This window comes from Thamnophis elegans, chromosome 6, assembly GCF_009769535.1.
Source record: "Thamnophis elegans isolate rThaEle1 chromosome 6, rThaEle1.pri, whole genome shotgun sequence".
Classification (NCBI taxonomy): domain Eukaryota; kingdom Metazoa; phylum Chordata; class Lepidosauria; order Squamata; family Colubridae; genus Thamnophis; species Thamnophis elegans.
In genome coordinates, this window is record NC_045546.1 from 74,505,702 (window position 1) to 74,573,777 (window position 68,076).

Sequence of the window (68,076 nt, forward strand, 5' to 3'; positions counted from 1 at the left end):
ATTGGGGGTCTGGGAGCCCCTTTTATTGAGATAGGACAAAGGCAGGAGGAGCAATCAGCATGTGATTTAAGACAGCCTGTCAAACTACAATTGCTAATCTACTGCTCAGGGAAGTTCTGTCTATATATGGTCAAATCCTGGGCGTCGTTGGGTAAGGCACATCTAGAGCGAACTATCAGGATGTTATGTTATGAACTATCAGGATGTTATGGAGTACTATCAGGATGTTATGGAGTTTGTTTTTTCCTGTGTGGTTCAGCGTGGCTGCGCATGCCCTGTTATGCACTGGGCCATGGGTGACCGCCACAACTACACAAGGAGTTATATGACAACAACTTTCCCCCCTAACGATGAGTAAGAGAAGGCAAAAAATCCCATTCAATTACTGCCCGGTAGCAGAATATTGCAATTTCTTCAGCAACAAAAATCCTTTACTTTCTACTAGGTTTAAAAAAGAAAAAAGGAAACATAACCAAATGTTATTTCCTTCTTTTGTTGCACACTTCTGAAAAAGAACCTTCTCAGCTCTAGTTATAAAACCGTAACTCTGAAGTAGCAATGCCACCGTTCCTTTGTTTCATTTAAAAGGTCATTGCTATTTGCAGTGGTGTAAGAAAGACATTCTGGCAATTTGCAGTCAGAGACTTTCCCCCAAAGCCATAGGCTTATTGCTCTATTGAGCATAGGTGCTCAAATGGCTGCATTCTAGTAATGTAATTAATCAAGTTAAATTAGCAAAGCAAAAGAAACAAAGAAACACCCACTTGCACATTTAACGTATTATTTTTTTAGTAGACAGAACTCTTGTCCGTTATCACCCCAGCTGATAAAGGACCCAACCACCCCCTTTATCATCCCAGTTGTTGGGTAAGTTCAGGAATCCTTCAGTGGGAAAACAGATTGCCCAAAACAAATTGATCTGCTTAATATTACTACTGCAAACATAAATGTCATTTCTTAAATGTGATTTCAGATACACCAGAAATAAATCGGCTGAGCCAGGAATCAGTTCAGCTGCTGAAAATAGATGCTGCTGTGAGGAAACAGAGATGCAGAGCTGATTTGTGAACATTTGCAAAGACCCTGTGTAAAAATGCCTGCAGAAATGCTGGCCCCAGATGAGAGGCTTCCACTGAAGAGAGAAGTGGCTTCTTATTGACCAAAGAATCATTACAAGGTTTTAGTTCAGGCTCCTGATGATGCCTTAATGCATCACATCATGTGCATTCTTTGATTTGCAAAACAGGAGGAGATAAAAAGGATATTCTTCCAGTTTCTGCTGCCTCCAAGAGGATTTTGTGCTCAGTCTCCAGTAGTTGGCAATGGCACCATTCAGCAGACAGAACAAAATAAGCCTGTTATAGCCTTCCACTGATGATAATTAAAGATATGTGATAAAAGTATATAAGCCCAGCTTCACTGATTACAAGTTTGAAAAGGCAACGTGCTCCACCTGCAATTAAAGGCTCGGATCGAAAGGCAGCAGGGGAATTTGGGGGGGGGGGGGGTTATGGCAGAGGAGCTGCTTTCAAACCATTGGAAAATAGATCCAATCCAACCTCTGTGTTTGTGTTTGAGATTGAGTGAGTGAGAGAGGGATCCAACTTCTCTGTGTGCGCGTGTCTGTTTGAGAGAGGGGGGGAGGGAGAGAGGGAGGAAAGAGAGGGAGGGAGAAGAAAAAGAATGAAGGAAAACTTTTTCGCAAAGGAGAAAAACAAATGCTGTCGCTTTACATCGAACTGAGCATGCCTGGCTGTGGAATTCTGGGAGTTGAAGTCCACAAGTCTAAAAGTTTTTGAAACCCCTGTGTCAGTGCCTCACCAGCCATAAACCTCACCGCATGTCACTGTCTAAGACTCCCTACCCCTAGCAATTATTAGGTTAGCTTCCTACTATGGCCAATTATATTAGACGGTGATGAAAACAGCAACTTAGCTTGCCTCAAATGTACACCTTTGAATCAACATATAAAATACATCCCAGAAATCTGAATGCCTAGAGCCCAGCATGATGATCTTCTGACGAGTAGGTGAGGTGCAACCTTCCCATTCAGCTCTCTGAGCTTAAACTATCACTTTTTACCTTCCCTGAAATCTTGCCCCCCTCAGCCAGATCACTCCAACTAGCTTCTTTAGTTGGAGCTAAGGTCTACCCAGCAATTCAATCAATCCTCAGAAAATATATGTAATCTTCTTGGCATGCTGCTATTTCTTTTTCGGGTTATTTTTAAAATGGTGCCCTTGATTTTAAAATAACATTTTCTTTTTTTAAAAAAAAGGTAGGGATGAAGTCATGGCCTCAAGGTAACAGGGAAGCAATAGGTTGCAAATGTGGAAGAAAGAGATCATTGTTGTAACATTAGTCCTTTTTGTAATAAAAATTGCCAAATCGTGTCTACCATATATAATCCAGATGGCTATTCCAGAGACTATGGCCCAGGGGTGGGTTTCAACCGGTTCGCAGCGGTCCCCGCGAACCGGTTGGTCGGCGAACCCGGAAGTATGTAACTTCTGGGAACAGCGAAGGGACGACCCGCCTGTCCGCGTTCCTTACCCAGTTTTGACGAGTTCTGCGCTTCCACGCATGCGCAGGACGCATACAGCACCTGCGCGATCCTCCAGGAGCAGCTGGGGCATCGCACAGATGCTAGTACGCATGCATGCGCTGCGCGCATGCACGAGGACGCCGCCGGCCCCGTTCCAACCGAACCGGTTGGAATGGGGCGAGAAACCCACCCTTGCTATGGCCTGTTGTTATTCCTAAGGCAGAAAGTTCAAAAATGCACACACAGCCCAATTCATTTATCTGTCCAAGTTCAGAAGATCAGCCCCATTTGAGACACAAAGTTTCCTGCATCAGATATTTCAGTCCAAGACTGCTGAAAGGGACAATTTAGGTTTTTAAATAAAGTTTCATTTTAGTTCCAACTGAGTATTTTACTATTAACAGCTGAACTCAGTGCTGCAATCGAAGCATCAAAAGAATGAGAGAACAAGGCCCAGCTGTTATCCAATAGAAGGCACAGAGCAAATTACATAATACTTGCAGAACACAATAAACTCCTTTCCCTAATAATCAGTTTAATAACAGGACCAATCTGGAGACTTGTTTATTCATGATTATTCATACCAATTATACATAAACTGGAGGGATGTTTGGTTGCAGGTGTCTATTTAACATTATGACAATACTTGGGAGCAAAGCATAGAACATTTTCCCACTTCTGCCACCCTCAACACTGCAAATGAAACAGAGATGCGAACCTGATGTCTGCTTCATTATTTGATCTAGAGCTGCTGCACCGCATGAAATAGGTGCTGTTTCTAAAGTCGATTTCATTCTGTTTCAAACTGAGGAAGAAAAAAGAAAGAAAACTGGGTAATTGTGCTGCCCCAGCAGTATATAGCTAGTGTAGGAATTAAGAACTGTCTCCTTTAAGAAACTACCTCATGGGAAATGCAGGCAGAGACTGCCTTATGGGAAATGTAGTTCCATGGCATGTGATCACATCTCTGTTTCTGATTGGCCACCGGGGCATCTTGCCCACATGCAAAGTTTATAGCCGGGTAGTTTAATTGCCTTTGTGAACTGGAATAGTAGCTTTCTACATCTTCACTCAGCATGGGGATAAAATCATCATCTTTTTACACTACGTGATGGGACAGATCATGGAAAGTCAGAAGAATCTTAACACTGAACTTTAAGTTTTGTTATTAAGGATGCCTGATAATAAACGTGGTCTGAAAGAGATTCCTAAACGTGGAGTTAACTGGCTGCCCGTGGAGAACCTCATTGCCCGGAGCAGAACAGTAATTATGCAGAGGTTGTCTTGATTGGTATGGATGTTACAGGCTAGGGCAGTGTTTCTGAATCTCAGCAACTTTAAGATGCATGGACTTCAACTCCCAGTATTGGAGATGGCTGTTTGGGGAATTCTGGCAGTTGAGACCCCCACAGCCTAAATTTGTTGAGGTTGAGAAACACTGGGCTAAAGGAAGGTAGGAGCTTAAATCTACTTTTTTCTCCTAGATTCAGCAATTATCACTCACAAAACAAGTCCTTCTGAGGGATGGTGAGTAGACTTTCCCTTCCTACACTGCCAATCAGATACAGCAAGAGGGTGAGGAAATGGATAATAGTCTAAAATACTGCTATGTGACTATCTCTAGGGAACCCTTTTCTTTTTGGTTTCAATAATTTTATTAAATTTTATGAAATGTATACATAACAACATAAGCCAATAAACAATATAAACTAATAATTTAAAAGGTAAAGAGTAAAGAGAGAATAGGGATAGAAGAGCAGAAAGAAATAAAGAAAAAGAAAGGAAAATTATATCCAAGAAATGACTTTGTACTTCTTCCGAGGATATAAGGAACATTTCCATTTGACTCTTAGTTTAAGACTGGAAATTCTCATCTATTAAACAAATGTATATGGCTGTCCAACTGACACACATGTGACTCTGGGCAGCTTACAACATTAAAATCCCACAACATAAAAACCCATAAAACCCCACTCCCCAGCCCCATGGCAGAAACAATGCAATCAAATCAAGCATTTGATTGGCTCCATCTTCAGGCCCACTGACAAAACCATGATTTCACAGCCTATTGGAAAAGCGGGGGGGTGGGGAGATGTCATACCTCATGGGGTTGATGTTTCATAGAGAAGAGGCCACCACCAAGAAGGTCCCTTTTCATGGCCCCATCATATGTACATTCCTAACTTCCTTAGGGAAGTTAGAGCTTCTTACTGATGTCATATCTGTACAAGTTTGTAATCTTTTTCTTTTAAAAATGTCCACTGAATTCTAGCACTATCTTTGTTTGATTTGCTCAATTTTGATTTTGAAAGAGACACAAAGAAATCTAGAGAGTAGTAAAAAAAAAGAGATAAGATTGTAGGCATATTCATGCAATCAGTATCCCATCCTCTTCTTATGGGCATCACACGCTTCTATTGTGACAATTTTAGTTTCCTCTTCAGATATCCTGATCTGTTTGGAAGATTATTATAACTTTTGTGTTGGAATTACCTTGGAATTGTTCAGAGATAAATGGTATAGACTTTTATTACTGATGCAGAATTCAAGGCTAATGAGCTGCTCATCACAATGGTCTCTCTGGCCTTCTACATCAGGGGTGTCAAACTCACATTGTCACAGCGTCATCATGTGATGTATCCAGACTTTTTTCCCCCGTGACTAAACCGGGCATGGGCGTGGCCAACACATGATGCATCTGGTCTGCAGGCCGGGAGTTTGTTCTATGTCATGCTTATTTCTCAGTAGAAAGATCCTTAGAGGAAGCAGGGGAAAAAACAAATATGGGGAAGTGAGGATATGGCAAGACAAACCACCAAGCTATTTCTGAAAGTGGGAGAAGTTTTGGATGATTTCCACCTGACCCTTGAAGTGATTTCCTCCTCATCCCCATTCCTGTCCCACCAGATAAATTGTTAGAAAAGGCTACATTTAGAATTTTGGAATCAAACTGTGGGGATTCAGCTGGATTGCCTAACTATTTGCTCCTTCATTGTATCTCAAAAATAGCATCTCATTCCAGATGGAGTGGGAAAAAATAGCATCTCAGCTTCCAGTGTGTCAGCATCAAGGGCCTCCTGAGGGGCAACTGTTAGCGTAAGAAATATTATTCTGAAATGCTGACAACAGTGCCAAATTTGAAAATCATTATTCCACCTCTGTCCCCCTCCTGCTCCCCTAATGTACTTTAAAGAGGGGAAATTGCTCTCTGTTTATTGAACTGTGAACTAGCATCGTGATTCTTGCATCTCTGGCAAGTTACTTGAAGTGTCTCCATGATGCCTCTCTCAGCAATTTGTGTTTCATTAAAATGTTGATTAAAATTGCTTACAGGCATGCATCTGCATCTAATTTATAACATATACTCACCCAATTTACAAAGTTTAGGATGGGACTCCTTAAATCTATGATAAACAACCTATACACAAAAGTAAGAATTGTTTTTCAGTGGCGCTTAAGCAGGGGTGGGTTTCTCGCCCCGTTCCAACCCGTTCGGTTGGAACGAGGCCGGCGGTGTCCTCGCGCATGTGTGCGGTGCGCGTGGGCATGCGCATGGTGCATGCATGCGTACTAGCATCTGTGCGATGCTCCAGCTGCTCCTGGAGGATCGCGCAGGCGCTGTATGCGTCCTGCGCATGCGTGGAAGCGCAGAATTCATCAAAACCGGGTAAGGAACGGGCGCGGGAGCGCGGGAGTGCGCGGGCGCGGGTGGGCCCTTCGCCGTTCCCGGAAGTTACTTACTTCCGGGTTCGGCGACCAACCGGTTCGCAGGGACCGCCGCGAACCAGTTGAAACCCACCCCTGCGCTTAAGTCAAGTGTCTATAGGATTATAGCCTGAAGCTAGATTTAGACTTGCCCACAACTACGTGTAAGTGTCAATGCACACTTATGCTATGAAGGGGTTGATGGAAGTATTGGTAAGTATTGTTGCATATGGGCTGATGCGCATGCCTGCCAAATCTCAACTATGCGTTGTGTGGAGATGCATGTCCTGTATGCTAATTGATTGATCTGACTCCCTTTTGGGTAGTAGGTGGAAGGAAAGGCTCATTATTGGTTGTGCACCTCCTAGTCATAACATTAGCCTTCTCGGGGTACCGTCGGCTGCGCAATGTCATCTGGTGGCTCCTCGGGGGAGAGCCTTCTGTGTTGCTGCCCCAGCCATTTGGAACGATCTACCCCCCTGAGATCTGGACCCTCCCCACTCTCCTGGCCTTCCGTAAGTCTGTTAAGACCTGGCTGTTCCGGCAGGCCTGGGGCTGTTGATCTTGACTGAACTTCAGCCCCATTACAACTGAGTGCATGTTGTGTTTCTGCTTTTTAAGTCGTTCTGTTTTGTGTTTTAATCTTTTTTTAATATTTTTTTAAAATTGCTTTTATGTAAGCCGCCCGGAGTCCTTCGGGATTGGGCAGCATACAAATCTATTAAAATTACAAAAATTACAAAACATTTTTTGTAGAAGTATAAATGCAACAGCTTTGCAACCATCTCTAAATGCTAGATGCATACATTCCCTGATGTGCAGTGATTCAGAAGTCTAAATCAAGCTTGAGTAGTAACTCATGAATAGTTACTTGCACTGATTATCTTTACCAGGGATCTTGATTTTATTTCCATAGGGATCTTTATTCATTCAATTTTCACTATTTTCTCCTATTGATGGTTTATTACTTAAGAAAGGGCAGAACTACTGCCATTTTGCTGCCATTTTTATTTTTTATTGTTTTACACCTCCCAGCAACGTAATTCAATTTGATTTGATCCCTCAGAGCAGGAGTGAGAAAACAGAATTCAATCTTTCCTCCTATAAAAAAGGAAAAAACACAAGTGTATAATTCTTTGTTTTACCGAACAGGGTGAATGTTACCTTCTGTCCATTCTAAAATGTCCCATTTTTGACAGAGATGATCCATAAAGCAACTGTTTCACAACTCCAGTCATAGTTGAAGAATACAGATTTATCTGACTCTATTTTAATTACGCTTTCAAATGGAATATCGGACTGGATGGTGCTAAGGTATTGTGATGGATGACCTAACCAAATAGGGGAATGAAGCTCCTTTGATTGTTTTGAACATTATTGACCATGAATCCTTTTAGACTGGCCAGGGGTAGAATAGGCGTTGAGGAATTTCTTTTTACACTAATTCTATTTTTCTTGTCAGGCTGTATCTGGAACTAACAGATGTTTTAGCTCCCAAGCCACTGGCTTACATATTTCACAACATACCCTATGATACACAATCAGGGCAGAAATAGGCTTATTTATACAACTCATAATTTATGCACTATGACTATAAATGCAGTTAAAAGGGAAACTAATCATTCATCTCCCAAGATGTCTTCCCATTCCCAAAGACACTAACCAATAGTAGAACAATAATCAGAGTTCCACTATTATTCATTGGATTTAACTCTCAATCCTGGATGAGTACATAAATAACGAAAACTTTCTTTTTCCTTTTCTGTCACAACTGCCAGAGTCTTTGGTGATATGCCAGAATTCTAGAAAATAGGTGAACATAGGTCCTTTATAAAAGAATTTGATTCTTAAAGGGCTGAGTTAGAAATCTGGTCCAAAATATCTGGATACACTGTGGAATCTACTTCAGACAGAACTTCTGCATAATCTTATTTCTTATCAACTACCAGATCTGCAAATCTGATCTGCAAATATGAGTCTGATAGACAAGAGTATATTCTGGCAAGAATGGCCACTCCAAGAAATTATCATTATCTTTTGGACAACTTTCTCCTTTAGAGAATAGGGAAAGTAGAAAATAACTTTTAACTGAGGAAATGGAAATTAGGTCTTTCAAATCTAAAGTGCGAAAAATTGTACTACAACTGGGTAGCAGCAAATTGTCTCTCCCTCTCCCCCCCCCCCACTTCAGTCCTTCACTCCTATCTAGTGATTGTTTAGATTTTTGCAGCTTAGAATTGAAGTGCTATGCTTATCCGAGAGCACAGAAGTTAGTGAAAGCTGATAAGAATGATAAAATTTGCATTTGTTTAGATGAGTTCAAAATAAAAGAATCGATATACCAAATGCTCCATGAAGTTGACAAAATAGTAGGTAACCAAGTGATGAAAGAAATGTCCTTCTGGGTTCAGCTCCAAGTGGGGAAAAAGACACTGGAGACATGGAGGCTGCTTGGAAAGATGGTTTATTGTGGACAGGACCACATGGCTTGAGCCCTGAACAGAAAAGGTGATCACATGCTTCAATGTTGGTGGAGAAGAAGAGAAGGGCTGAGGGAGGGGCTTGCTAAGCTTTTTAATAACCTGTTCAGTCCCACCTCTCTGTTTCCTGTTCCTGTGTAAGAAATGTATTCTGATTGGTTGTCAGACTCCCATGGGGCCATGCAGGGGCAACTCTCTAAGCTGTGTTTTGAATCCAGGTTTGTTTGAGTTCTCAGATGCCATGTGGTCAATTGAGTAAAGGGCCAATATTATCATGCCTTTACTCCCATCCCCCCTGGGGCTGCAGTGGAGAAGTCTTTATTATGTAAAAGGGACTTGCTTGGCCTTCTTAATGGCCCATTAACAGTGGGGATGGGCAGGAAGCTACAGGCAACTGTTCTGTCTTTTAAAACATGTTTCTTTCTTTTCATATCCAGAGAAATATTCTGCCTTTTCAATATTTCCTAGGATATTTCATTTTTCTGGGAGAGGGCTGGATGATAACTTCCCACAAAAGAAAAGGCAGAAATCTGTGGCTACTGTTTTGGTTCATTTTTTTGTCAACAAAAAATATGTGTTCCATCGGGAAATTGTGAAAATCAAGAATGAAGCTTGAAATTGACTGAAATATTATCAGCAAATACCTTTATGCTTTGAATGATTTGAAATCTCCAGGACCACTTTAAGCTATTGAACAATTCTAGCACAAACCTTAATGTCATCTCCGAGAAACACAGAAGAACTGATGAGGTGCCATAATACTGGGAAAAAGAAAATATTGTTGAAAAGGGAGGAAGGAACTTTGGCAAACTAAAGTGAGACTTTAGTCAGTCTGATATTGGAAAATTCTGTATCGATCATAAAATATCGATCTATAAGTGTCTTAAAAATAATGTGACAATTACTAGAATAGGTTTGTCAAAAACAGATATTGCCAGACTGCGCCTATCTAATAATTTCAGTAACAGTTGTGAGAATAATGTATCTTGATTTCAGGAAAATAGATGACAAATTCATTTTGACTTCTAATTTGGCAGCCCATTATTTAACGTGACAATGAAAGTCTCTCATTCTTGTAGTCTCATGCCTCTTAGATGACATGGCAATTAAATGAATACATAGATTACTTGCAAATCATACTAGAATGCTCATCTATGACTCAGATCAAATTGGAGAGCTATGGGGTGGGTCTTGTACTCTTCAAGATTTTCAGTAATTATTTAGTGAAAGAAGGGAATGTTTATCAAAACTGCAAATGATACAAGATTGGGTTGGACAGCCAGTACCATAGAGCACAGAAATTCAGAGCAATTTTAACATATTAAATGAATTAGGGGAAAATAAAATTTGTGGGGGGGGAAGAGTTCATTTCATTTTATCTATTTAGAAAACAAATGCATATGTGGGAATGGGTATCCTGGCCATTGTAATGATACTTGTAAAAAGCTAATTGCTGATTACAAGCAGAATATTAGCCAACTTTGACAAATGGAGCTTTAGGCTGTAGACTATGGGAAGGAATAATTTTACTTCTTTCACTTTAATCAAATCCAACTATATGGATACAAGATATTTGAAATGGTTCAAAAGAGGCAGCAAGAATGATAAGAATTTAGAAACTCTTATGAAGAGAAAAAAGTATGCTTAATCTTAAGAAAATGTCTGAGGAGAAAATATGAAAAGATTCCATATGAAGAGATTAAGAAATCTACACATTGTTCCCTTATTTCTCATTCTGGAACACAAGCTATAGAATAATGTTTTGGGAAAGCAGATTCAATAGCGAGAAAACTTAAGGGCCTGCAATTAGAGAGGAAAAATTAAATGCATTGGTACAGAATAGATCCATCAGGGCGAGCATATGGTACGCATGCCACAGGTGGCACACAGAGTTCCCTCTTCAGGCATGCCAGTCGTCGGCCCAGCTCAGATCCACCATGCATGCGTGCACGCCTCCCGCTGCCTCTTATTTTCGGGTCTCTACTGTGCATGCACGGGGAGCGGGGTGCAGGTGGGAGATGTGCATGCATGGGTGGCAGGGTTAGGTTGCTGTCAGCATTACTTCCAGTTTGGTACAAGTGTGCATGCACAGTTGCCCATAAATAGGTCTGTGCATGTGCAGAACATTAAAAAATAAAAAAAACCATGGCGCACCGACCAGGGAACCAGTTTGGAGGCATGGCAGGCCTGGGTTGCTGCTGGTTACGGTGACCCAGGCGGGCAAACCACTACCAGCTCAGGTGAACCAATCTGAACCAACAGGAACTCACCTCTGATGTGAGTTGTGCATGCATACACAGCATCATGTGTGTGTGTGTGTGTGTGCAGGGGATGAGACAACGATGTATCACCTGTGCATGTGTGTGGGGGAACATGACGGGGTCATGCGTACATGGGGGGGGCTGCGTACAAATGTGAGGGGGCATGCACACATTGCATTATAGGCATACACACCACTATTGCGTGTGCGCTTTTGGCATGTGGCGACAAAAAGGTTAGCCATCACTGGAAGAGATGGTACCTGGCTCAACAGTAGTAACTGTGAGAGAGATTTAGTTGTCCTACTGGACAATCATTTAAGTATGAGCCAGCAATTTGCTACAACTGCCATAAAGGCTAACACACTCCTGGGCTTCATGAACAGAGGGATAGCATCAAGATTACAAGAAGTGATCACACCACTTTCTGTTGTGGCCCAGCAGGTGCTGTTGGAGCTTCCAACAGACTCCGACAGCGAGGGGCCCTATGAGTCGGCTCTGGAGGATGTGGAGGACCCTGGACAAGGTTCCGACTCTGAGCAGGATGCAGAGAGGCTGGTTGGCCACCAGGAGGCGCCTGAACCTTGGACCAGTGGGGAGGAGACAAGGGAGTTGGTCTTGGATTCCCGGCAACAGAGAGCTAATAGGCGCAAGGAACAGTTACGCAGTTACAGGAGATAATTGCATTCAGCTGGTGGTAATTAGGCTCCTCTCAAGACTATAAAAGGAATGCTCGTGCACACGTCCCTTTGCAGGAGTCAACGTATTCACTAGAGTTGGAGAACTCTCGTTGGATTGCTGCCAAGCTTAGTCTGTGCTGGATTGCTGCCAACATCTTGTCTATGCTGGATTGCTGCCAAGATCCTGTCTGTGTGTTAATAAATCCTTGAAGTATCTTTGTCTCGGCGTGCTTTGGTGTAGGACGAGGGTGTCAGAACAACTTTCTACTGCCCTAGTTAGACCACACTTGGAATACAGCATCCAATTTTGGTCACCATGATATGAAAAAGAGGTCGAGACCCTGGGAAGTATGAAGAGAAGAGCAGCAAAGGTGATAAAGTGTCTAGAGGCTAAATTGCATGATGAACATTTATGGGAGCTGAGTATGTCTAACCTATGAGAGTAGGGTTAAGGGGGACATGATAGCAGTCTTCCAATTTTGAGTAAGGGGATTTACTTATTCTCCAAAGCATCAGAGGACAAGAAGTCATGGGTGTAGGCTTCATAAAGATAGATCCAGCCTAAACAGGAACGATGTAGATAGCGAACAAGACTCAAGGGAGGAATTTCGGAGGCAAGTCAAAAAACAAATAAAAATTGAAATATTAAAACGGGCAAGAAATTATGGATAGAGTAAATGTTTTGCAACACAGGATTGGCTTTACTAGGAGCTAGAATAGAGGCAGACACAAGAAATAGGCAAAATATTATTATGCATATTTTTAATATATTAAAAGTAGTAGCTAGATATAAAGATCAGAAGTTGAAAGATGGTGATCTTATGTATGTTCTAATGATATTGTTATTATTATTAGAGTGGGGGACTAAAATGTTGAACAATTAAATAATGAAGGCTTATATTTTAATACAAATATGTATAAGAATATTATAATTACATAAGTATGATTTAAATAACAAATAATATTAATACTATCATTACTACTTGTATTCAAATGAATGCAGGGGTGGATTCCTGCCAGTTCTAACCTCTTCTATGAAGAGGTTCCACAAATCTACAGTGCTGTTTAGAACCGGTTCCAGCTCTCTCCCCCCGCCTGTCCGCACATCATCAAGATGAAGAGCGAGAGGAGGAATTCTGGGAGTTGAAGTCCACAAGTCTTAAAGCTGTCAAGTTTGAACACCCCTGGGTTTTTTTTTCTAAAGAGGTAGGAGGGGTGCAAGGGTCTTGTAACTTGACAGCTTTGAGACTTGCGTGCTTCAAATGCCAGAGTTTCTGAGCCAATATTTTGGTTGCTAAGCAGGAGCGTTGTTAAGTGAGTTTCACCACATTTTACAAGTTGGCTGCACACCCCAGTCACATGGCTGGCAGGCCACTCCCACCCGGTCACATGGCCGGCAAGTCACTCCCAGAAAGCAGGCCACACCTACAGAAGAGGTTCTAAAAAAATTTGAAACCCACCACTGAATGAATGAGACCCAGATGCCTCACTGTTCATGTATTGATACTGATGTATTAAAAAGAGAGAGAGAGCCAGCTTAGAATTAAAAAGAAATTTTCTGACAGTGAGGATAAATAATCAGCTTGTCTCCCAGAGTTATGGGTGCGCCACCACTGGAGCTGTTCAAAAATAGATTGAGCAACAATTTGACTGGGATGGTGCAAGGCCCCTGCTTTAGACTAGAAGACCTCTGAGACTTTCCAGCCCTTTGATTCTATGACTGAATGTTGAGGACAAAAATCCAAATTCTAAGAGCAGTTCAACTATGGACACAATTAACCAGTTTTTTTTCCACTAGATATGTTTAACCACATCTGTTTGTGGTGCTTTAATCTGGATTCTTGTACTGTACAGGAGAATTGATTCTACATCACTACATTATCTGAACTCATAGGACGTCAAGGCTGAGTGTGAGCCTGGATAACAAGTAGTTGTTCCGTACTACTGAATGTCTATTATCAATTATATACAACCTTCCAATTCAGAGGCAGAATACTTCTCAAAGTCAGCTGTTGAACACCTGACTAATCTCATGCCTATTGTAAACAAAATACTGGACAAGATCACCATTTCTTAAATTTAATATATTGATTACTTTGGATTCATTCTGCTAACAGGAGGGAGGCTGGGGGGGTGGGGAGAAGGGCTCATCAAGGGTTGGTGGAAGGATGTAGACCTATTAGATCTACAGATTAGTTCAACCCAAGTGATTAATGGATTATGATGGGGTCCAGAAAGAGCTTGGCATTTTCCCAGAGGATCCTATAGAGGACAGAGTGACTGCTGATAATGGGCATATGACAAGAGCCATGGATCAGATTGAGTTTATGTGCTTCTCATTATGCATCAATCTAGCAATAGCAATAGCAGTTCGACTTATATACTGCTTCATAGGGCTTTCAGCCCTCTCTAAGCGGTTTACAGAGTCAGCATATTGCCCCCACAGTCTGGGTCCTCATTTTACCCACCTCAGAAGGATGGAAGGCTGAGTCAACTTTGAGCCGGTGAGATTAGAACCGCTGAACTGCAGATAACAGTCAGCTGAAGTGGCCTGCAGTATTGCACCCTAACCACTGCGCCACCTGGGCTCATTTCTAGGGGTGTTCCTGGCTTTTCCGAGGGTTTTCAAAATTTAAATTCCAGAAGAGATGCTTAAAGAGCCATTGGAGAATCTTGAATCCAACAAACAAGACTAAGACTAGGAGAAATACATTTAGGGTCATAAGAACAACAAACATACTCACCATTCTCTGAAAAGGAGAGCCATTCTGAATATAGAAACTCTTTGTCAGCAGTCATTGCTATTCACAATAGTACTTTTAGAAGAAGAAAAAAAAGGAATTCTGCCCTGCTGACATAATTAGGATTCTAAAAGTTTCTCAACGGGTTTCTACACTTAAGGGACTTAGAGCCTGCAAGGACAAACCAATGTTTCCTGTTTGAACAAGTATTGCTGTTTTAAGGCCTTTTCAAACAAGCATCACACGCCACTTGCAATGCCATTCATCTGAACCATAACTGGGGCGGTGGTAGCTCCAAGCAAAACAAATGTGAAGAGCTGCTGAGAAGCATCGACAGAAAGAAGGTAACCAAGAAGAAAGAACTGCCTTAGTAGTTGCTTTGCAGGGAAAGAGAAAATGCGCTTTAGCACATTTACATGGGAATGAAGGTGTAGCATATTTCCCTCATTTTGACCTATAAGGCTTTCTCCTTTATTTTGGAATGAACGGACCAAATCACCATGGACCAAAGTACCATCATTTGATCATTCCTATCTGTTGTGGCCTGGCAGGAGCCGTTGGAGCTGCCGCCAGACTCTGACAGCGAGGGGTCTTATGAGTCGGCCCTGGAGGAGGTGGAGGACCCTGGACAGGGTGCCGACTCCGAGCAGGGCGAGGAGAGACTGGTTGGCCACCAGGTGGCGGCAGAGCCTTGGATCAGAGGGAGTGTTCAGGAAAACACTTGTGAGTTGTTTCGGGATGCACCCCGTCGAAGGGTTACTTGACGGAAGGAACAACTGTGTAATTGTAAGAGATGATTGCGCTTAGCTGATGCTGATTAAGATCCTCTCCTGATTATAAAAGAGACTTTGTGCCACGCCCTGTTTGCAGGAGTCAACGTTCACGTTCAGGAATTAAGAGAAACCAACTTGGAGAAGTAGGTTTGCTGTGAGAAGCCTGTTTGCAGTGCTACGTATGTTTATAGGACTTTTTGCCAGAGTGATTATCTCTTTATTTTGGGCTTGCAGCCAACAAGAGTCTGAACTGATTAAAACATTCTTTCGTACGTCTGTTTTGGCTTTTGTTCCAGGATGGAGAAGGGGGGGGGGTCAGCATACCTATCTATTCTGCTGAAGGACGGGGTTGTCCCAAATTTTTTTTTTAAGTCAAGCGGTCCCTCAGGAAGAGTTCATAAAGTCAAGATGGCAAGACCATTGATTTTGATGGATGGATGCCATCTTGACTTTTTGACCCCCTTTCCTCCATTCATACGTCTGCCTTCAGCCTTGGTTTATCACCTAAGGCTGGGAAGGGTTTGGGGGGAAAGCTTGATTCATTTCAATTTCTATGGGGAAAATAGGAGAAGGGAGTATTAGGTATGTTCACCACGAGTTACTTATAAAGTAACAAAGGAGGAATAAAAATCTTATCAATAACAAGATTGTGTCTCAGCATGTCTGCATTTCATTTGTATTCTGTCCGTATTCAGCATTTTTATTTCTTGAAATTTATTGGGTGATTTTAAAACAAAAAAGCATTTTACAGGTTATCTGAATTGGGTTCAGCCAGGGAAACTTTAAAAAAAGCAACACAAAGAATAAAGATGCAAAAACCAACAGATTGGGAGAGCAGTGCATTTTATATTTTAGTAAGAAAGGAAAGCTAATGCAAGAGTGCCCTCTTTCTGTAGCAAGACCAATAAGAGCAAGAAAGAAAGATAAATATCTTTAAAATCCTTGTAAACATTTTGCATTTGACCATATTTTCTGTTAAATGCCATGTTCTATGATTTCCTTACTTCTCATTAGTTAGTGAATATACACAAGATGAATTTAAGCCAGTTGTAATTCTCATGTAATATATAATTATATGAAATCCATTCCTTAAGATTGTCTTCTCCCCCGCCCCAGAAAAAAAAACCTCCTTAAAAAAATCCAAGGGCGTGCATATTTGCCTAAGCAGCAATCCATAATAGAACAGTGACAGTGGTATGATAACAAGAGATTGGAATCTTAAGTACAGCACTCTGTAAACCTGATATGGGCTGAAATGTTATATAATAAGTCTCTCTCTGTCTCTCTCTGCTCGGTGTGTGTGTGTGAGTATACGTGTGTGCCAGTGATGGGTTTCAATTTTTTTTAGAACCTCTTCTGTAGGTGTGGCCTGCTTTGTGGGAGTGGCTTGTTGGCCATGTGACTGGGTGGGAGTGGCTTGCCAGTCATGTGACTGGGTGGGTGTGGCCAACTTGTAAAATGTGGTGAAACTCACTTAACAAAGCTCTTGCTTAGCAATCAAAATGTTGGCTCAGAAACTCTGGCATTTGAAGCACACAAGTCTTAAAGCTGTCAAGTTACAAGACCCTTGCACCCCTAACCTTTTAGGAAAAAAAAACCCAGGGGTGTTCAAACATGACAGCTTTAAGACTTGTGGACTTCAACTCCCAGAATTCCTCATCTTGCTCTTCATGATGATGATGTGCGGACGGGCGGGGGGAGGGAGCTGGAACCGGTTCTAAACGGCACTGTAGATTTGTGGAACCTCTTCTATAGAAGAGGTTAGAACTGGCAGGAACCCACCCCTGGTGTGCACGCGTACTTTCAAGTCAGCCTTGAATCTTGGCAACTATATGGACAATTCCCTGCAGTTAGCAATATTATCAGAAGTATTTTACACTTGTTTGCTCTGTAAGGCTGAGGCTGACTGACCCAAAATCATCCATCTGGCTTGGTTTCTAAAGCAGAGCTTGAACTCATGGTCTCCTGGTTTCTAGGCTGGTGTCCTAACCACATCAACCTGGTGCCCTTTTCATTGCAGGGGGTTGGCATAGAAAGAATTCAGGAACATTGGCTGTCTGCAGAGCCTAAGTTTAAAGTAAGTGCATTGAATTATTAGGCTGAGTGTATTCCCACAAGGTTTGGGATTTTGTTTTGTTTTTGCTAAACAAAGCTTAAGAAATGCACTCGTAGCTGGCTAAGCAGGAGAAGATAAGGAACAGGAACAAGGAAAGTCCAGTGTGGATAGTTAAAATATATCTTTCCAAGAGATAAAGAAAGGTGGGTGGAAGGGAGAGAAAGAGAAGGAGAGAAGGGAGGAAGGGAGAAAAAGAGAAGGAGAGAGGGTAGGAAGGGGAAGAGAGAAGGTAAGAGTAGGAGAGCGGTAAGGGAAGAAACAAGGGGAAGGAGAGGAGGAAGAAAGGAAGTAGAGAAGGGAGAGAGAAAAGAAAGAGAAAATAAGGTGGTGTCATAACAGACGCTTGGGATTGTAAACAATACAATCCAAACTGTACTCTATAATCTCTTAAATGGAATAACAATAGTATAAGATTGGCAAAGAAAAAGAATAACCATGTGAATGTATACCTAGAATTGTATGTAAGAGAATAAATGATAGTAAGAATATATAGCACATTATAGATAAACAATATTTGGTTATAAATAGCTAAGTATAAATAAATATAGAATTGTACATAAAAATGGATAACAAATAGACCATGAATGTAAGATAGAAAGGTATAGAAAGGGAAAACACTAACTGCAAAGAAACCGATATGGAACTGCTGTATGATATATGATGGAACTTTTCGTTCCTATGTTGTCTTAAGTCATGTGTTTGTTCTTGTTGATGTGTTTATTGTGTAAAACAAACACACACACACACACACACACACATATATATATGTTGTATTTGTGCTGATAAATAAATAAAGGGAGACTAGTATAGATCTATTTCAAGCTATTTAGCTCTCATCAGCTAGCCATACCCTTACTGGGATTTGAACCTGGGCTATATTACATACTAGGCAGAGATCTTAGCCATTAGGCCACAGACTCTTACCCGTTATCAATTATATATATAATTTCAGATTGGCAAATGAAGGAATCATTCAACTCTCTTCTTTCCTCACATTGAGCAAAACATTGTACAAGTTTATCTTTGCTCTGAAAGAATTAGGGGGATTGCCAAAGCAGCATTGAGGAAACCACAATCAAGGAACCTGGAGATGGCAGAGGTCCCTAGCCATGGGATTCCAATCACCCACAACTCTGGAGCAACATTCTTCTTACATCTCCTCAGGAGTAGCTGAACTGAATGTTCTTTGGTTCAGTTTACAAAAGTGTCTGGAAGCAGCAGAGCATTGTAAGATCACACAGGGATGACATCAACCTCATGAAACAGGCCTGAATTTTTACAGGCTGATACTTACCTGAGAAAGGTGTTGCTTGTCGTTTTGATGCTTTTTTTTTGTAGCAGCTATTTATTTAGAAAACATTTGTCCTCTTTTTTAATGTGTAATTTTCTAAATTATAATGTCCATATATTCCAGAGCCCTTAAAGAGGACACTCCAGTAATATTTGTAGTTGCAATGTAATTTAATGAACAGCTACAGATATACTGTATTCTGTGTGATATATTAACACATATGAAAAGGAACCAATCTCAGCATCGAAGACAAAAATTTGGGAAATTGTCCCAGCAACCACAGTGATTGAGTTAATACCCATTCCCTTTTGTTTCCATAATTTCTTAATTTTAATTGCTCACACAAAATTAGTATCATATAGAGGTTATCCTTGACCTAATTGGTTGTTGGACCAGAATTTCTGATGCTAGGCAAGGCAGTTAAGTAAGTCATGTCCAATTTTATAACCTTTTTACCACAGTTAAGTAAATTATTACAGTTAAATGAATCAGTCATTAAGAAATCCAGCTTTCCCCACTGTCGGAAACTGGCTGGGAAGATCGCAAATAGTTGTTACATGGCCTAGGGACTACATGGTGGTTGCGAACCACGTGAATTTTGATTACATGACCATGGGGATGCTGTGATAGTTGTTATGTGCGAGAAATACGTAGTTGTCACTTTTTTCAGTGCCTTTGTAACTTTGCACAGTCACTAAACCAATGATTAAAAGTTGAAGATACCTGTACTTAAAATTCTGAAAGTACTTTTTATACACTGGTGATGCTCAGAAAGCATGAAGGATAAAGAATATGGTTGAAATACTAAGAGAAAGTTGGCACCAGTCATCCTTACTTTTAATCTTAGGCCTAACTCTGGAATACTTCTTTCTTTTGCACACCCTCTTTTTGTTACACTGTGTGGGCTGAAGAGTTCTGGACCATCAAAATCTTACCTATTATTTTCTTTGTTCTTAAAAAAAATGATGAGCTGTGGAATTTTATTTTTTCCTTATGCATTAACATTAATATGCTACGTTTGTATTTAAATGTATTTATCAGAAATAAGGCAATTTAAAATTTTCTTTAAAATATTATGATATATGATAAAGGTAGGTAATTGTACGTTTCTTTAAGCAAGTATGTTTTTTAATAAGAATAAACTTTATTGGGACAATTGCGCATAGGTAGTTCTCAATTACTGACTGAAAAAAACCCCTAACAACTTCATTGCAAAAATGCAATTGTTCAATGGATCATCACATGACCATGACTTGTAACTTTCTGCCACCTTCTCCATTGATTCTGTTGTTGAAAAGTGGCTGTGAAGCTCACACATGGTGATCACCTAACGTCAGGATGCTGCAACCATTGTAAATGCCTGCTGGTTGTCAAGCGTCCAAATTGTGTTCACGTGACTGTTGGCATCAGTGGTGGGTTTCAAAAATTGTTCGAACCTACTCTGTGGGTGTGGCCTTCTTTGTGGGAGTGGCTTGCTGCCCATGTGACCAGATGGGTGTGGCTTGCCGCCCATGTGACCAGATATGAAGATGCCGACGACACTTGTCAGAACCACCTTAAATTACCTCACACACAGCACTGGCATGCATAAGAATATGATGTAAACTTGTTTTTTAAAAGGCATCTTTGGTTTGCGTTAAAACAACTTCAACACACGCAATGTTCTGATTGCACCACAAACGCAGTAGTCATCCTTACCTTTCACAGAGGCACTGAGTTTTATAAATATGATCATGATAGTGTAGAATAATCATATCCAAGGACCAGTGGTGGGTTTCAAAAATTTTTGGAACCTCTTCTGTAGGTGTGGCCTGCTTTCCGGGTCCACTGGTGGAACCTCTTCTAACCGGTTTGGTAGATTTGATGAACCGGTTCTACCGAATAGGTGCGAATTGGTAGGAACCCACCTCTGCTTGGCATCCTACAATAACCACAATTTCATGGACTTATACATTAATAATGAAGCCTGAGAAAAATGTAGTTCATGACCCTTGAAAATCTAGCCAAGTCTAGAGGAGTATTTCATTAACTGAAATCTGAAAGATTTATTCACTCACGCATACACGTTTTGCAACATATATCTTGCAACTTTGCTTTAATATTTCCAAAATAATTTCAATACACTGCTGATATAGTTCATTAATTTTCAATGTGATCGTTGTAGCCACAAAGTTACACTGTATAAAAATTGCTACCAAAATCTTAAAAGAAAACCTTGTGAAGATTTACTCTCAAGGAAATTGTCCTGAAATAACATCAGGATTGGCTCACCTCAATCCAGATTCAAAGACAATCTCTCTCCGATCATTAAAAGGGCTAGCTATCTCTCATGATCTTTTTATAAATGTCTTAGTATGATTTGGTTAGACGCTCTAGTACATGAAATACTGGATCAAATGGAATTTTGCTTTGATTATAAAACAGAATTGTGATAACAGAATGAAAATAAAAAGATCACAATGACAGATGAAGAATGCTACATTACACCATGGACATACCTGCCTTGAAAATTTATTAAAAATCAAAGAATACAAAACTTCACATAAAAATATGTATTTTTAGCTTCCCACATTGTTATTACACACAAAAATGAACATGATATTTTAGCAGTCATCCACAGAGGCATAAAAGGTAACCAGCGTGATAGCCATTGCAATTTATGGTTAATCGTGACTGAATGGGACATGATATCTGCTTAAGTTTATCCTGCTTTTAAATGGAACTATTTAGAACATCAATATTTCAATAATGTAGATTCATAGTCAATATTGCTAGTATGTAGAATGATTATAGGTTTATAATCAGCCCTTGAATGGTTTATTCAAGTTTAGACCCTTCCTATACCAAATTCTACTACGAGCCTTTTATAAGGTTTGAAAAATAATCAAAATAAAAACACTGATTCCACTATCAAGCAGAGCTGAAGTTTTGGCAATTCGCAGTCTGTTTACTCTTTATTTGTTATCCAATTGCTGTTCACTTGACATATTAACAATCAGAGGTTGATAATATTATCAAATGTTGCTTTGGAGAAGGAAGAAATTTTGGGGAGAGGCTTTTTTTAAAAGGAGGGTAGCATAATTAAGGGGCTTCAGTATGGAGTTGAGGGACATAAAAACCCGTGTACATCTAGAACATAGTTTTAAGGTTCAAGAGTTATTTCCAGAGAAAATAATATATAATCTGTGATAAGGAGTATGACAGGGCAACTTGCAGGTAGAGATAAACAATCATAGAGTACATTTTCAGTAACTTTCACGTTTATATTTCCCTTAAATTTGCAAACTTTATATATCTTTCCATACAGATGCTGGCTAGTATAGTAAACCTTGTATTTTATGCCTGTCTTTCTGATTATCTTACAATCAATTTAAAAGATAACACTAGATCAAGATGAATTGTAGTCAAAATATGTGCTACTCTGCTTTGGAATGTCGCAATCTTTTCTGTCATGATATTCAAAGGCCTTGCATTTGTTTTGAAAAAAAAATCTCTACATCAGCTTCTGACCATTCTGTGCCAAATATTCGCTGCTTAAGAAATTCATTTCCATGTACAATTTAAGATGTCAAGACAGAATTTCTTCAAGCAGAATTACTAAACACAGTACTTTCCAAATTTTAAGAACTTATATTTCAATAAAAGGGGGGGAAAGCATAAAAAGATGGAGTAAGTGATAGTAAAAAATATGGTACTTTTAAAATGCAGGGTAGGCTTTATACACAATTTGGGACTTTAGAATAAAGCAAATATGTTGCCATGATGATACACACTTGCATAGTATATCTGTATGAATCTTTAAATCAGTTGCCTGCCATACAGATAATCCCAATACCACTGGGTGGGCTGTGTCTTTACAAACAAGAGACTTAACACATCAGAATGCATAGAGAAGCCAGAAGATACAGTTTTAGGTAGTTGCTCTCAACAGAACTAATGCAGGCTGCTAATCAGATTCCTGAATGGAATCACTACACATTCCTTTCTCCACATTCTTCAAGTTGGATGCTTTGTTTAACAATGGCTCAAGCAATCAGAAGGTAAATAAAATTGATGAACTGGCATTTGCAATTTGCAGTTAAGGGTCAGGGAGATATATAAACACACACACCACACGCACACACATTACATACACACACACATATATCCCTGACTCTTTACTAAATGTGTGTGTGTGTGCGCGTGCACGCACACACACACACACATATCCCAAACTTGGATTTGTAATAGTAATTTTTGTCCAGCTGTAGAAAATGTATAGAAGATTCAAATTTTTGTACATCATCCCCACTAAAATAAACATGACATCTGTAAGATCGTTAGATGGCATTTTATCTCATAAGATTGAATTTAGCATTACATGCCAGACTAGTAAGGTAACTAGTCAAAATGCCTTTTAACTCAATCATTATTATAAATACTTAAGCCAGACCAACAGTTCTTCTACAAATCAGGAAGCTTCCAATATTATTAGCTTGATGTGTTAAAATTGATTGCTTAGCTAATCCACCAGAAGCATGAACCCAACTTAGAAAATGCAATTTGGGAAAGGATCTGTAAAAAAAAAGAAAGAAAATTTTTCTCTCTCACGCACACACAGACATAAACAGATGTGTGTGCATATGTGCACACCCTCAGTTTCATAAATATTTTCATGATTAAAACATTCCAAGTTATTGCACGTTATGTTTGATGTGAGTAAGGCAACAAAACCATTTTTAGAAGGAATGGGAAGGTGGTAACAATGCCACAAATAAAGTTTTGTAATGGAAAATAACATTCAAGCAACCCATTATCCTTCCAAGAAAACAAAACAATTATGAACAAATGCAGCTACAGCAAAGTGCCATAGCATTTATGGTCCTCCCAATAATCTTACCAGAGCTGTTTCAGCACTGTAATAATCATGGATAGGCAGAAGACAAACTTCCACAGTTAATAAGGCTTCACGATAAGCACAATTATTTCTTTTAAGATGGACTCCACCACCGCACACGAAACATGCAAACATTGGATGCAGATATTTGGCAACATCCACAGACAGATGTACTCAGTGCTGGTCTCAAATCCTCCCAGAGCAGTATCACACACACTGCATTAGTCTAAAGAGGACTCTGAAGTTGGCCATTATCTGCTAAGGCTAACAGGCAAACTGTCCCTGTACTTCTTTCTCCTCCAAATATTACGGTTGTATTGGTGATGACCTCTGTTGCTAACTGGCTGCCTTACAGCTCCATTACTGGCAGAATTGTATCCACTGCCTTGATTATGAGCTCCTTTGACAGTAAACTTCACTCCATTGTGCTGCTGAAAACAAAAGAAATATTTAATATTACTGCCAACTATTTAATATTATTGCCAATGTTTCATTAATGTTGTCTCATGAAGTCCTTAAATAATGAATTTATACTTATGAAAAAGCAGTACAGCATTCAGACATCTACAATCAAAATTTAAGGAAAGTTGCATTCAGAAAAATTAAAATAACACTAAATTACTTCAAAGAATTTCCATGAGAAGAGCCAATCAAAGAAGATATTAGGTCTGCTCTTTCTGAATGTTAAAGGATCGTTTCTCATCTCCTGTGCTGCAAAAGAGATTTTTAGGGGAGGAAATAGATGATACTAATTTACAAAATATTTCATTTTTCAACCATTCTGAGTTTTCTTAGCTTAATTGTATTTTTCTGGATATCTCAGAACTATGGCTTGGCAAATCTAACACTTTTGGAGAAATTTTCACTTGATCTAAAATCTGACAGGAATCCTGGTGATTCCTCCCAAGAAGGCTGTTGAACAGTAAGAGGTTTTTTTCTCTCGTACCGACAATCTCCTGTTTTTGCTGCCAAAGCTGTTCCTCTGGCAGTGCTACTTCCTGGATTTGAATGGAAGCACTTAGGAATGACCCATGAGTTTTGGATGGTCAAAGACCTATTTGAGGAGTCTTGAAGATTTCAGTTCCCTCTGGAAGCAATCGGAAGTCACTGGGGGAAATCGATCTTCCTGTCAGCAGTTTCATTTCCTGGGTTTTTAACATTCACTTTTTCAATTTATTGTTTTATTTTGTTTTTTGCTGTTAAAAATTAACCACAATGGATGCTGATTTATTTCAACCCCTTGCTGTACTGTTTTTCCCCTTTTCTTTCGCTTTAATTTATGTTACTCTGAATACTCTTTTTGTTCTCTGTATATTTGCCTTCATTTGCAACCTTTCTTCTCTGTGTAAGGAAGCATAGCATACTTCTGTATGGTGGAGCCCTTTCATTTGATTTACATTGATATTGGACTCTCACCACAGGGTTTTGTACTTTCTAAATTTACAAAATATTTGGAGTTTATCACTTTTGAATTTTCCTTTTAACCTTGGATTGAAATATTCAGTTTATATCATTCTTGTTTCCTTCTTGCTTCAGTGGTTTTTGTTCCCTGATCAAGTTATAGAGAGTAACTATGTATCAAGATGGCATTAAGTAACAAACATGGATATTTGATCCAGGATGAATTAGTTTTAACTTTTGGGACGATTTGAGATAGATAAGATGCTGTGTTAAACAGTAATTACAACAACAGTTTCTTTACAGAGATCTTTGAAACCTTAATCTTGTCTTTATTATTGTTGTTGTTATTGCTTGTTGTGAACTATTTTTTATTAATATAGTATACAAGACAGGTCAATAATTTGTGAATAGATTTATTAGCTTAAAAAATGGGGGAGGGGCTGTTTCACAGGGGTTGGGAACCAATATTGTAGTAATGTATATCAGTATTCATTAAGGGGGATAACATGTTGATTTTTTTTGTGATACACTTTCTTAGTGTTTTGATTGTTTTGCTTTTCTTTTCTTTTTTAAAATATTGAGTTTTGAATTTTAACTTTCTTTTGAATAACAAATAAAATCAGCTACGAATCTTGACATTTCCAGTAAAGTGGTAACTGTTCAAAATGCTTGTTAATTACCCTAGCTAACAAGACTGATTTTAAATGATTTTTTTTAGAATTGCTCATTTCCATCTATTTCAATCATTTTACAAATTGCTGTCTTTTTATCTAATCCAGTAGGATTTTTTCTCGGTAATGTTTTGGTTTATTATTTTCAAAATGCTTGCATGAGCAAATTAAACACAGAATGTTTCACATACCTGATTATTCGTGGCCATAATCAATGCTCTTGCAGGCACAGACTGATTTTTACCACTTGGCATAGTTAATGCTGGATGCATTCCAGCTGTAAGTGGAGATGGTGCTTGCAGGCTGAAGTGGTATATATTAGGAGTTGTGCAAGGTGGAGTATCAGAATCCTTAATGTTACATAAAAGGAGAAAATATGGGATTTCGTTTTATTTTATATATAAAGAAACTGTGACAACATATTTAAAGCAGCATGATTTTGCCCTGAACATGTTACAGAATAATCTCTCTAAAGGAGGATCCTTTGGGAAAAATAACTGTTTCTGACCTTACATTACTTGACGAAAAATAAGTTAAAGAATTGCCATTCGTTCCTTACACTAGCCAGCTGCTGTTCTCCTGATTAGACAAAACTGCATAATATAAACTTTCATTACCAAGACTGAGCTAGCGAGAGAATTTAGACAGCATGTGTTACTTGCTACATTTCAGTCAGCCAGCGGCCATGATATAATTTGCGGAGAAGCCACAATTTATCTAGGCTTCTTTGTTTTCTGTGGTATCTATCTGTCTTTAAGGACCCACTATGTAATTATTTCCACACATGTGAATGTTTTTAAAAACTAAAAAACATTTTAGAGTAAAATTGTAAACATGAGCTTAAAATCATAAGCAGGAGACTAAAATAGAAATAATGAAAATAAGTTTTTTTTAAAATTAATATTATTCTCTTTCATTTTGAGAAATTCTTTAAAAACTTTACATTAAATAAGACAATGGTTTCAAATCAATTTTCTGATTATTTGCTTATTGTAAAGCATTGATTATATGTCGATGTATAGATTATATATTACTTAACACAAATTTAGAAGAAGCTTAGCAGGAAGAGTGACCTCAAGCAAATATATACTGTATTTTTCAGAGCATAAAACACACTGGAGTATAAGACGCAGCAAAGTTTTGAAGAGGAAAAAAGTTTTTGGACTCTGCAAACCTCCCAAAAACGGCCCGTTTTTCATGAAAACAGGCCCGTTTCCCCCCCCCCCCCAAAAAAAGGCATGAATAGCTTTTAGGGAGCTTGCAGAGTGCTCCGGAGGGGGGGGGCAAAAACAATAAAAAAATGGCCCATTTTTCACAAAAATGGGCTCATTTTTCATTAAAAAAAGGGCATGGATAGCCTTTAGGAAGCTTATAGAGTGCTCCTGCGAGCTGGGGGAGGGGGGGTAAAATTGAGCAAAAACAGACCGTTTTTGCTCATTTCTGCCCTCCCCAGCCCCAGAAGCTCTCTAAAAGCTTCTTAGATGCTCTGCATGGCCATTTTGGTGAAAGGGGCGGGGGTTTGTGAGGCAAAAAAATGCTGTATTCATTGTATAAGATGTACCCAGATTTTCAGCCTCTTTTTTGAGGGAAAAAGGTGCGTCTTATACTCTGAAAAATACGGTGTATATATGTGTGGGTATACATACATACACACACACAAACAATCAATAATATGAATATTACAGTACTCTTAGTAATAATTGCATTTGTGATCTTATAAAATAGCTTGTAATCTTATTCAGATAATAACTTTCATATGTATGTAAACAGCAGCTTAAATAGAAAAAAAAATAAAACTTACGACATCACTTCCAGAAAGAGATGACACTGAAGAGGCAGATGAACCTGATGATAATTGTTGCATATCAGTAAATGATAAAGTCAATGGTTGGTTGTAAAGCAATTCGGCATCTCTATTCTGCGTTGCACTCTCTGAAGATATTGATTCTCTCTCTTTCAGCTGAACATCTGGGGGCACATATATGTTTATATGTCAATATATTTCCTTTTCACTTGCAACAAGTACAGCTGTGTTTTGAATGTTGTTAGTTTTACTGAACAAAGCATTACTGATTAAGTCAGATATTATATGAAAGATGTTTAAGCCTAACATGCAAATGAACTACAGTATGCATTTTATTAATTTCAACAAATTAAAATCAGGAATCTCAATATCCTGCCAGGCATTGATTCACATGTTTATATCAACAAATCGTAACAAAGCACTGGGGAAAATGTTGAGATAGGCTGACATAGCACTGAAATAAGAGATAAGAAAATAAAAATCGTAAAAGTATGATAAAAATAATCTCTGGTTTATTTTTTGGGATCAATATATTTGCTTACCAAGTTCAGATGAAAAGTTAGCTTTGCTTCCCCATTTTTTTTTAATCCATGCTCTGTAGTCAATTACTTCTTCTGTCACTTTAATAATTCTACCTAAAGTACTAGAAGAAATGTTGATCAGGATAAGAAATCAACACACAACAGTGAAACTTTTTTTAAAAAAACAATCTGAACTTCACTGTAGCTAACTTAAGAACACAAAAATGTTTTAAAAAGATTTGCACACATTCAATGTCAATTTCAGTTTTTTCAACTGATATTAATTCTTCTTTCCAGGGTGCTGTATTACAAGATGGTAAGTATTATGCAGATCCAGAATTGAATACATATTATACTTCCTGTATGTGCCATGATGAGTGAATTCCTTACTGACTTTTGTTAGCTAGCAAGATAGCTTTGCAAGAGGAAGTTCTACTTAATGCTGGATTCCAATCAAATAACCTTTCCAGAACAAAGGAGTGATCGATGACATTATCCACATGACTCCACACAGCAGCTCCTCACAAGTAGACCATCATTTTTATAATTGGCTGTAAGTTGTGATTTACATCAAATTCAAACTTGCATAACAGCCTTTGTGTACATATTTCTTGGCCCAGCCTTACATCTTAATCACATATAATTTGGGGATTATTTTATTATTTGCATATCGGAGAGATCAAGACCTCTTGGATTGGCAAGGTACTACTGCATTCTTCAGGTGAGTTCAGGATAAATTTCATTTATGGATACAAGAGAAATCTTGTTCAAGTTCTAAAGGATTTTTGCTTTGAAACACAAATGAGCAACAAACTACCTCTACAACTTTTTTTTTGAAGGGCATCAAAGAATATTTTTTAAAAATAAGGGAAGATTTACAAGATTGTCTTGTTTGACCAGGTTTAAAAGAAGAACATAGTTAATATATGTTTTCTCTTATTGGAATTTTTCTGATGAATGTATTAATACAGCATTATGATTTTGTTTTCTTTACATAAGAGGTGAACTATGAGGGAGAAGACAGATTATGTTTTATTTAGAGTTATGTTTTATTTAGAGACAGTGACAGCTATTAAAATTGTTTTACTTCATGAACTGAAGGAGAAAGTTACTTTTTTCTTTCTCTTTCTTTTTATTGTTTTTCAAACCTCTCCCTTTTTTGCTGTTTGTATCAACTTTTATTCTTTACACATATAATTCTTAATAAAATTATTTGGAAAAAATGAATATATTCTTCTTTGCAACATTCAAAGTTCAACCTCTGACCATACTTACAAATTCTGGAAGTGGAATGTGGAGTTTAAGTTCTCATGCATTTCCACTTTAATTTTATATTTTGAAGCTTAAATGTATATTTCTCTCTGGACCTCTGCTGGCCTGCCCACTTTTTAAACTGTAGCACCTGGCATGCCTTTCAAAGCCCACATGCAGTCCTGGCTTTTAGAAGGGTATATACCTTAATCTATACAATGAACATATTCTCAAATAGTTACCTTTCTGAATCTCTATTAGGATATGATTTTGCAAGTGGTGATACTGCATGGCTTAGAACGATGTAGGCATAGTCAAAAACTTGCTTTACTTGCATGGCACCATAACAACTTCTTCCGACATCATTGCCTGTAACAGTCAAATTTAAAAAAATCACACTCATTATCCAGTTGACTCCAAGTTACTTTCACCGTGTAATGCTTACAATGCTTAAAACTCTTGGAATTGGCAAGATATCTCAAGGAGAGATGCATTCTCTATAGACTTGCATATGTACAAATTGGTACCCAATTAATCTATTGTTTGTCAAACAGAACTGATACTTGTTTAAAATAACAGTATGCTGCATCCTAGTTTTCTATCTACCATTCTTAAAATTTAAAGAACTCCAACCATGTCACTTTTATTCTGCACTGGGTTTGGAAGGTCAATATTAAGCAGTTTATATTTATACAGTACCAGCTATTTTTACTGATATATATTGATGTCATGCAGATATAAATCTGGCTACTTGTTTATTCAGTGTTTACCAACTAGGAAGTCTTCCCATACCAAGAAAGCTATCTTCAAGACTTCAATCCACAATCTCGTATTATGACAACAGCTAATTCTTTGTTATTAGATCTTTTACATTTTACTCATTATTTGGCCCATGGATAGGAAAGTAGTTGCTGTAATAACAAAAATGTGATTGTATAGCTTATCGGGTAAGTTTGTGAAATTACACAATAAACAATCCAAACTTAAACCAATATCACTCAGGCAGAAAATAGCATCCAGGCATGTTCAAGTCCTACTAGCCTGCCTTATTTGATACATTAAAAAACAGATGACAGATACAGATACATTAAAAAAGCAGTTTAGGGCTAGAGAATCTGGTATCTCCAAGTCTTACTATTTTCAACTTCCACAATACTCTGCTATAGCAAGACTAATTGGGTGTACGAGTTGTCTACAATATGTGGAGGGGAAAAAAACAGGTTGCATAATCATATTAACTAAATTAGTATTCCTAGTTCACCTCAGTATTGGAAATACACTAAACATAACAATTATAAAAATTCTCTAAAATTATGTAATTATCCTAGGCAAATCTAAAATTATTTGTTCTACATAGATCTATCCAAACTTTAACAGGATGAAAGCTTTTGTTTTCTGTGTACAATTCTAAGGAATCATTTAAATACTCCTTTGTATCAATGTAATGTGAGCTACAAGCTTGCATATTATGCTCCTTTTCTTATTGGAGTGAATAATTTAGCCCACAGTAGAAATACCAAATCTTAACTCCATTCTTACATTAACCCAGCGGTGAAATTCATTTTTTTTACTACTGGTTCTGCGGGCATGGCTTGGTGGGCATGGCAGGGGATGGACATTGCAAAATCTCCATTCCCACCCAACTCTGGGGCCAGCCAGAGGTGGTAATTGCTGGTTCTCCGAACTACTGAAACTTTCCATTACCGGTTCTCCAGAACCTGTCAGAACCTGCTGAATTTCACCCCTGCATTAACCCCCTTATTCTTGGGATATGTTTTCTAGCTTCCAGCATTTTGGACATTCAATACAGTGGGCTGAATACAGGAAGTCTTTAACATAAAGGAGCCTGCCCATTATGGTAATAAATTATAAAGTAGATCATCTTGGGATGAATTTGATTTTATGATCTTTTTTTGTAGCAGTTAAGTGGATGTGGCAGTTGTTAAATGAACCCATTGTTCGTTATGGGACTTTTTTGCCCCAAACTGGAATTAAATGCTGTTTTTTGGTTAAAAATGTCATAAATGACAATCATGTGACCTTGGGATGTTGCAAACAGCTGTAATACAAGTCAGTTGCCAAGAACCTGAGATGTTTGACTGTAGCGGGAGAGGCCAGCCATCAGAATTGAGGAACCAGGTCACAAGTACCATTTGGGGGTCAGTTGTAACTTTGAACAGTTGCTAAGCAACTGTTGGTAAATTGAGGACTACCTTTATATCACTGGTTGACAAACCAAAAGAAAATACAATTATTATCTTCATCATACCGTTTCCCACTCCAGACTAAATACATGGAAAACATGAGATTTGTAATCCCAGAAAAGAGTGTGTCATGTTTTGGCATTATGGATACTGACTAGTACAACACAAAACATTCAAATATACCACTGCTAATTTAACGATCAAGTTTGGTTCCAATGACCAAGTTGTTAAACTAAATGGCTGCTAAGTGAATACATGGCTAAAAGTTACTGTAAAATCACTGGCTGCTGCAATATAATTCAGATAAAAGGCCTATCCTATGTCAGCATGACTCTCAATCTGTGATGCCTTGTTCTCAGACATACAATATTTAATTGTATATGCACACTGGAAAAACTGAGTCCAGTAAATATTCCACAGCTTTGTTCTTGTGAATGATAATGCCTTCAGCCTCTCTCCCCCCACAAAAACTATGCTATATATGTAATAAATAAATATTTCATACCAAGATCTAAGAGTATGCTTTTAAACATTTCTCTCAAAGTTTCTGGGTTAAAATTGACAGTGACATATATCATCTTACCAGGCAGTAGGGGATCTTCAATGCATAACATGGATGGTCGATATCCATTAGTCATAGTTTTCATGATTTCTTCTTTGGCAATATAGGCACCCCCATTTTTTATTCTAATGCCAGTTTTTAAGTAATTAAAATTCCTTCCATAGAGTTCAAAAAATTCTATTAGAAGCATTCCTAGATTTTCATCAAATCTTCGAGCATCAATTCTTGGGTGCAACTATTAAAAATAAAAACCACAGGATTTTATTTTATTTCATAGCAAGTTATATTTAAACAGCGAAGGACTGACCCGCGGTGCCTCTGCCAGCAAAAATGAAGTTCGGGAGGACTCCTCGAGCTCCATTTTCACTGGCAGAGGTTGCAGGAGATTGTAGCAGCCGAAAATGGAGCTCAAGGAGCCTGTTTTCTCAGGCAGAGTGCTCAGGCCACCATAGGCGCCCCCCAACATGAGTGATGTCATGCTGGCCATGTCCAGCCTGGACATGCCCACCCCAACCCTCCAAGGTCAAACACAATCCTGATGCAGCCCTCAATAAAATCAAGTTTGACACCCCTGGGATAGATAGTATGCTATGTCTGGTATTATCAAAGATCTGAAACCTCTAGTCCATTACAGATTTTTCACAATTTATATAAATACTAGAATTGATGAAAGCAAAAAGGAGTATTACCATTATAACACCAAAATAGGTACAATATTTACCCAACAAGAAAGTAATTATCTAAAAATTATGGATATAACCCATTATATTCATTATAACAGAAAATACTACCGAAAAGAAGGAATTAGTATGAAATACAAATGGCTCCAGAAGAAGTAGTAATCTCATCAATACATTCTAGACCAATAAGGCTCAATCCTGGTGCCCACCTAAAGAATTGTATTCCATCCATTAAGACTTGTTACATAATGTATTTACTTTATATATTTTGATGGGTTTTCATATATGTAATATTTTATGTGTTTTCATTAAACTACCCTACCATGATACTATTGCCAGAGCTGCTAAGTGTTTATGACAGCAATTTTTAAGTCATCTTGTATGGGAGATGGGCAGCATAAAAATGTAATAAATAAATCTGAAACTCTCAGACAAACCAAATAGAGTTTTGGGGCCCTAAAAACTGTCCATTTGTGCTGCAAATGAAAGGCAGAATTATTTCCAAACTTCTTAAAATACAGTGGATTCCCTAAAGAACATACCACAATCCACCATCAAATAATTATAGATAGCCCAATTTAATGAATTAGGTTCATTTACCTGTACAAAACATATCATTTATATAATAATAATATAACAAGCATTTAAGTGAAAAATTAGGCAATTTCTGATACTTATGAAAAAGGACATACCTGTAAGAAGCTAATTGCCATTAAAATTAAGCTGTAGGAGCTAATTCCACCAGTAAAAACCTCATTCAAATCCCTCTGAAGAAGGAATTGCTTTAATACTAAAATCAAGTAAGGCAGCAATGAGTATTTCTGCAAATGAAAAAAAACAGTTTTAAAATGAAACATTTTTGCTTATGAATGAATACAAAGCCTCTCACACCAAAATAATATCCCATATACAACAGGTAGGAAAATGAAGTAGCAAATGTTTATTATCTACATGTTTATTCCTTATAAAAATAGGCAACAGTTTCACTCATTAAAATTTAATAAATAATAGGAAAAAGACAAGGTAATTGCTACAAACATGACACGTAAACTATATGGTACATAAAAAAATGAATAAGCACAAGATAATAATCAAAGGAACCCTGTTCTTAACATGCTCTTAATCTTTACCAGATTACTTTACTAATTACTTAATGGCAAACAAACACTCATGCATGTACACTCTGTGTAGACACAGAAAATTTAATTCTGCAATACTAGCATTGCAATATCCCAGTCACATGATCACCATTCACCTGCTATACAACTGGTTTGCGACAAGCAGAGGCAATAAAGGCAGAATTTGTTTAACAACTATGGTGATTTATTTAATGATCGAAGGGGAAGTAAATCTGTAAATCCTTCACAGTTACATGATTTTCCATTTAAGAGACTCTAATGCTTAACAACAGAGTTCCCAGTTCCAGGTTATGATCACTAGGCAAAGAGTACTTGTATTCACTTCAAATAGCAAGGGCAAAAAAATTGAGTTACAACATCTAATAAATATATTGACAACACAGGAACTTGCATGCAGACCTAGATTCTTTGATAAGCAAAATATCCTGTTAAGTGTAAAACACATCTTTCCATTTATATCACTAGTCTCTAATCTATCACTAGGCTTGCTCACTAAGAGACCAAGACTAAAGTCACAAGAATTTGTCTGGATTCTAGAAGATTATAAATAAGAAGAAAGTTTTGTCTGAAGCTCAGTTTAATTCTGGTGACCTCCTTTCAACAATTACCAATCTACCACCCTAGAAAATATCTGAATTTGCTTTCCAATTTGGTTTGTTTCTCATGAATAAGGGACCAGAGCATGAGCATCCAGTGGATCAACAAGAAGCACAAGCTCTTGTAGGCACAATTTCAGAGATTTTTTACAAACAATCCAAAGAGAATTTTACCATGAATTCTGTTACTTTTCTCTTTATGTTGACACTTTACCAAAGATGTATGGATCTTTAGTAGAAAAAGTCTACTTTTTGGAGGACTGATTATGTGTATTAGTTTGGCAGCTTGGAATTGGAGGCAATGGGCCTGATAGAAAGCAAAACATGCACAATACTTATCATAGAATTTTTCAAGGTTCTATATATATTTTGGTGCTACAGATTTAGGTTTTAAAATGTGGATCCTAAGACTTCAGCCAAAGGAAATTTTAAAATACCCATGTCTAAATGAAAAGACTAAAATGTTTGATTGAACTGCTCCATTTTATATCTGATCTAAACATTTTTCTTTTAAATATATAGCTAAAAATTCTTGAAAGATTATGAGCAGATGTGGGGAAGTATTTCAGAGAGTTTTTGAATATATTTTCTAAGAAGACCAAGAAGTATATAATCCATCAATATCTGCTGTCTGATATTCCAGATGACATTTAACATAAACCCACCATCCGTTAACTTTGCTTTTTTTTTCAAATTTCAGTTCTAAAGCCAGTAGATCTATCAAGATATATCATTTTTTGTCCTGCTTACTTTACCTTCATGTAGTCTTTGATAAGACGAGCTGCCTTCACACCAGTTTCTACATTAAAACTAATATCAACTTTCACCTCTGTAGCCTGGTCTGTAAGTTTAATTATTGGTACCTGCAAAAGTAGTAAAAACAACCATTCATATGACATTTGCAGTGAGTGATGAGCATTTCAAATCATTCAAAATATCCAGTTCTAGACAGCACATTTAACGTTTGTTAGCACACAGCTAATATAAATCTATTTCAACCTTTTAAATCAGTACTTAAGTATAAGATGGGCATTTGGGGAATGATTGTTCGTTTTATGTTTTATAATGCTATAAAACTCTTTTTATAAAACGTCATTTATTGTTGTTGCTTTTTATTATTAAGTTTATGTATTATACATTTTGTATCATGAATGAATTGTTATTTTGCATGCTGTGTTTCAGCTACCATAAGTCTGGAAGATGTTGATGGTATGCAAATTCAATAAATACTCAATGTGTTAGTATTCCTTCATTTTCTCATATTTGTGTTGGAGATGTCAAGAGATCTTCTTGCCAACTTACGGTAAATGTCTAATATGGCAGATCCCACTATACTGTACAACCTCCATTACTTAACCACATTTCTTCAATATGGAAGAGCCATTGGTGCTTTAAAAGAGCAAAAGTCATAGACTCTTTTGTGCAATATTTAAAATAATTAATTTCTATTTTGCAATGCAGATTACATCATGAAACTCATCTTGACAGAGGTTATGAGGTCATTATTACAAAGCATTAAAAGTTCTTAATATTTAAACTATATCAGTTATTTACTATATGGCCAAGAAGCAGTTATGTTTCTGCTACTATCTACACCACTTTCTAGAAAAACCCCTTCCACAATCATTTACTTGAACTATTCTCTAATATGCTTGGGCATACCTTCAGAGTGTTAGAAAACATTTTATTTCAATTTAGTTCTAATATACTAATCAAATCTAATTTTACAGAGCATGTGATTCAATTGCAGTTTTATTTGCACAGATTTCTAGTCCCTTTCTGAACCCAAAATGTTATTGTTTTTTTAAAAGCCAAAGAATTTAGAACTGAATAATTTTAAAAAACAGTCCCTTTGTGCACAATCCTATTGTTATTCATTTCCTGATAGAACAATCTAATTCAGCATCCTATTGCCACCGACTATGTAATAGGTAAGAAGATGAGGAAGAACTGGTCTTCTGTGGCAGCCAGGGTTCGTGCTCTCTTGGATTATTTTCTTCCAGTAAATGCAAAGTGCATTCAGCTGTTTATTCTTTAACTTTGATGCAAATGTTAGATTATTAACTCTCCACTGAATTGATTACTAACCCATCTTGAATACTATGTTCTGAATTAGAAAGTTGGGATATAGTTGGATAAGTTGCAAAATATATTTTGATTCTAATACAGGGAGAGAAAGAGGAGAGAAATACACTGAGGATTTATCACATTCCCATACTGAAATTCCCATTTTTCTTTAACATTTTTTGGGTCTTTGTCTCCAGTGTACTAACAGGAGCAGAGAACCACCTGCTTACAACAGCATATCTAAAAGGTTTCTTAAAATAAAACCAGAGATTTGGTATCTTAGGCATGGAATGTTCACGGATCTATTCACATCAATGGCAAACATTTCCAAGTGCATTTAAGTTTAGGTTGTTAAACTCTATCTCATTTACAGCAATGTGCTAGTCTAAAAACAGCATGTGTATCTGTTTACTTAGAATTCAAATGGCATACTGAGGCTCTGAACATTACTAATAATATTGGAAATGTAAAGCAAAGGGGAAATGTCACTTTACTTGAGAAGAAAATGACACAGCAATAAAGGAAGAATTGAAGCATATAATATTTTAAAAGAGAAGCAGATACAAACTAGATATTTTAATAAAGTTTCTACCCACGCAAAAGAAGTTATGACTCACAAGCTAAAGACAGCTTAGTTTAACATATGCCAAGATAAATTTTCAAATGTCAGGACCAGCAAAGCTGGTCACATCATCTTTCAGTGATGTTACTAGGACTTTAATTCAGGATTAGTGTGAAATATATTTCAAACTGAAGATTTATCAGAACATATACATGATTGTTCAGTAAGTATTAAGAATCTCATAATGCAATCTTTATTGATTTAAATAAAATTATTAGATTGATTTAAGTAATCAATATATTAACAAAAATAGAACTTTCTAGGCATTTTTTGTCATGCAAGATGTTGAAATGGTTTGAAAACAAATAATATGAGTTAATTTAGAGCTAATGCCAACAAATAAGAAAGGCAGGAAAACTGACAGGAATTGGAAAGAACATTTTCACATGATACTTGTTACTAACTTGCAGTTGGGGAAACTCACAAAAACATGATATAAATAAGCAAGCAATGAACCCAAAGTACAGGTAGTCCTAAACATACAATCATAAGGGAGCTTGCCTATTGCTATCATAAGTTGTGGCAGTCATTAAGCAAGATGCACTCATGATTGTCTGACTTAATGACAATTCCTGCTCCCCCTGTTTCAGTTGTTAATCAAAACATGCAGGTTATTAAGCAGAACATGGGATGCCTCAGGGGATGGAGGAGGCCTTGGGACTCCTGGCGCAGTCTCATACTATAGCACTTGGTCATAAATTGAGGGCTACCTGTAAAATATAAACATCTCCGACAATGTAACTTTCCCTCAATAAGGAAATGTTCAGGATAACTTGTTTTCAATTACTTACTGTAGCTTTGTCAAGTACTTTAATCGAATGTGGCTCAGCCACATTGTGTTTCCTTAGGGCTTGTTCTAGCTGCTGGAGAGGTGGGCTGTCCCATTTTCCAAAAACCACTAAATCAATATCACTGCAGATATAAAAACATAGCTAAAGTTATTAGAAACTTAGATATTATACAACAATTATTTGAAGAATAGGCAAATAACACAATTTGAAAGAGAGTTTGAAACATACATACAAAATAAATATATCTCTGAATTGTCAAAGCATACATGTTTTTTGTAAAGCTTCCAAACTGCTTCAAAACTGTTTTAACTATATCTGCAGGCTGATCAACAATTCAAATGCTTTAACAATTGGAAGATAGATCTTTATTCACATGCATGTTACAAAATACTTCTAATTGTTTGTACAGTCCATATACACTACCGTGTCAATTTAATAATATTTAATGTAATGATATTTAAATAGGAACTCTAGGGAAATATTTAATTTCCTTAGAGTCGGGAACAACTAACACGTATGTGTGAGGGGAACCTTTACCTTTACTTTAATGATAATATGTTAGTTATTCATTCCAAATTAAAATTTTAATAGTGTAATATATACAGCAGCATTTCTCTAGTCCCAAGACATATTGGACTACAATTTCATCATTTCCCAGTTAATTGGGTTATCAAAAATCCTACTCCAATATGTTTGGAAGGCACAAAGCTAGGGAAGGATAATAAAAAAGTTAAAATGCTACAAAGCCTCAGCCTAAAAAAACCTTGCATGACAACTAATACTGGTATTTCTGGGATTTTAAAACTTCAAGTTGATTGTTCATAGTTTTTTTTTATCCTGAAAGTTGTAGTAGGATAATATTAATGTTCTATATGTTCACACGATTGTACAAAAGATGATAAATTAGAAATATTAGCATCGCTAGAGATACAGTACTCTAATGATGTTGATGTAATTATTTTTCAGGTCTGCAGCTAAACCTGAAGAATCAATATGCAGTTAAAATTAAATAGCAATAGGAATAGCAATAGCAGTTAGACTTATATACCGCTTCATAGGGCTTTCAGCCCTCTCTAAGCGGTTTACAGAGTCAGCATATCGCCCCCAACAACAATCTGGGTCCTCATTTCACCCACCTCGGAAGGATGGAAGGCTGAGTCAACCTTGAGCCGGTGAGATTAGAACTGCTGAACTGCAGATAACAGTCAGCTGAAGTGGCCTGCAGTGCTGCACCCTAACCACTGTGCCACCTCGGCTGCACCCTAACCACTGTGCCACCTCGGCTCCTAAGCCGACATCAAATAAGATGTCTTTTCAATTATGTCAATTTTAAAGAGACTAAAATACAATTTATGTACCTTACTGCATAGAAACCTACGTTAATGAAAATGAAATCATTGTGTTATTCCTTCTCTTCCTGTTTTTTTTGTTTTTACTGTGCTCAATATCCCTCTTTTTCCTGTACTGATTTCTTGATAACCAGTGAGGCTGGAGTGGTAATGTAAGTCTTTATATGGTGCCATGTAAATTTTTTGTTACTATTACATAATATTAGAGCCAACAGTACAAGTGAAAAATTTCCGGACTCACCTTGTTGGCAGATAAAGTCCTGTACTAAAACTTCCAAATATCTGAACCTGGAAAAGAAAAACATCGATATTGAATTTAATTGCTTAAAATTTCTAAAATTAAAATATGTGTGTGGCCAAAGTTAAAATGGTGTACAGAGGATCAACTTGAGGTAAGCTTACATCAGCTGTAGGCCAAAGTTCTTTGATGACAGTTTCTATTCTTTTCACAACTTCTCGTCTCATAACTGCTTCTTCAGGACATGGGGACATAAAGTCATAAAAGTCAATTATTTCTTCATGGAGCCTATGGGAAGAATTAAAAAAAATCAGTGGAACAGAAAGAGAACCAAATGAATTAATCTACTGGTGACTGGGGGATGCTGATCTGGATTTGCAAGTAGAATATTTCAATTTCAGTTGCATTCTAGGATTCCATCTCCAAATATATGTTTTTCTAGAAGTTGAACAATAAAAAGTTTATAAAGAATCAGATCTGATTTTGTAGTAGACATGTTAAATCAAAATCAAGCCTAAGGTTTCCATACTTTGCCTCACACAAGCCATACTTCTCTTCATTCACCTCTAGCATATTTGAGATCACTTCACATATGTATGCAGATGACAGAAAATTATCTGTCCATGTTAATCATCCATCAATCTCTATCATCATAGTTATTATTATTATTATTATTATTAAATAATTATTTAGATTTATATCCCATCTTTTTCTTCAGGAGCATAACGCAGTGAACATACTGTCTCTCCTATTGTTTTCATTACAATAACCATATGTGATATAGGCTGAAAGAGAATGACTAGTATAAAGTCACCCAGTAAACTCCTACAGTCAAGGACAGAATAGCATCTGTGTCTAGCTAATGTTATACAGTAAAGAGAATACTTTCATTTTCCTTATATTTCTTGATAAACACACACATAAATTAAGCTATATAAAAAGTAAATTTATGCATGGGACCTGCAAAATGTTAAAAGTGTACAAGAGTAGCTAGACTTATTAGAAAGTACATTTCTGATCACAAGAAAATGGACCCAACACACCCAAAATTAATTCTATCTCATACAACTAGGAGATGGAGACTTCTTTCTGTTCCATGGAAGAAATCCCATGAATTTCTTCAGTTAAATGTACTGACTTCAAATGAGTAGTTTAATTCTTCCTTTATCATGAAAAGCAACAAGGATGATTAGGGGGTGGAGGCTAAAAATTATGAAGAACACTTGCAGGAATTCAGTATGTCTAGTGAAAAGAAGGACTACGGGAGACATGATAGTAGTGTTCCAATATCTGAGGGGCTACCACAAAGCACTATAAGGCAAGACAAGAAACAATGGATGGAGGAAAGCAATTTAGAACTAAGGAGAAATTTCCTAATGGTGAGAACAATTAACCAGTGGAATGCCTTGCCTTCAGAAGTTGGGAGTGCCTCATCATTGAAGGCTTTTAAGAAGAGACTGGACAGCCACTTGTCTAAAATGGTATAGGGTCTCCTGCTTGAGCAGGGGGTTGGACTCAGTTACGTGCAGTCAGGGGAGGCAGGGCCTCACCACTGTCATCATGAAAAGAAAAAAATAATGTAAAAGGAAAAAGGCTGAGCTAGTTGCTGCCAGAGTCATCATGGATGACTCTGCTTGGTGCTTAACTGTTTGAAAAAGCCTCTAAAAAGCGCCCTCTACAGGAGGAGGCAGGAGAACAACGTGCCTCATCTAGTCTGATTTTAGGCATTTTATGATCACTTAAGTAGAGTTAAGCAAGGGTTAAAAGCTGAAAAATTCTTGACGTAGCTGGCTGTGGAATTCTGGAAGTTGAAGTCTACAAGTCTAAAAAAATTTGTGTCAGTGCCTCACCAGCCATAAACCTCACCGCACGTCACTGGTTGGACTAGAAGACCTCTAAGAACCCTTCCAACTCTGTATTTCTATGTTCTACCTATTCTACTTGTAAATGATAAAATACATGGGAACAACATAAAACAATGAGCATAATACGTTCACTCATATATTGCTGCTTGGATAATCTCCTAATCTATTTCCCCTCCTAAATATCTGCATCTTTCAGTGAACAGTAAGGTACTTCACAGTAAGTTTAACTATTGTCCTTGTTCATCAAAAATTGAAGAAACAGAAAAATGGATATATTTAATACAATAGTATTTTCAAGGTGAAATACATAATTGCTCTTTGGGAAGCTGTAGCACAGGAAGGGAGCAGTGCCTTGTTAGCTGTAAAGACCAGTACAGGATATTTTCTCACCTACTCTGTTAATTGTGGAAAGTTTAATTACTACTGATATCCTGTTTGCAAGAGAGATGTCAGTCTTTCATGTCCCCAAAGTACATTGCTTGTCAGATCCTCAGAGCCTAAGCTCATCCCCCTTGAACCAAAAAGCTGGAAAGCATAATCTCTTGTGTTCAATGAAATAAGAAAATTCATTTGAGGTATGAAGCAGGGATAAAGACCAGAAAACTTGTCCTCATGGAACCTCCCACCAGCTGAAAGCATTCCATCTCTTACCACTCCAAGGATACTAAAGAACAGATTTAACAAAGTTGGTGGGATTTTGTCTAATGGGTTTGAGGGGAATATTAAGAACTTGAGTACTGTACTAATGATGAGTACAGTGTAGTACATGGTAGATCACCAAGGATGACTGAGGATGAGACACATTCATGCCTAAGCAATTCACATGAAGGTTGTCTGAGGAAGGTGCTATTTGTTGGTACCAGACAACTAGATCTAAAGCATCTGCAGCCTGATTGTTGCTAGCCTTTCCTTCAACTCTCTCCTTAGAAATTCAGGGATCTCTATTATCAGTACCAAAGATTTGACTTTTGCATCATCATTCAAACATGTACCAAACCATCTAAAAGAATATGGCCTTTCGTTGGTTTCCATTGTTGAACGTGAAGGTTTCGGGCTTGCTTTGTTAATTTTCAGCATAGCTGTTGTTACTTTTGAGTCTCACTGCAACATAGGATGTCTGAACATTTCAGGAATTACTCCTGTTTACTGCTGTTTAAAAGGGAAAAAAACCATGATCTCCTGATCTAGAAAGATTTGACTAGAATTTCCTAGTCCCCAAACAGCTTAATTTGAATGGCACTTTGAGAAGTGCTGCATAAGGCATGAGTTGTCCTGTCAACCATGGTACCACTAGGGCATTGATTCCCTCAGATCTGTTGTCTTGGAATTGAGAAAAGAAGCATTTCACATGCCTATTGTGTACTGTCATGAACACGTCAATATATCTCCATATTCTTGGGAAATTCTTCAGATATCAGACACATTTTCCTCCGCTCTAGTTTGTTGATGATCATTGTTGACTCATAATGGGATCATTATCCACTATGAGTCTTGGCCTACCTTGGAAGTTTGCCGTCCTCCCAATCACTTAAGATTGGCATATTTGGTCATCTGGTTCCTGATCAGTTCCAAGTGGCATTCCTACTGCCAAATTGTCTGGGACTATTCTAGCCTACCAATGCAGCGATTGGATTACCTTGCTTGGCAATGTTATATGCAACTGAGTTCAGCTGGTAATCTGATTCTGAAATGAGAGAGGGAATCACTACAGTGATCTTGCTCTGTAACCTTGCCAGCTTCAGATGTGCGAACATTCTGCATGCTAGCCTTTCTTTCCTGGCTTCAAAAAGCATTCAACATATAAAGATGGTCCTCTGTGTTCTTAAATGCTACATAAGAACTGCCACTGCTTTAAGGAATATATTGGGCGGGAGGGCGGTTGTGCCAGCTTGAAAATGAGCACCTGTAATCTTCAAACTTACAACCATTCATTTAATGACCACTCAAATTTACAACAGCACTGAAAAAAGTGACTTACGATCATTCTCACACTTATGATTGTCACAGCATTCCCAGTCATGTGATCAAACCTTCGGCACCAGCATATATTTATGATAGCTACAGCATGGATTTGATTTAAATCAAGTCAATTTAAATCATAATTTTAAAGAGCAACTGTCATCTCTGTCCTGCAGCAGCTCCTCCTCTAACCCACTGTTGACTCACCGACAGTCTCATTCACATAATGGGATGGCTGGTGATGCGGCAGTGACACAACAAGGTGAGGGGTGTGGCAGGCAGCAGGTGAGTGACTGCCCGCTAACAGGCATTGCTGGCTGGATCTGAAATGAAAGGTGTTCTCTAAATGTAAGGACTCATTCTTTTAGGTAGTTGGAATCTTTAATTGCAAACAAAATGAAGGTTTCGGATTTAGCTTGCAGAGCTTGGATTCATTGAATGAGTTTACCAAAAATGTAAATATTGCAGAATATACAGCCTCATGCTATATAACTAAGCTCCATTTCATGCTGAATAAACTAAATTACTAACGTATCTTAGATAGAAAACTATCTTTAAATAGATTTTTCTCCAAAAACATTTCATTAAAATAAATTTGATAAAAATCCAAATAAAAAATCTGATTTAAATGAAAAAGTCAGATTTTTTAATTATTTTTAAACAATCATCAATTTTTATCCACCCTGGTCAGAGTGATATGATTGTCATTTGACACCTTCCCAGATGGGGAAAGTCTGACAAGCAAAAGTCAATGGTAGAAGCCAGATTTGCTTAACAATTGCACGGTTCACTCAACAAATGCATACATTTGTTTAATAACCATGGCAAAAAAGGCTGTAAAATTAGGAGTGACTCACTTAACTGCTTTGCTTCACAATAGAAATTCTGGACTCAATTGGGGTCATAAGTTGAGAAGTATCTGTATTCTGAACTGAATGAAACAGAGCGCTCTTGTATGAAACCTATGAAACCACTAGTGGGTGATTCTGATTGAGACTTTTATATAACAAACCTACTGAACTAGGAAGTAGGATTGCCTCCACTTTTGATTTCAGTACTTTCATCCTTAAGTTTCAATGCCTAATAATATTATTCTAAGACCCAAAGTTAAGGATAATCTTTCCAATATCTATTGTTCTTCGCATTGTGTGGGGGGAAAAAACATGATGAAGACATCTGAGATATGCAATTTGTTATGAGATGTTCTTGGAGACTTTTATTTTTCACACTTAACTGTCCATCTTTCTCAGATCCCTCACCTTTAGCTTTGATATGTGTGATATTCATTTGTATGAACTCTACTGCATATTCTGCCTGGGTACCAGCACTCATCTGGTCTAACAGCAGGCCAGAATTTCTGCAGTTAAGTGATCCCTTAGGAGTAATAATATCATCTTGAAGAGTATTTTCCTTGGTCTTTGCCATTTTTAGCAACAGTGCTTTGTTGAGACTGGAAGCTGAAATATGTATTTCCTTTTCTGCTTCCTATCCAAAAGAAGGTAGAAGCTTTGATCTTGATAATTTGAAAACATGATTCAGGACTTCTATTTGCTTTCCTCCTTAGAGCTATAGATAACATTTCTTCCTATGTGACTGCTTCTTTGAGTAGCTTCTTCCCTATGTTTAACTTTCAATTTACTAGTGATTTAAATCAGATTTAAATCGTGATTTAAATCAACTTGATTTAAATCAAATCCACCCTGTAATGTTTACTATGTGAGTGTGGATTTTGCTCCCTGTTCATAGGTCAAAATCCATACTTATTTGCACTGCTGATGATGACTAATATTTGTACACAAGCAGACAACCAGGTTCAAAGCATCCCTGGACTACATATGTTCTCTTGCTTTCCTTATTCATTTATTGATGTACTTTTTACCAGGCTTCCATGTGGCCCACTTTTTGCCCCGCAAAGTGTTGCAAGAGGACTGGATTGGACTGGATTACAATAATGTGGACCCAAGTAAGTGCCTGATATGGATAGAAAACAAGCAACATCCTATGTTAATACTACAGTTTAATGCCAGATTTTACATACTTCAGGTCCATTTAATCTATAATCAACAGTCTACAATTGACAGCCATTTCTATTTATTATCCTGGAAATTTACCTCTGCTGTTAAGTCTTGTTTTATCATGTTATTTATGTGATTGTATTTTTATTGTTAGTTGAATAATAAAAATATAGTAGTATAAATAGCTTTTCTGCCTGGAAAAGCAATTTACTATTAAACAATGGGTATAAATTTAGAAATAAAACGTTTAGTGGAGTATGAAGAATAAGTAATAAATGTTTGCCAGTAATATCTAGTAGAAGAGATAAGAAAATGGTTATAGTAAAAAACTGTGGAAAGAATTTTTTTTACCTTTCTTGCCACAGTTGTTAAGTGAATCACTGCAGTTGTTAAGTTAGTAATAGGGCGGTTAAATAAACCTGGCTTCTCCACTGACTTTACTTGTCAAGAAGTTTCAAAACGTGATCACATGACCCCGGGACACTGCAATCATAATAAATATGAATCAACTACCAAATGTCTGAATTTTGACTACATGACCATAGGGATATTGCAACAGTTTTATGAAAAACTATCATAAGTCACTTTTTTCAGTGCAATTGTAACTTCCAATAGTATCTAAAGGAACGGTTGCAAGTCGAGGACTACTTGTACTGGCATAATTAAGCTTCTCTTATATCTGTTTACCCATGTATGTATCTCTATATCAAGCAGAGGGCTTCCACCATGAAAGAGGAAGATAGTAGCCCTGCTTTTCTAGGCAGATTTCCTTAATGATTTTGAGAAGTCCATCTTCAGCAACCAAGAAAATTCTCAGAGTTCTAATCAACTTCTTCCAAAGTTACTATTCCTCATACCCAGTTTTTATGCATATAAAAAAGCCAGAATATGAAAAGCAAACAAATACTTTGATAGAAGTTGGCATTAAGTTTTATTTATTATTTGTAAAATCTATTGGCTGCCCATCTTATCACAATCTTGCAGGCACTACTGGCCTTTCCTCAACTAAATATCTAAGTAGGATACACCAAGAATATGGTTTGGAAAGGTAGCACTATGTTAAACTAACAATATATTTTACCTGTAAATTGGTCTGTTAATACTCAACAGTAGCTTGCATTGGAAATCAATAAGAATCTAGGCAATGGATAAAATATGAGACAGCTACTTCAGAAAATTAAATATAAACTGGGGATGTCACATTCAGATTTGGATTATATGTCCAAAGAAGAATCACAGAACGTTGCAATTTCCTTTGTACATTTACTTTCAAGTGCATCAATTTGCATGAGCATGAGGAATATGATTGGTGCTACCAATACATTTATTTACCAGAGTTACAAATGAAGTCACATATACTTGCAAAAATCTTATGACACTCCTACACTGTGCATAAGAAATCATACATGCACTCAAGCACATATTTAATTTAAACTTTATTACTTAAACTCATCACATTTGTTTACCATAGCAACTGATTTATCATCTTCTTAGGATGATGTTTTAGGGGATAATGGCTCTGTATATTCAGAAAATTCTTAGTAAAGTATTGTCTAGGTTCAAAACAAATTACAGTCCTGAATTAGTTTTAACTGGCTTGATAGGTAACTGTTGAACTCTCAATAGTTTGCAGTGTTGTTTAATATGAGAGTATTTTATTGCTTCAAGTTTATATTAAATTGTTTTTAACACTGGCAGGGCAAGACACTAGAATATAAACTGACAGCAAACCCCATTCCTTATTAGTACTGATGATGTTACTTAGTTTGGGTAATGAAACATCTGCTAGAAAACAAGCAAGCTCAGAGAACACCAAGGATTCTTCAATTGTTTTTAAGAAACACTGTTTACTGTGTATTGTTAATGTACCATTCTCTTGGCTGTTTCAGGAGAGAGGATGATATAAAGTTGACATAAACTTGAGAGATGTACTTGATACAGGTGCTTTGATTATGGAATTCTTTTCCTATCCTAGTTATATTAATGCATATAGATTATTCAGTCAACTAAAGATTTAATTATCAATGCTTTTGGCTGTACTTAAGACATTGTCTCTTTTAATAGACTTTGATTGCTATTGTGGTTGTTTTTAGAATTGTAACTTTTTGAAACATTGTTTAGTTTTAACATTTTAATATTGTACAGGGCAGTGATGGCTAACCTTTTTTGGATGGTCTGCCAAAAGCGAGGGGAGCGCAGGGGGGGGGACGTATGTGGGCATGCCACACCCATAATGCTATGTGCGCGAACCCCCCCCCCCTGCTTTTGGTATGCTTTTTTCACCCTCCCCAGGCTCCAGAGGCTTTCTAGGAGCCTGGGGAGGGAGAAAACAGCCTCTCTTGCCCCCCGGGGGCTTCAGTAGCTTCCCTGAAGGCTCCGGAGGGTGAAAATCCGGCCCTACGTGCAAACCAGAAGTTCAGCAATGGACTTCCGGTTTGTCTGTAGGCAAAAAACAGCCCTACGGACAAACCAGAAGTCCATTCCTGAACTTCCAGTTTGCCCGGCGCTCCAGAGGCTGCAAGGAAGCCTCTGGAGGGTGAAAAACAGCCTCAAAAGAAGGCTGAAGTCAGCTGGCCAGCACGCACATGCACGCTGGAGCTGACAGAGCAATGTCTCACGTGCCCTAACAAATGGCTCCGCATGCCACCTGTGATACGTGTGCCATAGATTCACCATCACAGGTATAGGGTGTTGGTTCTGTCTTACTGTAATAGCAATCTTTGCTTTCTTTTAATGTTTTTTTACAAATATATAATGAATAATTTCATAGTAGAGTATTAAAACTGAATATACAGGCTATGATCTTTTTAAAAAAGACATCAACAACTAAAAGGCCACACACAACCAGGCACCGTATAAATACCACACACAGAATAGCCCATCTGCTACAGAGAAGTTCCCTGAGGATGGGCTCCAGCATAAGCTCAGAAGATTAAACCTCTAGTCCTGATAACCAACCAAGATTGGCTCCTGCAACATTTTCCTAGGACATGTATATTTGCCTTCATTTGAAATGAATAACTTTGAAAGTGTCAGATAATACCTAACAATTAAAAATTAATGTGACCCATCATAACAGTGATGCCAAGAAGGAAAGAGCTATTTATAAACATTGCAAGCACAATTATGCTAACAATGCCAGAAGAATCAAGAAATACTTGATAACAAAAAGAAACAGTGCTGAAACTATATAATAAAAGCGATATACAAAAAGTTAATAATTCCAGAAAGTTAAATGAGCAATAAGGTTAATATTTTCTCAGGTGGTCTTCTACTATGTTATTATATTTGTTGTCTGTTATCTGGCTTGCTTATTTCTTCAAGCTAGTTTTCCAATATTATTGCATGTTAATTTTATAGCTATATTACAACATATTCTTTTAAAAATTAAAATATTTAATACCATTAAATACAAGAAGCCCACAAAATGTTCTACAAAAGCATCTTCTTCCTTGCATGTGGTAGAAGAGATACCAAATATACCAAATAGATATCTAACAACAGTAGATTCTGGTAAAATAAAGAGCATTCAATTCAACTGAAACAAAAAGGGGAAGAGATAAGCATATGAAAACATCACCATTCTTATTTTATATTTCAAATGTGCTTGTTGTAGAAGTCACAAGCACTCTCAGTCTGGTCACTGGTGGACTCCTTCTCCATTGTGACAAAACTTTTTGGGGGGAAAAGAATGGATGTTACTTGAAACAAAAAAATAATATAAGTGACTTTACGGATAACCACAGTAGAACTGATAGCATTTTTGTTACTTTAGAATAAGAGAACTAAATTCTGTTAAAATGGATGACTTGAAATCATGGCAAATTGTTTTAAGCATATTAAAATTAATTCAAGAGAAATATGCTGTTGCATTGAAATTAAGAAGTATAAGAAAGTAATTTATTATGATTTTGCTCAAAACATTATTGAATGCAATATCCTTATCAAATGTTATATTACACGTAATTGTTCCTTAACAATTATAGTTATGATGGCACTGAATGAGCAGACTTATATCTGGTCCTTGAAGTTGTGGCTAGTGCAGCTTCCCCAAAGTCACATGACCACAATTTTGTTGCTTGGCAACTGCCTCACAATTGTGATGGTCCCAATGTCCCACAGTCATATGACTGCCATCTATGACTTTCACTGCCAGCTTCTAGCAAGCAATATCAATGGGGAAGCCATTAGGAGGTTAAAAATGGACTTGTAAATTCACGCTTAATTATAATGCAGAATATGCTTAACAAAAACGGAAAAGTCATGTGATGTTACACTTTACAACCAAATTGCTTAGCAACTGAGTTGCTGGTTCCAATTACCATTGTTAACTAAGGACTCTGTACTCTTCTTTCTAGGGCTGATCTAAACTATTTATTAAATGTGCATGCCTGCCATCTCTCAACAACTCTGGACAGCTCAGAAGAAAAAGTCATCAAAAACAAGAAAAATAGAGCAAGAAACAAAATAAAAGATGGCAAGGAGGATAAAATAAACATACAGAATGAAAAAGAATCAAACCAACAGTCCAAGGGGAATCCGGTCATCCTTGTCAAAAGCCTGTGAAACATCAGCAGGTTGGTGTTGGACTAAAATAGTCTACACATAAAGTAAGTCTCCTGTTTGAGTGCCTCTTGGCTCCATTTTCTCCCATTTTTATTTAAAATTTATACAAACCTATGAGGGAAGTTATCCATTAGCATGGGAGTGCAGTCTCATCATTATGTTGATACTCAATTGTGTAACACTGCTCTTAGCTGACCAAGTATTTGTCAAGGTTTTGGCCCAATGCCTGGATGTCAGAGACGACTGAATGGAGAACAGGCTTCAGCTCAACTGTAGTAAAAGACCAAGTGGTTGGAGCCCCTAATTCTAATGGAGATATTTCCTTATTGGGGGAATCCTAAGTGGGGATTTATACCTCCCCACTTAAAATTGCATATAATTTGGGAGCTCTTTTAGCTCCCAAAAGCTCGTTTAGTTTTTGCTGGAGTGGATGACATCTGTGGCCCAGAGAGCTTTCATACAATGTTTGTGTTTTGTGTACCAATTGTACATTTCTGATTTGGCAAATTCTGTTTATGGTCAGTCATGCTTTATTGCTGCCAAATTAGTGCAATTCATTGAACATGGCACTACCCTTATAAACTATCCAGAAGCTACAATTATTCCACAATAAAGCTGCACAGGTACTTGTGTACACACCTCAGTACATCCTCTTACTGTATTTTTCAGACTATGAGATGCTCCGGATTGTAAAACGCACCTAGCTTTTGGGGAGGACAAGAAAAAAAATCTGCCTCTGCCTCCCAGCAATTTGCCTCCCTGCAGCAAACAGCAGTCAGCTTCAGCACAGCCTGATTTAGCACGAGCAGCTGATTGGTGGTTGGATCTGCCTCCCGGAATACCGCCTATCAGCTGTTCCAGGTTGCGGGGATGGCTGCCACCCATCACCCTTTCTGCCCATCACCACCTCTGCACGCCACATTTTTGGCCTCTGGGCACTCCATTTTCAGCCTCCAAGTGCCCCATTTTTGGTCCATTCCAGGTAGCGGGAATAGGCGGCAATCCCTGCTGCTTGGAATTGGCTGAAAATGAGGTACATGGAGGTGGAAAACAGGAAACACAGAGGCTGAAAACGGGACATGCGGAGGTGGAAAACAGGACACGTGGAGGCTGAAAATAGAGCACATAGAGGCAGCGATAGATGGCGGTGATCCTTGCAGCCTGGAACAGCTGATAGGTGGCCTTCCAGGAGGCAGATCCAACTGCCAATCAGCTTCTTGTGCTAAATCAGGCTGTGCTGAAGGCCAAAGGGGGGGGGGGGGCTTTGGCAACATATACGGTATAAGATGCTCAGACATTTCCACCCATTTTTGACTGTGTCTTATACACCGAAAAATACGGTAACTACTTCATGCTCTATCTCCCATTAGGCTCCTGAGTCCAATGAAAGTTACTGGTAATCACACATAAAGCCCTATGTAACAAGGGGACTAGGTTACTGCAGGACCACCTTTCTCAGATCACCTTCTATTGTCCCACATGTTCACAGGAAAGGCTCACTTCAGATTCCTTCATTGAAACAATGACATCTGATAGCACATAAGAGGTATGCCTTTTCCAGTACAGCACCTATCCTCCTCCTTCTTCCAGCATATATTTAGTCCCAATGTTGTTGGCTTTGAGAAAGATATTAAAAAATTGCTTTCCTTGCATATTGGGGACAGGATAATAGAAGATCCCACTTACAGCTGGAATTTTAATTGGGTCTCAATTTTTTTTCTTTCCCGAATTAAAACATTTTAAATTGATGTATGTCACACAGAATCTAAGCTGTGCTATCATATGAAATTATTAAATAACCAATAAATATGAATTTTTGTCGTTACACTTACAGACTTAGCATGTTATTTATTTTTAATTTTTAATAATAGCAATAGTAATAGATGCCCTTCAATGCAATCTGAAATCATCTGGATCACCACTTTAATACGATCGGCATTGACAAAACACCATCAGTTAATTGCAAAGAGAGCTTTATCTGGAATAGCTTACATCTTGAATAATAGTTTTTGCACCATCAAACAATAACAGGTTCTTGGGAAAAACTCAAATGTCAAATCTAGTCTAATTATCTGGTTGACAGTGTGACCAATTATAATAACTTAAAACTTTTATGTCACCCAAAGTATAGTAAAAGTTTGCTTTGGATCACATTCCTGTGAAGCAGTGGTGGGTTCCTGCCAGTTCTACCCTCTTCTATAGAAAAGGTTCCACAAATCTACCGTGCTGTTTAGAACCGATTCCAGCTCCCTCCCCCACCTGTCTGCACCATGCTTGCCCCGCCCACCACTCACTGATTGGCTGGCTCACCAATCGCCCCGCCTGCCTCTAAGAGTCCTATCTAAACCTTAAAGTCTTAAAGCTGTCAACTTTGAAAATCCCTGGGGTTTTTTTTCTAAAGGGTTAGGGGTGCAAGGGTTGTGTAACTTGACAGCTTTAAGACTTGCACACTTCAATGCCAGAGTTCCTGAGCCAACATGACTGGAGGAGGAATTCTGGGAGTTGAAGTCCATAAGTCTTAAAGCTGTCAAGTTTGAACACCCTTGGGGGTATTTTTTCTAAAGGGTTAGGGGAGCAAGGGTCTTGTAACTTGACAGCTTTAAGACTTGCATGCTTCAAATGCCAGAATTTCTGAGCAACATTTTGGTTGCTAAGCAAGAACGTTGTTAAGTGAGTTTCACCACATTTTACAAGTTGGCCACGCCCACCCAGTCACATGACTGCCAAGCCACTCCCACAAAGCAGGCCACACCTACAGAAGAGGTTCTAAAAAAATTTGAAACCCACCACTGCTGTGAAGGTATTGTATATTTTACTTTTCACCCATACTGAACTTTCTAATACAAATTAGAATTTTCAAAAGCCTATTTGGCTAGTTAGGTATTCAAAGTGTCTCAGGAATTATACTTAAAATATATTTACACTTTTAAGTACATTTAAAACTACATGTAAAACATGTATTCCTATGTTTCAAAAAAAGCAAGGTATAACACCTCATTTTTTTTACTTCAAAAGCAACCACTAACTAACTATTTCAGGCATCATATTAAGTACAGGTAGTCAACCTAGGATCAAAGTTGTGAGAACTCTCCAAATTCCCAAGTTCAAATGGCTATTCTCTTTCCCACTGTCACATGGCCACAGTTCATCAACCAGTTCGCATTTTCAGCATCTTAGTGTCACACAATTACAATTCATATTTTTGCCAAAAATCAAAGTTTGACATCCAATTTTTGCCCAAAATTCGGGGTAGAAAAAAATGAGTTCCCTTAACAACTGCCATAAAAAAATGTCAAGTCACATGATACCCTAAAGTACAATCATCACAAGTTATGACAGTGACGGGCAAGACTCCATTACAGTTTTAAATCAAAGACTACCTGTATGCTTATAAAAATTTCAAATGCCTTCTGATAGATAATGTATTAAGTAGGCTAGTTGTTAATGGTTGAGACTAGCTGTATATAATGTGAATGTATGGTCACTTCGACTTCATGGTATTGGACCTGGGTACTTGAGAGACTGCCTGCTGCCAATTACCTCCTCTAGACCGATTAGATAGCACAGATTAGGCCTCCTCCAAATTCCATCCGCCGGCCAGTGTCGACTGGCGACTACTCGGAGGAGAGCCTTCTCTGTGGCCGCTCCGACCCTCTGGAACGAACTCCCCGTGGAGATTCGAACCCTCACCACCCTCCAGACCTTCCGCACAGCCCTTAAAACCTGGCTATTCCGACAGGCCTGGGGCTAAAAAGCTTCTACCCCTTTCTCGAATGGTATGACTGTTGTGTGTTTTAAATTATGTATTGTTGCATGTTGTTTTAAATTTTTTGTCTGTATCCCCCTCCCTTAGTTGAGTTTTGAGCCGCCCTGAGTCCCCTTGGGGGCGGGGGGGGGGAAGGGCGGCATATAAATAAAATAAACTTAACTTAACTTAAACTTCATGTTTCTGCATTGTTTTAAATGTAAAAATTATAAAAATTATAATAATTTATTTTTATAATTTATAACTATAAAAAAATTATAAAAATAGTTTTGAAAAAAAATTCATATGCTTTCTGAACAGAATCTTGAATTGAGAAGTATAGTGGACCGAGCCAACCGCTTCCTACTCAAATTATGGCTCCAAAAGTATTTCCCCAACTCTTATTAGTACTAAAATTTATCTACAGGACAAACAGCAACATTTAAATACTATCTATAGAACAAACCCAGAGAGACAAACTAGCTTTCTCCCCATCACAACCCCATTATTCCCATGCAAACTGAATCTAGGATTTCGCTAAAAGAAAGCCCGTTCCCCCTATTTCCCTTGACCAACATCCGACTCTGGTTCGCCTCAATTGGGAAAATCGGGGTAGGGCAACCGAAAGGGCAAAACTGTGCGGGGGCTTCGATACTCACCCTTGTATACCTGAGCTGTATTGCCTATTTTTCCAAGGCGTGCCTAGAGCGAGGGCGCAGCCGGCCTGGGCTGGAGGAGAGCAGGGGTCGCTTTCGCCAGCCGGGCCGGTCCCTCTGTGGACGGTGCCGACACAGCCGCTGGAAAGCAGATAGTTCATCCCATACGTGCTGGCCTTGTTCTCTCGTTTCCTGCGCCCCGGGTGGTACTGGTGGTGGTGGTGGTGGTGATGATGATGATGGTAGTAATGGGGATGGGGAGAGGACGGGGTGGTAACGGCCACGCCGGAGGCCCGCGGGGCCTGCCCTACTTCCTCCTCCTCCTCCTCTTCTTGGTTCCCTGAATTCACTTCAGCGGTGCCTGCCAAAATTTTGCCCGAGGCCGGAGGCGGCCCAAGTCCGGGCCGGACGCAGGAAAGCGACGAGGAAGACCCACCGCCGGGGCTGTCAGCACCAGACTCGGCCGAGGAGTAGGACGAAGAGGAGAAGGAGGAGAGGGACGCCGACGGGGCCTTCTGGAGGAGCAGCAGCCGCGGCGGCGCTCGCCTTTCCGCGCTCTGCGCAGCAGGAAGAAAGCGCAGGGAAGCCGGCTTGGAGATCAGCTGAGGAGACGACGGAGCTCCGCCGGTAACAACGGAGGCCTCCGAGCGGGGCGGTGATGGAGGCGCCGCCGCCACCGGCGAGCTAAACCGACAGAAGGAATAGCGGGGGGCGGCCGTCGGCGGGAAGGCAGGCGCAGACGGCGAGGACGCCGAAGAGCCGCCGCCGCCGCCGCCGCTCCGGCCCTGCGAGGTCTCCCAGATCTGCATCCAGAGCGCATTGGCGGGGCCTTTCTGCTCGGGCTGGATCCAGGCAACTCGGGGATCCATCCATCCGGCCCTGCTTCGCAGCCGGTTCAGACGGCCCGTCAGACACGCGCCTGGAAGAGGAGGAGGGGGGGGAGGGGCGGCAACGGCATCTGAGGCGGGGCGTTTCGGCTGGAGAAAGGGGCGGGGCGACGCCAACGAACAGGACCCGGTGCAATAACCCCCTTAGCCCCCCCTTCTTAAAACCAACGTTGCGCCTGCGCAGTGGCAGTCTTTCCCCGAGGACAGCTCTCTTCAATCCTCCCTGATTAAAGATTAAAAGCGCTTCTAAGGCGCGCTACGAGAACGCCCCGATTGCTGGGAAAACGAAACTCTTGAGGATGCGATTTTTATTCCTTCCTTTTGGAGGCGGAGAGCATCTGTAAAGTAACATTTACAGCGTTCGGTGGTCAAAACGCCTGGCTTTTTTTGTATGTATGTATGTATGTATGTATGTATGTATGTGTGTGTGTGTGTGTGTGTGTATATATATATATATATATATATATATATATATATATATATATATATATATATATATATATATATATATATATATATATATATATACTTAAAGTCACAACCCCTGGTATGCCCAAGTATGGGAGGAAGGTCACACTTCCACTCTCTGTCATTAGGCTCGTCACAAGAGTCCATCCAGACAGAAACCCAATATTTTTTACTGTTGCCTTTTTTGTTATATTTGTTATATTTAGGCTGATAAATAAATAAAGGGAGACTAGTATAGATCTATTTCAAGCTGATGAGAGCTAAATAGCTTGAAATAGATCTATACTAGTCTCCCTTTATTTATTTATCAGCCTAAATATAACATATATATATATATATATATATATATATATATATATATATATATATATATATATATATATATATATATATATATATATTTTAAAGTCACAACCCCTGGTATGCCCAAATATGTAGCTCAATATGTAGCTCAATGGTTAACACATCTATATATATTTGCCAGAATGGTCTGAAAGTATTAGAAAAGAATGCAATCGCAGGTTCTTTAAAAACTTATCTTTCTTTGATAACGGAAAGTTAGGTAAACTTTGAAACGTGCACAGGACGTCTCAATCAGTGTTCCCTCTAATTTTTTTTCAGTGTGAGCAGAAAAGTATAGTGTTTGAGCGGCACATTTTCATGCCTGAGCACCTGAATTTTTTTCACAGATGTCACCTAAGACAACAAGGAATTCAGTATTATTTGAAACTCAAAAGTTACGTTTATTCAAGATACCCGCTTAATTAAAAGTGGTACATAATATCAGTATCACTTAACAACGCTCCTGCTTAGCAACCAAAATGGTGGCTCAGAAACTCTGGCATTTGAAGCACGCAAGTCTTAAAGCTGTCAAGTTACAAGACCCTTGCACCCCTAACCCTTTAGAAGAAAAACCCCCAGGGGTGTTCAAACTTGACAGCTTTAAGACTTGTGGACTTCAACTCCCAGAATTCCTCTTCCAGTCATGTTGGCTCAGGAACTCTGGCATTGAAGTGTGCAAGTCTTAAAGCTATCAAGTTACAAGACCCTTGCATTCCTAACCCTTTAGAAAAAAAAACCCCAGGAGTGTTCAAACCTGACAGCTTTAAGACTTGTGGACTTCAACTCCCAGAATTCCTCCTCCAGTCATGTTGCGATGACATCAACTGCATGGAACTTCGCTTTATTCAGGAGGGGGGGCTGCCGCTGAAGATGCCGACAAGCCCCCGCTGCCACCAGAATAACTGCTACTGTCTCTCAATATGCTGTAACAAAAAAGCAAAAGGCAGCTTATTGCATTCCTTTTTTTCAATCTGACGGACCTTAGATGGGTCGAAATATGAGATCTCAAATTCCTATCCAGATTCTAATCCTTCTGGAAGACCGTATTTGGGGAACGCGAAGTCGCTGAAATGGTTACCAACAGACTCTGGGAGCCCAATTCCAGTGGCCCCTTTAAATTGCACACAGCTGTTTGATCGAGAAATGGCCTATTTTGCCTACAAGGTTGCCCTGCCTTTTTCTGCCCTTGTGTTAGATTTTTCAGAATACAAGATGCCAGATGGGAAGATTTTGAATTAGACCAGGGGTAGTCAACCTTTTTAAACCTACCACCCTCTTTTGTATCTCTGTTACAGAGGTGGGTTCCTACCAGTTCGCACCTATTCAGTAGAACTGGTTCGTCAAATCTACCGAACCGGTTAGAAGAGGTTCCACCAGTGGACCCGGAAAGCAGGCCACACCTACAGAAGAGGCTCCAAAATTTTTGAAACCCACCACTGGTCCTTGGATATGATTATTCTACACTATCATGCTCATATTTATAAAACTCAGTGCCTCTGTGAAAGGTAAGGATGACTACTGCGTTTGTGGTGCAATCAGAACATTGCGTGTGTTGAAGTTGTTTTAACGCAAACCAAAGATGCCTTTTAAAAAACAAGTTTACATCATTTTCTTATGCATGCCGGGGAGAGGCTCGGAGCAGCCACAGAGAAGGCCCTCCTCCAGGTAGTCGCCAGTCGACACTGGCCGGCTGATGGAATTCGGAGGAGGCCTAGTCTGTGGGATCTTATTGGTCTAGTGGAAGTAATTGGCAGTAGGCGGTCTCTCAAGTACCCAGATCCAATACCATGAAGGGCTTTGTAGGTGACGACTAGCACCTTGAAGCGTACCCGGAGATAAAGTTTTTGTGTAGATAAAACATGAAACCTAGGACAGAATGCACTGATTCTAAACACTGCTATTAATTTTTTTCCCAGGAAGAATATACCACCAATTTGAATAGATTTTGAATGAATGTATGTATGTATGTATGTATGTATGCCCAAGTGAGTTTTATATTTATAGGAGCTCCTGGTATGTTGATCAGGAATAGAAATATCACTGGACCACTAAAATAAAACACCCAATGTAACTCTTATTCAAAGAACACGACTTTTGTCCAATTCAGTATTGGTTTTTACAATGTAAGCCTCATTACCTCTCTAGCCTTAGCATTATCCATGTACTACTATACCAAATAAATTATTGTCCTGTACAGATTACAGGTATAAACCTAATTTGCATAACTACAGAGAGATTTAATTTCTGTCCCTTTTAGAATTTGTTTGGCTGCTTCCAATGGTGCAATAAGGAATTTATGCTTCAATGGATTTGTGTGCTGGTCTCTGATTTAAATTAACTCTAGGGAAATTTTGAGAGAAAATTTTCCTACAATTGATGTAACAGTATCCAAGAAATATTTAGAAACAAAATTTAAGTTCCCACTTAAAAGGTTGACAGATTTATCGTGGCAAAAGTATTTAAGGGCTAGTATGTTGCATAAAAGCTAATGCTTTAATAAATATTTGCTTTTAAACTCCCAGAAGAATCTTGTTTAGTCTTGTTGGTGTTTTTACTGCAATAGAGTAACATGGAACCTATTTGGAAAATACTGCATCTATGGAGGAAAATCTACACTTACAGTCTGTAACAATTCGACACTTTCCTCAGTTGTTTCTTTGAATCAGTTTTTGATTCCTTGACTAGCCACTGCTGTTTTCCTGACATGGGGTTTTTTTGGGGGGGGGGGGAGGGGGTGTTGGACATTTGCCATTGTCTTCTTCTGAGGGATGAAACAGATTGACTGGCACAAGGTCACCCAGCTGATTTTGTGCCTAAAACAGGAGCTCTATTCATATCTACTGGTTTTTAGTTCTCTCTCTCTCTGTGTGTGTGTGTTTTTAAGTCAGTTTTTAATTCCTGCTTGAGTCCCTACAACTTTCTTGGCAAGATTTCAAAAGTGATTTGCCATTGTCTCCTTTTTAGGTTTAAGAGAAAGGGACTTGCCCAAGGCCAAGGCCATTCAGTTGGTTTTGGCCTAAGGCAAGACCAAAACTCCTGGCCTCTAGCCTGGTGCCTTAACCACATCACCAGCTGGCTCTCCCCTATAATTGATTATAAAATCCTGCAGAATTTAGATTTGGGATAGATAGCACATAAAGACTGCTTCTCCTGAACCTGAACATTTCCTGTTGATCCCTATTTTTTTCTTAAATAATTCAGAAGTGCTTCAGATCCTTCAGCTGTTGATGACTTTATTCACAGAATTACTTTGGGCTTAATGTGAATTTTAAGCCCTGTTAAGAGATAAAGATGTTGGACTGGAACAAGTCAGCATCCCACCCACAACAATGGAAATAGCAGTGACTAATTCCAATATTAGCAGGAGGAAAGGCTTTAGAAATAAACCAGAAAAGAATTGAAGCTGGTTCAATGTTAGTGAGGAAAAAATAAGGGTTCACTGACAAAAAGGCGAACGACAAAACTGCGCCCGACTAAACCGCGTCGCTGACATCATCAACAGGGCGACAACTGTGCGGAGACAGAAGCACGCTGTAAACCCTAACCCTAAACTTAACCCATAAACCTAAACCTAACCCCCCTAAACCTAATCCTAAACCTAACACTAAACCTAACCCTTAACCTAACCCTAAACCTAACCCTTAACCTAACCCTAACCCTAACCCTTAACCTAACCCTAAACCTAATCCTAACCCTTAATCTAACCCTAAACCTAACCCTAACCCTTAACCTAACCCTAAACCTAACCCTAACCCTTAACCTAACCCTAAAGCTAACCCTAAACCTAACCCTTACCTTAAGTTGAATCGGCTTTCTTTCAAAGCGCTATTTGAAGCGCCCTTCTTTCTCCGCGCTGGCTGTTGTTGCCCTGTTGATGACGTCAGCGACGCGGTTTAGTCGGGGGGGGGGGAATAGAGGAGAATTTGAGAGCAATAGGAGATGAGAAGGAAGTTGCAAAGGGACATGATGGTAGGGGTGAATTTCATGAGCATATGAATAAGGAAAATGTTTTTGCTTATATATACAGTTGTCTGTGCTCTCATAAAGAAGAAAATAATCTGAAAGAAAAAGTTGTGGGTTTCTATTTTGAGGTCTAGGCCTCTATCTTATAGGCAGGTTCTTAGTTCATTTGCCTTTTAGTCTTAGCTTGCCTTTCTGGAAACAAGTAGCTTGTAATTGGCCATAGATAGTCATTTTGTGATGGTTTATGTGAAATATCTAGACTGGAAATATATATGCCATCCCTGATTAAATGAATGTAGCAAAATCATTCACATTATATTGAAATATTCCATTTGGACAGTTGAACAATGTTCAAGATTTCTGTGCCAAATTATTATTTGTTGCTCTTTAAATAGCATTGCTTCCATATTTTTATAGATTCTTTTAAAATTATTGTACAACAGAACAGATTTGTGTTACTGAATAATACAGAAGTAGCAACAAACACCTGACACCCGAGGCAGCAGAAAAAAAAACATCTATCACTCATATCCATGAAAACATGCTGGTTTTGGAATATCATTTATTTAACTTTTAGATATATTTCTCAGGCTTTCATCAGCTGTCAATGCAAAAAAAAAAAATCCCCTCGGGAATAGTTTTCAAAGGACATAAAAATTCAGATGACTGGGTTTATTGTAGAAAAGTGGTAACATCATTATAAAAGAATCATAGTGGTTCTTTTGAATTTAATTTTTGTACCTCTGTTCCCCTCCCAATCTCTATGGAGATTCTCAATCATCCAGGCCATGGTTCTCTCAAAGGTGTTTTTTTTTTCAAAAGGCAGCTGGACTTACTTGTTTCTTTTTTCTTTGAATTCCAAGAAAGTTCAACTGCCTTTTGGAAAAAGCACTTTTGGGACACTGATCATAAACATATAATTAATAATGTAGTATATATTGGATTGGATAGATAAGAGCTATGATCACATTCAGATGCTATGATCAATACACGATCAAACTGTATAAAGAAATGCTGCTTTAACATCTTCATCACTATAATTGCAGTTTTACCTGATTCCAACAATTACCTCTCTCAGACCAATTAGATCGCACAGGTTGAGTCTCCTCCGGATTCCATCTGCCAGCCAATGTCGGCTGGCGACTCCCCGGGGGAGAGCCTTCTCTGTTGCAGCGCCAGCCCTCTGGAACGAGCTCCCTGTTGAGATCCGGATCCTTACTACCCTCCCGGCCTTCCGCAAAGCCACCAAGTCCTGGCTGTTCCAGCAGGCTGGGGGGAGCTGAGAAGCATCTACCTCCATAGAAATTGTGAATGTTGGTTTTGTTTTTAATATGTTGTCTTTGTCTTATTCCCCACTTTCCCTTGTCTTTTGTGAGCTGCCCAGAGTCCTCCGGGAGTGGGCGGCATACAAGACAAATAAATAAATAAATAATAAATATTGGGCTATGATCTTTTTCTTATCTTCTTCTTCTGTTTGTGCCATATCCATCATCAGACATTGGCAATTATATTGGCAATCCTATTTTTGTCAACAAAAAAATGCTGCTGAGTTTTGTCCAAATCAGCCCCTTAGGTTTTGAAGCCATGATGTTCTTCTTCTGCCTGGACCTCATTTGCCTTCAATTTTTTTCCCTGGAGGATTAAGTGAAGTATGCCAAATTTTCTGGGTGTCACATCACATGTCCAAAATACTCTCACTTTTTAATGGCTTTGATGATTTTCCTTGGCTTTCCCAGGTGGCTTAGCACCTCCTCATTTGTGATTTTTGTCAAGCAAGCTTATATGTAACAGCCGTCTGTAAATCCACATTTCAAATGCTTCTAGTTTCTTCAAGTGGTTTTCTGTCAGAGACCAACTTTTTTCTCCGTAGAGCAGGATAGAAAAGATGTAACATCTGACAAGCCTGATTTTCAGTCTTAGGCTTATGATCGTCACTGCAGAAGATGGTTTTCATTTTGAAGACTGCTGTTCGAGCTTTCTCTATCCTTGTCTTTACTTCACTGATCATGTCCCAGCTTTCATGTAAATGAAAACTGAGAGGTATATGATCCTTTCAACTTTTTCTAGTGGCATTCCTTCTGAATTTATTAGTGGTAAAGTTATGGGTTGTTTTCTGATGACCATGATCTTGGTTTTTGAGGTGTTAAGCTTCAAGCTGTAGTTTTCAGATATTTCTGAGACTCTGTTGATGAGGAGCTGAAGGTCTTCATGCTTACAGGCAAACAGAACTGTATCATCAGCATATCTTAAATTGTTGATCTGAACACTGTTTATCGTTTGAAGCCACCATTAATGTTTTCCAGTGCTTCATTGAAAATTGATTCAGAGTAGATATTAAACAACAGCAGAGACAGAATACAGCCCTGTCTGGGTTCACCGACAAAACCGCGAAGCCCTTATCCGCGCTGACATAACCGCGGAGGGCAAATCCGCGCCTTCCGAAGCGCTCAGCACCCTAACCCTAACCCTAACCCTAAACCTAACCTTAAACCTAACCCTAAACCTAACCCTAAACCTAACCCTAAACCTAAACCTAAACCTAAACCTAACCCTAAACCAAACCCTAAACCAAACCCCTAAACCTAATCCTAACCCTTACCTTAATTTAAATCGGCTTTCTGTCGCCGCACTGTTTTAAAGCGCCCTTCCGTCGCCGCGCTGTTGTCGCCGCAGTGATGACGTCGCGGTGATGACGTCGCGGTTTAAGCGATGCGGTTTTGTCGCCGCTATTTTGACGAGCACGGTTTTGTCGGGCCACGCCCTGTCTGACCCCTCTTCATATTTCTGAATCATCTGAGTATTTTTGGCCTAGTCTCACCTTTGCTACCTATTGCCAATATAGATTCTTTGTGATTCGGATGTCTTTGTCATATATTCCCACTTGTTTCAGGATTTGTAATAGTTTGCTGTGCCTTATCAAATGCGTTTTCAAAGTCAATGAAGCACATGTAAACACTATGATTGACATCTCTACATGGCTGTACAAGAACTTGAATACTGAATAAGCCATCTCATGTACCAAGATAGTTTCTGAAACCAAATTGTGTGTTACTTAGACACTCCTCAATTTTGTTGTATATTCTTGTGTGAATTATTCTCAGGAATATTTTCAGGGCGTGACTCATTAAGCTTATCATTCTGTATTTGGTGCACTTTTTGCATTTATTTTTTTGGGGATTGTCCCAAAGGTTGACTTTAGCCAATCATTTGGTATCTTTCCTGTTTCATATATTCGATTGAAGAGCTGCCGTAAAATTTTCTTCCCATTGTCTTCCGGCAATTTTAAAATTTCTACTGGGATATCATCAGGTCCTGTGGCTTTTCTTGTTTTTGCTATTTTTATTGCATGTTCAACTTCCTCCATTGTGATGTTTGGTCCATTTGTTATAGTTCCCATATCAATATCATCCCTAGTATCCTCAAAAAGTTATTCAATATATTCCTTCCGTCTTTTTAGTTTTTCATCCTCCTCCAAGATGATTTTCCACTCCCTGTCAACTAAGTGGTTGGTTTTCTTTTCGTAGACACCTGCTGCTGCTTTCACTTTTTTGTGTAAGTTGAAATTACACAATTTCCTTCTGTCTACCTTCTGAATACCTTCTATTTTTCGCATCTCTTTGCAAACCACTTTTTTTATTGTCAGTCAATTTTTTCTTCTAATTGTTTTCTGCAATTCATTGTATTTTTCTTTTTTATAAGTGTGTCTTTCATCCATGAGATGAAGAATTTCATCCATTGTCCACTGTTGTTTCTTGTGGTACCTCTCTCTTTGTTTTGAGTTTGTTACCTCTACTATTGCATTTTTAAATGTATTTTAATTCACTTCTACGTCTTCATTATTTAGATTGTTGGTGTCTCTTAAATGAATTTCTAGTTGTTATTTGATCTTATCTCCATGTTTAATGATGAAGTCATTGTCAATTCTGGAAAAACCTGCTGATTGCTGCTGTCATCTATCATTACCCACCATGTTCAATGTTCCAATGAGATACGTATACAGGACAATTTATGCAACAGATATAAAACTAATGAGAAACTGAAACTGTGCTGCTGTGCATATTTAAGAGCCGAGGTGGCGCAGTGGTTAGGGTGCAGTACTGCAGGCCACTTCAGCTGACTGTTATCTGCAGTTCAGCGGTTCTAATCTCACCGGCTCAAGGTTGACTCAGCCTTCCATCCTTCCGAGGTGGGTGAAATGAGGACCCAGACTGTGGGGGCAATATGCTGACTCTGTAAACTGCTTAGAGAGGGCTGAAAGCCCTATGAAGCGGTATATAAGTCTTTAATAGCTATTGCTATTGCTATACAGAAATAGAAGACTTGATGCATTTATTTACAAGATTGTTTACTATTATAGCTACTCCATTTCAATAATGTTTACTATTTTCACCAGAGTAGTTGATATAATCTCCTATTCTACACATTCCATTTTCAGGCCAGTGGATTTCACTCACTCCCAGTGTACAGATATTGTATTTGAACATTTCTTGGATAGTTTTTAATTTATTCATTTATTTATTTACCTACCTACCTACCTACCTACCTACTTATTTACTTACTTACTTACTTACTTACTTACTTACTTACTTACTTACTTACTTACTTACTTACTTAGTGTTGCGTGTTTCCCCAGATTCATATAGGCTTCTCAGGTTCCACGTTCCAATTCGTAGTTTTGGGTTTATAGTGCTTCTAGCAGACCGGGAGTTTCTTAGCACCCTGCCCCATTTAAGAGTGTGCACATACTCGAGGCAATTGTTAGGTTTTGTCACCATTAACATTATTTTCCTGGGAAATATGTAGTGCAGTAGTCCTCCCTTTGCTTTCTACACCGCTGTGCACATGCTGTTTAAGCGGCTGCCACCACACTATGTGCTATTCTTCTGAAGCCTCTGGTCTTCAGTGAAGTCTCTGGCTTCAGTCGATACTGGTGAACCAGGTGCAGAGGTGGGTTCCTACCAGTTCGCACCTATTCAGTAGAACCAGTTCGTCAAATCTACCGAACCGGTTAGAAGAGGTTCCACCAGTGGACCCAGAAAGCAGGCCACACCTACAGAAGAGGTTCCAAATTTTTTTGAAACCCACCACTGGTCCTTGGATATGATTATTCTACACTATCATGCTCATATCTATAAAACTCAGTGCCTCTGTGAAAGGTAAGGATGACTACTGCGTTTGTGGTGCAATCAGAACATTGCGTGTGTTGAAGTTGTTTTAACGCAAACCAAAGATGCCTTTTAAAAAACAAGTTTACATCATATTCTTATGCATGCCAGTGTTGTGTATGAGGTAATTTAAGGTGGTTCTGACAAGTGTCGTCGGCATCTTCATATCCGGTCACATGGGCAGCAAGCCACTCCCACAAAGGAGACCACACCCACAGAGTAGGTTCGAACAATTTTTGAAACCCACCACTGGCCAGGTGCCATGCACTAGGCCCAGCCATAGCAGCCTAACTGCCTGTTTCGTGGCAGAAAGATAACATCAGGAATAGGGGGGAGGGCAGCCTAACTGCCTATTTGTTAGCAGGAAGGCAGAATGTGTTCAAAAGATTACTGAAAATAAGGCAATGCCAGTCCAGAGCGCAAAGACATGGCAAGTGCCCCAGGCAAAAGGCAAATCCACAATGCAAGTCCAGAATTCAAGAGGCATGATCCGAAGTTCAAAACAAGAATCACGACAGCTGAAAAATACATAGCAAAGAAACACATGCAGTTCCCAGTGTCATTTTACTCCCCTTGCTGAGCTAAATAGATGCCTCCTGATGCAGCCCATTAAAAGGGACGAGGTTGCCGCTTCACAAGTAGCCTGGCTCACCTTCATTGTGCCTGTCTCCTCTCAGCCCTATTTGCTCTCGGATCGGGAGGACGCAGTTCTTCACCTCCACTGACTGGCTGCAACTCTCAGCCCTCTCCACCTGAAGCCTGCAGGCTTCCCAGCTGCAGCTGTGCCTCTCTTGTCCCTAGCTCAGCTAGCTGCTCATCCAGTCACTCCCCTGTGCTTGGCTCCTTCACACCTGGCTCATAGCCCCCAGCTGCCTTTCCTCCTGATGTGACTGGCTCATCCTCTTCTGGCATAGTGTCTGGGGAGGTGTCGCGGAAGCGTTTTCAGATGGACCAGCACTAATTTCTCACAGGTCTTCATAACTACAGACGTCAGACTTAACTACAGTCTGTAGGCATTTAGCTCCCTGGTGGAGGTTTTCTTGGGAATCAAGACAATAGCAGAGCATTTGAAGCAAAGAGACATTGTATATCTCCAGCAGGGGTGGGTTTCAACCGGTTTGCGGCGGTCCCCACGAACCGGTTGGTTGGCAAACCCGGAAGTAAGTAACTTCCGGAAACGGCGAAGGGCCCACCCGCCCGCCCGCGCTCCTTACCGGTCTTTGAAGGCTTCTGCGCTTCCACGCAGGCGCATGGCACATATAGCGCCTGTGTGATTCTCCGCGAGCAGCTGGATGGCACATACAGCGCCTGCGCGAGTCTCCGCGAGCAGCTGGAGCATCGTGCAGGCGCTAAGATGCATGCGTGAACTGCGCGCGTGCATGAGGACGCCGCCAGCCCCGTTCCAACCAAACCGGTTGGAACGGGATTAGCAACCCACCCCTGATCTCCAGTGATTATTAAAAGTTGTGGGTGAAGCTGGGGGCCAGTTGATCAGCATAGGTTTTCAAACGAGGGAGTTACTCCATCTGGGACTGGTGCTTTTCCGATACTTTGTCTGTGAAAGAGGCCTCCCACATTGTTTTCTAAGATCACCAGAGGTGGAAGAGGGAGCTAGAGGGTTGGAGATAGATGTAGGAGATTTAAACAAACTTCTAAGCCATCAGTGTCCAAATTCTTGGCTTGTCTGGGCTACACCGAGTGAAGGATTGTCTTGGGCTGCTTATAAATTATATAATTACCTCCAATTACCTCCAATAGACCGATTAGATCCCACAGATTAGGCCTCCTCCGAATTCCATCCACTGGCCAATGCCGACTGGCGACCACCCGGAGGAGGGCCTTCTCTGTGGCTGCTCCGGCCCTCTGGAACGAGCTCCCCGTGGAGATTCGGACCCTCACCACCCTCCAGGCCTTCCGCAAAGCCCTTAAAACCTGGCTGTTCCGACAGGCCTGGGGCTGATGAGTTCCCGTCCCCGCTCGAATGGTGTGCCTGTTGAGTTGTTTTTAAAATTGTGGTATTGTTTGTCTATGTCTTTTTTTCCCTATTTGTATCCCCTACCCCCCCCCCCCCTGACTTGGGTTGTGAGCCGCCCTGAGTCCCTTCTGGGAAAAGGGCGGCATAGAAATATAATCAATTCAATTCAATTCAATAATATGGTTAAGGTATATAAATAGCAAATTTCCTTTAAAAGTTTGCAATCTAGTGGTGCCACATTATGGGATGGACACTCATATTCTATGAGGTCCTGCTAGCATTGGCCTATTGGTTATGTACTTTTTCTTTTGGATTCATGTAGCATTTTCAACAGGGCCTAAATACCTTTCCAATCCGTGTGCTGGTATTTCCTTGATCAGTTGTCCTGCAGCAGCTTCCAAACTGAGTCTATATTTAGAGATAATATGCCCCATATTGCCTTACACTAGCACCAAAAACAGCACTTCATTACTCTTAAACTTAATTCATGAATCCTTTCCTGCTCCTGTCTGAGCACCTGCTCTTGCTCCTGAACTGCACATGCAGCTATGATTGTATTTTCAGTTAACCCCTTGGAGGTCACCAAACAATCAGGAATGCTGGAATATCCCATTAGCTGACAGTATACAAGGCCCATGATTAAAATAAAGCTTACTTCTGAATTAAATAAAAGCACACAATTTTACTGATTCTTTGTTCTTGGAAATAGTCATCTGTCTCAGCTAAATTGTGAACAGCTTTCTCGCTATAATATCTAACTTTGGTATCATAATATGCTGTTACGTTACAGTTCTATATTAATGAATAATTGTAATTATTTGATGTACATTGTCTTTCTTTGTTCTGGCGAACATTTAAAGCAAAAAAATAAATAAATTTGGCATTTGGAAAAATGATGCACATAAAAAAATTAGATAAAGTGTGTAGTGATATGAAGATTGGTTATGGCAATAACTTTTTTTATTAATTTCAGGGGACAAAGACATAACTATGATACAAGAATACACCTTCATGCAGTGAGATCAGGAATTAGTTCTCAGAACTGTGCATGCAAGCAAAGACTAAGCAGCCTATTCAAGCTAAATTAGGCAGCGCTTATGAGAATTGAA

The 68,076-nt window shown here is 38.8% G+C and overlaps 1 protein-coding gene and 1 long non-coding RNA gene across 4 annotated transcripts; one reads left to right on the forward strand and one right to left on the reverse strand.

Moving 5' to 3' along the window:
- Positions 1–20,667: 20,667 nt before the first annotated feature.
- Positions 20,668–55,133, reverse strand: TENT4A (terminal nucleotidyltransferase 4A). Of its 2 annotated transcripts, none has more exons than XM_032219486.1 (12): positions 54,171–55,133; positions 39,526–39,649; positions 39,365–39,411; positions 37,775–37,895; positions 35,050–35,157; positions 33,252–33,380; positions 31,901–32,114; positions 29,356–29,482; positions 27,884–27,984; positions 27,339–27,505; positions 25,729–25,887; positions 20,668–23,893 (listed from the first exon to the last, which is right to left on the reverse strand). In XM_032219486.1, the coding sequence occupies exons 1-12, from the start codon at positions 55,034–55,036 to the stop codon at positions 23,717–23,719; spliced, it is 2,340 nt and encodes a 779-aa protein (XP_032075377.1). In that variant the 5' UTR covers positions 55,037–55,133; the 3' UTR covers positions 20,668–23,716. The 2 variants fall into 2 exon arrangements, with proteins under 2 accessions (XP_032075377.1, XP_032075376.1); XM_032219485.1 differs by having other exon boundaries at positions 20,668–23,896; positions 54,171–55,132.
- LOC116510094 lies at positions 43,342–49,810 on the forward strand. Of its 2 annotated transcripts, XR_004255613.1 has the most exons (3): positions 43,342–43,533; positions 45,068–45,148; positions 49,559–49,810. It is a non-coding gene; the product is annotated as an uncharacterized LOC116510094 (long non-coding RNA). The 2 variants fall into 2 exon arrangements; XR_004255612.1 differs by lacking the exon at positions 43,342–43,533 and having other exon boundaries at positions 43,878–45,148; positions 49,559–49,616.
- Positions 55,134–68,076: the final 12,943 nt, after the last annotated feature.

Bases quoted from the DNA above. Each gene is read 5' to 3' on its own strand.
- TENT4A (XM_032219485.1), bottom strand. From the start codon at position 55,036: ATGGATCCCCGAGTTGCCTGGATCCAGCCCGAGCAGAAAGGCCCCGCC. The intron at 35,158-37,774 runs GTAAGTAATTGA...CTACTTTTGCAG, and splicing joins AAGTACTTGACAAAGCTACA to GTACCAATAATTAAACTTAC. The intron at 32,115-33,251 runs GTATGTCCTTTT...TATTTTTAATAG, and splicing joins TGGCAATTAGCTTCTTACAG to TTGCACCCAAGAATTGATGC.